Source organism: Nilaparvata lugens, chromosome 6 (assembly GCF_014356525.2).
Source record: "Nilaparvata lugens isolate BPH chromosome 6, ASM1435652v1, whole genome shotgun sequence".
NCBI classification, from domain to species: domain Eukaryota; kingdom Metazoa; phylum Arthropoda; class Insecta; order Hemiptera; family Delphacidae; genus Nilaparvata; species Nilaparvata lugens.
The window spans coordinates 67051074-67123162 of NC_052509.1; the positions used below are offsets into that span (position 1 = coordinate 67051074).

At 31.8% G+C, this 72089-nt stretch overlaps 1 protein-coding gene and 1 long non-coding RNA gene across 2 annotated transcripts; both read left to right on the top strand.

Moving 5' to 3' along the window:
• The first annotated feature begins 17727 nt into the window (after window positions 1-17727).
• Window positions 17728-35501, top strand: LOC111054905 (flightin). The gene is made up of 5 exons (XM_039431772.1): window positions 17728-18282; window positions 24771-24942; window positions 26245-26392; window positions 30153-30386; window positions 35040-35501. Exons 2-5 carry the CDS (start codon window positions 24790-24792, stop codon window positions 35132-35134), a joined length of 630 nt encoding a protein of 209 aa, XP_039287706.1. The 5' UTR covers window positions 17728-18282; window positions 24771-24789; the 3' UTR covers window positions 35135-35501.
• Window positions 35502-44853: 9352 nt separating this feature from the next.
• LOC120352096 lies at window positions 44854-46450 on the top strand. Its single transcript, XR_005571702.1, has 2 exons — window positions 44854-45153; window positions 46342-46450. It is a non-coding gene; the product is annotated as an uncharacterized LOC120352096 (long non-coding RNA).
• Window positions 46451-72089: the final 25639 nt, after the last annotated feature.

A 72089-nucleotide genomic window follows, 5' to 3' on the forward strand; every position in this document is an offset into this window, starting at 1 on the left:
ATCGCGACGTTAATTAATAATGAAAAATAAATAAAAAACTGATCTAATGAAGTGGGTTCAGATCCCTTCTTCTTCAATAATACAATTCTCTTTAAACTGCCCGAACTGTGACAGGAAAACTGTATTATAAAACAAGAATAAAATCTATCCCCTTCACCAGAACAGCCGGACTTTTACTCTCAGTCCTAACGAACGAGCTCACACACCACTAGTAAAATTTTTGGGTATTAATATATAACTCAGTCAATGCCAACATGAAGCCATTTCAAATACATATTTTTATCAGTCGCACAAGCCGAGCACGTTTGTTTTCAAAAACAAAAGAGAAACTACAATAATTTTGATAACAAGTGAAATAAACAATCTTTCTGTCGATGACAAAACTGTTCAAAGGCAGAAACACCGTTCATTAAACTTTTCGTAAAATAAAACTCTAAAATCCTGATCAATATGAGATAAATATATGAATCATATATATGTCCCATATGACCAGGTGACACATCACCCATCCCGCTGAAAGACTCGTCCCTGAGTCTGTAGTCAAGAGGGGAACAAAAAAAAAAAAATAATAATAATGATTAAACAAAATAATATACTCCGGAAACAAACGTGTGCCTGATTGACTTGATAATGCTACTATACATTGAAATCAAACTTTTACATAGAAAGGTAGGTTACTCAAACTAAATTACAAACATTCAAATCAAATTCAAAATGAAACTATGCTGCACAATAACATTGATTATATATGAAACTAACTTCCAATATTATACACATTAATATACATGAATATTCAACTTATTATGAAAAGAAAATCTCAATTGACAATAATTTATTTGTGAATCAACATTGAACTACTTCAAAAGCTGCAATAAAAATCGAGAAAAAAAAAAAAAACTTTATAAGTACATTATGACTCATAACTATAATTATAGTCAAGAAAAAAAAACAATAAAACAGTTAATCCATCAAAAAGTAACTATATAACTCCTAACTATCGATTATATGTATCTTGGGTTGTGCTACCGTTACAGCAGATAATTTACACACATACAACTTGATGCCTAAATATGCACAGAATAAAGTTAAAAACCCTAACCAGCCAAATAATATATAAAAAACAAAACTAGAGGAATTTACAACATCTCCCCAAGAATTTGGAAGATCTACTTTGTGAAATATATCTGACGATATTACGTCTTGAACTGTAAATTCCGGAACCTTTATATCTATATCAGTTTTTAAAATTTCGCTAAAATTAACAAAATTAGGATTGAAATGCGGTTGCAAAACATCAATTTTCAACGAATTAAACTTAACCCAATGCAAAGGTAAGTAATGGAGAACCTGAGGTTGTTTATCAACATTTGCGTCACATGGAAAAGTCTTTCTCACCATTATTCTCCCGCCGACCGAAATCTCGCAATGACAGGGTAAAACCACATACATTGCTCCCGGAATAGGTTGAAGATGATGAAACGAACCTCCCTCGCAAGTGACTGTAGTGTTGGCCTGTATATTCGCGACGATATACTCCGAAGGCGAAAATTCGACGATCTCCAACTCCTGCTTAGCTGGACGACAGCTTAAACTGCAATATTGTTGGATGTCCTTCAGCTCTGTCACCGCAAACAAGTGATGCATACATCTTGATGACATATGTCCTCCATGCACCAGCCGCGGAAGATAGCATAAGAAATCGTCCTGTGCCCGACAAGAAGAGAGATGATCTCCCGAGATGACCTGAATCTCACCGTCCTCCTGTCTCCGCGCCAAAACGAAATCCTGCTGCTGAAGCTGACAAATCTGGCCGTCGAAATACATAGGTGTCCTCACATACTTGTGCAATTGAAACTGTCCGCCGATGCTGACCAATGGTACTTTTAAACTAAGCACCATGGAGTTCTCCTTCACCACGCAAGTCGTAAGTGGAAGATCAAAATATCGCTGCAAATCCGATAGAGGTATAGCTAACTGGTGTCCTTTCGACTTATATCCTTTCTCCAATCTGAAGAGATCTGAACGTAATAAATTGGGGTGTACCAGCGAAAAGGGTAAAAGCTTTTTATCACAGCGTTCCTTCGCAGTATTTATGAATTCCTGCCGTGATAAAATATTTACATGTGAGTAGAGGTGAAAAATGTAAGTTAATAACTGGTTTGTGAACAGTGTTTTCTCCTCCGATACATTCTGTTGTACGAATAATCTCATACTGTCTGTTAATTTGCTATACGCATCGTGAAATTGCTGAGAAAAATTTCCAGCAAACTGCCTCAAGTTGCGAGAAATCCGAATTAAATCTTTGTGGTCGTCTGCAACCAACCCTTGGAATGCGTTGAGGTGATCAGCTACATGTTTTTCGTTGAATTCCAGCTTATGAAGTTCCCCATCCGTCGCGACTGCGCAACAAAAATGAAGAAAATCGCCGACAACATCGATCGCTCTGGTCTTTCGTGAAGCTTGAGTTCCCAAACGAATTGAAGAGTTGAAAGCAGCATGACTGTTGCGAAGAATTCCGTTTGTAGAATTATACAAAACTTCTACCGCATCCGCTAAACTGCAATCCTCTTGTTGACAGTTAGGCCAGAACACCCTTTCCGCCTGCAAGATGTCGAGCTGAGCTGCCGGGAAATCTACCTCGTATGTTAGTGGAACCGATGATTCATACGCTACAGCGTGACGTAGCTCCTTGTAGAAAACTCCCGCGAAGACCCTGACTGCCTCCAGTTGCGCCGTGAAAGTCGTGAGAATGAGAAATGACGCAAAATGTACCATAATTGACATGTTTATGCGTAACAGAACCTCTTACAAACAAAAAAAACTCTACTTGAAGCAACCGCAAATGAATCGTAATAAAAAAAAATCAAGAGAAACGTTTACAATAATATTAATAAACTCGACGTGAATATTACAATTAACAACTGGACTGGCTGGTTAGCATATATTATTAATCAGAAACCTAGAAATGATACAATTTATTAGAAGTGCATAGGCCTATATATATATATACTGGAACAATTCTGAAATCAGAACAATATATGAGTCATATGAAAACAAAATCACAATCATACAATAAATCATCAGAATATAAGAAACTTATACTCTAGTTATATTTTTATTGAGAAAGAAATTCAAGTCAAAATAAAAGTGAATAAAATATTCATCCATCAAAAATATAATTGTCTTATAACAGCTTCATTATGAATTTCTATTAGTGAACGTTTAAAAGTATCAATAACAACGTTTGTCACTCAAATGAACGACCTTGCCCTGGATATGAATAACAAGATTGACAACTAAACAAAAATACGTGACAATTGCACTTTCTGAACGTAGGTCACATCAGTACAAACGCAAAAATAAAATAACAAAACAATGAATTACATTACTGTACTTTTTCGTGGCACCAAATATTAAACGTACCATGATTTATCGAGAAAAAAAAAAAGAAAGTTATATCAGTGATAATGTTATATTACAAAAATGTAACATGTAATCAGAATATGTAATTATGTGAATGAAACATGACCATTTGGTTATCATAAAATGGTAAACTATCCATCAACCATATTTCCTGTTCATTTTCCTGGAATAACCATAATTTGAAATAACTAAGATATAATTATAATGACTATGAAATATAACATGGTTAGTCATAACTGTAAAATCAATACAAAATCAATAATGCAACTGTGAAATTAAATGTAAAACCCAGCCAAATACCAATTTTCATAGGTAACTGTACCCTAAAATTATAAATATGTAACCATGGAATAATAAACCCTCTTCTATAATAACTGATTCTATATCGTAAAACATGGTTCTACAATGATTACCAAAAATCACTTCTGAAAATAAAAACTCAACCATAATAATAAGCCCTAAACTCAACCTATTGTGCCAAAAGAAAAACTTTTCTACTCAAAACCATTAATATTAGAACCATGACACAATGAAACTCAAATATTATCATGAAATATAATCAAGAATATAGTAATCATTAGTTTATACTGAGAAAAAATTATAAAACGAAATTCAATTCAAAGATATAAACGTATAAAACTGAAACTGTGCTATCCATAGCTAAAAAATTCCCCTATAACCGTTTATTATAACCCATGGACAATAAGTTTGGTCTATATTACCATTGAAAAATATGGACTTCACCTCCAGCAACAATAATCAGTAATAATATTTTAATAAAATTTTACGAGGACTTATAATTATAGGCTTGAATCATAAGACCCCATCGAAAACAGATCAAAAAAATAAAATATAATCCTATTATTCAACCACTGGAAGATAAATCCATAAATATTATAATCAATTCTGATAAACAATGATGAAATGATAAATAATTACGAATAATATTTACAAAAATTCTCGTAGGGACTTTAATATAGCGCATAACTTCAAAAAAATATGACTTAAAAAAATGACTATCACCATTAAACCTTAAATATCAACACCTTATGACAACAAATTCAAATATTCAATTCATGAATTCTATCAACAAAATATCTACCTTTAATAACCCTTGAAAATATTTCAATAAAACTTATTCATAACCTTAATATAATGAAATATAAAATCCAAAGGGCCAAAACTATAAAATGAAAAACCTCAAAACCCTTTGCTCTAAACAAAATTTTCCACAGAACAAAGTTGAATGTACTCATCCTAAAAAATAAGATTCCCGAAAAAAAAAATCGAAAATTCACAAAATTGTTTTCCATGAACTGGAGATTTCTGAATTTTTCGATAATTTTGCCTCTTGGCAGCCAATAGAGCAAAAATTTAGTAGAAGTCAATCAATATCGAACGCTATCAAAATCGTCGTTTGAAAAACTTCCTTCACAACAGATTCGTTCGGTGAATTACATTGAATTTCCAGAATATGTTTCAAAATACTAAAACAAAACTTTATATGAAGAAAAAAATCACAAAACCCCAAAAAGAAAATTTTTGAAAATTATTGAAAATACCTAACTCGAAAACTACTGCCCTAATCGAAAAATTTTATTGGACATAAACGATTGAAATTATCACTACCTACAAGCTCAGTGAAAAAAAATCATAAAATCCCAAAATTTAATTCACCTGTCACATGACTATCATCCCAACGAAAAAAAAACTCAATATCTAGATTACAGACGACATTATTATGGTATAATGATTGAAATAAAACTTTTTCCACTTTTCCACACCTTGCTATGACTTTCGTTCATGAAAAAGTTTCATTCTCCTTACATGAATAATTTCTGGAACAATCTTTCCCCGCTTTTCTAATAACACTTCATAGTTTAAATCAGATAACTTCCTTGATACCACAAAAGGCCCATGAAAAGGATTATTGAATTTTTTACAAGTATCAGCCTGATACCTAGGATACGAAACTAGAACTTTATCTCCTTTATTGAAAGCTACTAATCTATGTCTTTTATCAAAACTATCTTTTTGTTTTTCCTGCACTTCTCTTAATATCTCCGGTAATCTCTCACGGACCTTTGCTAACGATTTTAACTCCTCTAACCTATCCCTACAAATAGAAGAAGGAAGGAAAGCAATATCCACAGGACTTCTAGGAACGAATCCAAACACCAAGTAATACGGCGAAAACCCAATTGAATCTTGAACTGCTATATTATAAGAAAAACATACATGCCTAATACAGCTCGCCCAATTAGACTGATCACCAGATACGTAACATCGCAACATAGTTACTAAAGTGTCATTATACCGCTCTGTTACACCCTGAGTGGAAGGCATATAAGCAGAACCGAACTTCTGCTCTACTCCCAATGATACACAAAAATCCTTGAAAATTTCAGCTCGAAAATTTGACCCATTATCCGTGTGAATAACTTTAGGTAATCCATATAAAGACGCAAAATCTAAAATGAACTTAGCAGTATTCTTAGCATCAACAGCGTGCACTGGTTTACAGAATGCGAATCTCGTCGTCCTATCTACCGCTACCAAAATATACTGGCAATTATTACTTTTCGATAATGGACCAACTGCATCTATACAGATTGTATGAAAAGGCTCACCTGAAATTGTTATAGGTTTCAAAAATCCAGCCGGTTTCAACCTCGACACCTTTGCCTTTTGACAAACTTCACATGATTTCACATACTCAACTACATCTTTCCTGACAGTAGGCCAATAATACCTATCCTTGATTTTAGACAACGTTTTATCTATCCCTAAATGTCCCCCGAACTGCAAAGAATCATGATATTGTTTCAATACAGTTGTCACCAAACTCTCAGGAACGACCAACAAAAATAAGGCTGCGCTTTTGACCTGTGCTTCCTTGTAGTACAATATGTCATCTCTTAAAACATAATTTCTAGCTTTTCGTGCAATAGTTCTCTCCGCTGACTCTAAATCCAACAAAGCGTCATATATCTTTTTCAAAAACGGATCCTGTTTTTGCAATAATCCTATATTTATACTAGTAATCATGTTAGCGGATTCTTGCGCATCATCTCTAATAAGTTGATTCTGTAGAGAAGTTATTTCTTCGCTCGTAATGACAAAAGAGAATTCAAAAAAATCGTTCTCAATAACCTTTTCCCCTGGCGCCCTAGACAAAGCGTCAACCAATTGTAATGTCTTGCCTGGTTGATAATGAATATTGAAATCAAACTGAACCAATTTAGTAACCATTTTTGCTAAACGTGAACTTGGTTCCTTGATATTTCTGTAATACTGTAAACTACAGTGATCCGTTACAACAGTAAACTGTTTGTTTAGAAGCCAAGATCTGAAATGCATAACTGAATACGTGACTGCCAATAATTCAAGCTCAGTGGCCGACCAATTTGATTCACTCTTAGTTAATCTTCTTGAAACAAATGAAACTGGATGGATAGTACCGTCCTCTAATTTTTGACTCAAACACCCAGCAATCCCTACAGAACATGCATCTGTGTATAAGAAAGTTTCCCGATTATCACAATAATGAACTAAAACTGGACTCGATATAATACAATTTTTCAACTCCTCAAACACTTGTTGGTGACTTTCTAACCACTCAAATCCTTTATCTTTCTTAGTTAACTGCGTCAACACATATGCTCTTTTAGATAGACATGGGATAAATTTACGATAGTAAGACACTGCTCCCAAAAATCTCCTTAGCTCAGTGACTTTAGTGGGTACCGGAAAATTTTTTATAGATTCTACATTCTCCGCCAATGGCGCTAATCCTTCATTTGAAACAAGATGTCCTAGAATTTTTAAAGACTGAAAACATATTTTCGACTTGTCTGGATTTAGTTTCAAATTACACTCCCGGATTCTTTCAAAAACCTCCTTCAACTCTTTAATGTGCTCTTCCACCGTTGCTGAAAATATATATAGATCATCTATATATAACAACATACTCTTATATAACTTATCACTGAAGATACGCGTGACCTCTCGTTGAAACGTATTGGGACTTATAGCCAACCCCTGAGGTAGTTTCTTGAACTTATATAAACCCAATGGCGTCGTGAAAGCCGTCAAATGTTGAGATTTTTCCTCTATAGGCATAGAATAAAAAGCTGATGTCAAATCTAACGTTGTGAGAAACTGAGCTCCAGCCAAGGATTCTAAAATTGTACCGGGATTCGGCAATGGATATCGATCTTTGATAATTTTTGAATTCAATTTCTTGTAATTGACCACCATCCTAGGAGGCTTGTTCTTATATCTAACGAGAAAAGCTGGAGAAGCATAACCTGATCTACATTCCTCAATCACATTAGCCTTTTTTAATCCATTTAAAATATCTTGTAATTCCTCTCTTTCACTAGCAGCGAATTTGTATGGTGAACAGAAAATTGGAGACTCGTCTATCAATTGAATTTTTACTGGTGGCAGTTTTGACACCGGAATATCATATTTATCTTTCGCAAAAATATCCTTAAAATCTTCAACCAATGCATAAAACTCATTTTGAACTGACTTTTCTAACTTATCATTAATAGAAACTTTTTCTGTGATACTCACATGCTCGATTATATTAACTGGAGCTGATAACATCTTTCTTGAATTATCATACATCAATTTCCCAATACATTCATTATTTTCGAGAATAATCTCATTTGAATCGACATTGCTAGCAATAAAATTGAGACCTTCTCTGCTCTGCGATACGAAACCAATTATTGACTCCTTATCAATAAAATAATTTTTGCGATTTTTAAAACCGCTGACCACATAATTCGACTCCAACGTAGAAAAATGTTTTTCTTCACCTGAACTCAATTTGATATAGTCTTTTAAAAATACATCTTTACTAATCATTGGCCTACTTTCATCCGCTCGCAAAAGCCCAGCGTCATCAGTTGATTGCGAAATCGTAGCATCGCCTATCACTTGCCGATCCAACAACTGAACTACTGACTCAGCCGAATTGTGAATTTTTAATGTGTATCTCTCATTTTCACTGTATTTACCTACAGAAATAATATCCAACTCTGATTTATTTAACTTGAATGATAATTTACTGTCCTCATTAATTTGCTTATCAACATGAACATCAATATTTAATATCTCTTTCGGTTTTATAATAACCTGCTCATCCATTTTAACTTGAATTAAATTCGTCTTCGCAATTTCATCATGTACTGAAAATGGAACAACAATACTGTTATTGTTTAAAAGAATCTTCATCTCTTGTTTTTGAAAATTTAAACGGACTCCGTGTCGAGACAAAAAATCAACACCCAACAATAACTGTATGGACAATGATCTCACTACAAAACATTCCCAAGTGACATTGACTCCATCAACTTGAAAATCAAAACAAACCTTGCCCAACGACTTAACTGGTAACCCATTCGCGGCTGTGAGAATGACGTCTGTTTCAAACAATGACTGACCTTGACAATGATCAATCAATTCAAGATTAACGAGTGAGACACTTGAACCCGTATCTAATAATATCTTTATATTTTCTTCGCAAGATATTCCTTGAATTGATATCGGCGTTTTATGATTCTTACTCAACAATGAATTTGAATAACTAATAAATTTCTGACTATCACCATCCTCAACATGATCCATACTCATATTTGTTTCTACTATGCTATTACCTATAGGTTTTGAATCCTCAACACACAATATCCCATTTTTAAATGACGTTTCTGTCACACCTGATTTAGTATTATTATTATTATCATCATCGATGTCTTTTACATCCGATTCTTGCAATTCATCACGTTTGTTACGTGAAAAGGGGCCCCTATACTCTGTCGCCGAGAACTGAGCCCCCGCTACAAGTTTTTTGAGTCATTCTTTCTCCCATTGTACCTACACGACATAGTGGAATGATTTTTGGCATTGCATATATGACAAAAAAATTCATCTTCCGTTTTTTTGTTTCTCAAATTAAACCTGCATTCAGCTGTCGTATGCGTAGTGGTCTCACATATCGCACACCATCTTCTTTGAAACTTGATATTTTCTTTGTGATGAATATCTCCCTCTCTATCATTCCTATTTCTTCGATCAAACCTATTCCCTTCAAATCTATTTCCTTCGAACCTATTTCCTTCAAACCTATTTCCTTCATACCTATTTCCTTCAACCCTATTCCCTTCAAACCTATTTCCTTCATACCTATTTCTATTAAACCTTTGACCCTTCTCAATACCATTGTTGAATTTGTTCCCATAAGACCTATTATTTTCGTTGCCACTCGTATTGCTGTCATTGAATCTTCTCCCCGCTAATTCTTTTTCCGCAATAAGTTTATCCACATTTCTACTTATCTGCATAATGTGATGATCATATGAATCCCGTTGAACTATTGAAGCTTTGCCTAGACCTACTCTATCTTCCACTATGTATTGAGAAAATTCAAAACGCTGTAAATTTCTTTCTAACTCATCGATGGATTCGTTAGGCAGCATTATTACCCTATCCTGAATATGAGGTAACAATCCTTTCAATACATATTTTATTTTCCTACCTTCCGACATATGCGGGTCAACCTTTGAGCACAATCCTAAAACTTGGGCCATATATTCCCTAGCTGCTTCACACGGTTTCATTCTTATGTTTGTCAACTCCATTTCATACCTATCCATGTGAATAGGCTGATAATACTTTTCGAGCTCAGATCGAACATTTTTGTAATCCCATCTATTCGCTTCCGTCAACGAGAGTTGGATCATATCTAAATATTTCAAAGGACTGCCTTCTAAGTAAAATGGTAGATATAGTAATTTATCCTTTTCATCCCACGAATTTGCATTTGAAACTCTTTCAAAATGAATAAAAAAATCTATAACATCCTCCGATTTCTTTCCTCCATATATCCGTGGAGCTAAGAAAGGTCGCTTTTTATCAGCCATATTCAATGTTTCAAATGAACCAACTGTATCCGATTTTATAATAGCGTCTGTCTGAACCGCACTATCTTTATTTTCAATAAAGGTTTTATTAAGAATATTTGAATCCTCGTCTCCAGATATATGTTGTTCACTTTTACTAACTTCTGAGGAATCCAGAGTAAATTTTCTTCTCAACGTCTGCTCTAAAAAGGCAAGATTGGGATGCTGTAACGCTAATTCGTTCGATAACCTGACCCCTTCTATTATATGATTCAGAGCTTTCTCTTGACTAAGTAAATGCTGTTCAGGCTGTAACAACGACAATTTCAAGATCCTAATATGAGATCTCAAAAAATCTAAATCCGCATTTGGGGGAACAAACAATCTATATTGCTGAGCTATAAACAACGCTTCTTTAAGATTCAATTCTTTTGTACGAATATTCCTAAGATCTACCACTGCACTCATTCCATAATACAAATATAAATGAGAAGATAAATCACAACAACAACACAGCAACAAATGAAAACACAAAATTTAATCTTCACTGAGGTAACCGAAAAAGTCCAAATTTTAAAAGCTGGATTAAAAACCCTTCGAGCCTCCACCAATTATGTAAACAAGATCTGGACGGCAGGATAAACCTCCATCAAATATGTAAGCAATATGTGCCTACACCGAGTATGTAAAGGTGGGGAAATGAAAACAAGAAATGATCGTACTGGTTTTGATAATTAAAACAAAACAATAAATTATTTGTACAAAAATTAGAATTATAATTATAAATTATGAAATAACAATAAAAATATGAATATTTCAAGGGCTACTCGCTTGGCTGCTAGTGAAGATTAAATTTGTTGTGAATATGGAAATTTTAAAACAATGACTCAGTAGTCACCTACCTTTATGATAATGGCCCCCAATTTGGCATCCACTGGTTAATCGCGACGTTAATTAATAATGAAAAATAAATAAAAAACTGATCTAATGAAGTGGGTTCAGATCCCTTCTTCTTCAATAATACAATTCTCTTTAAACTGCCCGAACTGTGACAGGAAAACTGTATTATAAAACAAGAATAAAATCTATCCCCTTCACCAGAACAGCCGGACTTTTACTCTCAGTCCTAACGAACGAGCTCACACACCACTAGTAAAATTTTTGGGTATTAATATATAACTCAGTCAATGCCAACATGAAGCCATTTCAAATACATATTTTTATCAGTCGCACAAGCCGAGCACGTTTGTTTTCAAAAACAAAAGAGAAACTACAATAATTTTGATAACAAGTGAAATAAACAATCTTTCTGTCGATGACAAAACTGTTCAAAGGCAGAAACACCGTTCATTAAACTTTTCGTAAAATAAAACTCTAAAATCCTGATCAATATGAGATAAATATATGAATCATATATATGTCCCATATGACCAGGTGACAACACACACACACACACACACACACACACACACACACACACACACACACACACACACACACACACACAGACCAATACCCAAAAATCATGTTTTTGGACTCAGGGGACCTTGAAACGTATAGAAAACTTGAAATTGGGGTACCTTAATTTTTTTTGGAAAGCAATACTTTCCTTACCTATGGTAGTAGGGCAAGGAAAGTAAAAATACAGAAACTGCTCGCTTAATATAATAGGATATAACAGAATCAATTAAAAAGCATTGAGAAGTAGGAAACTTAGATCATAGTAACTTTATAATTGTATCAGTATCGTGTGGGTTGTTTTTAAATAATAGTAGGATAAATTGATTGTTTAATCATTCAAATTCAGTGAGGTCTGAGAGTTTTATTAGCTCTTTAGGTCATTCCACATGATTAGTGGATGCTGAATCGATTTGACCTTATTGTTACAGAATCAAATAAAAAGCATGGATAAGTTGGATTTCATGGGTGATCAAATGCTACTATAACATGATGTGAGCTTCCGGATTGGTCCTTTATTTGTTTATTTTTCTTCATAATAAGTATGCTGAGTCGATTTGACCTTTTATTACAGAACTAAATGAAAGGCATGGGGAAATAGGTAGGTAGGATTTTTAGGGTGATCAAATTTTTAAACATGGATAATTGTAATGGTAATTTTAGATGAATAAAAACAATATAAAAACTTGTAGTACCCTTAATACCTTGTATTACTCTAATATTTTAAAGTTTTTGATAATGAAGGGTACTACAAATTGTTATATTCATTTTTACTTTCCTTGCCCTATTACCATAGGTAAGGAAAGTATTGCTTTCCGAAAAAAATAAAGGTACCCCAATTTCTAAATTTCTATACGTTTGAAGGTCCCCTGAGTCCAAAAAACTGGTTTTTGGGTATTGGTCTGTATGTGTGTGTGTGTGTGTGTGTGTGTGTGTGTGTGTGTGTGTGTGTGTGTGTGTGTGTGTGTGTGTGTGTGTGTGTGTGTGTGTGTGTGTGTGTGTGTGTGTGTGTGTATGAGTGTATGTGCGTCTGTGTACACGATAAATCTTCTTCCAATTAACGGAATGACTTGAAATTTGGAACTTAAGGTCCTTTCACTATGAGGATCTGACACGAACAATTTCGATCAAATGCAATTCAAGATGGCGGCTAAAATGGCAAAAATGTTGTCAAAAACAGGGTTTTTCGTGATTTTCTCGGAAACGGCTCCAACGATTTTGATCAAATTCATACCTAAAATAGTCATTGATAAGCTCTATCAACTGCCACAAGTCCCATATCTGTAAAAATTTCAGGAGGTTCGCCCCATCAATGCAGATACATTCCCAATTATCAGGCTTCAGATACAATTGAAAAGAAAAAAATCAAGTGGAGTAGATTGACCATGAAAATCTCTACAATTAATGCTCAGTAACATTTTCACCTGAAATTGAGAATAAGCTTTAAATTCGAGAAAATGTGATTACTCAATTGCAAATTATTGTTGATTCCATTAAATCATTCACTATGAAGAGATAGCAGACCTCATGTGTGTCTCCAGCGTTATTGCCCTGTCACCAGCTGGCTCAAATCTTTGAATAGTAGACTTGAGATGCGCGGGAACACTAGCGTCAGGTGATCAATTTTCATAACGGCAAGGAAAGTTGTGTGAGTGCGCCACACCAGATTTTTACACTTTACAGATTGAAAGTGTCTTCAATTCTGCATGCTTGATATTGTAGTTTCTGTATTATACTTAATGTCAAGTAGGTCTCACAGTAATAAATTGTAGAAACATTAATTTGAAGGTAGAACTATTTACTACTAAAATTTCTCAAGTACCTACTGGAAATTACTCACTTGTGATCAGGGAAATCCTTCGACAATCCTTCAATGAGTAGTTTTTCAACAGCTTTATCAGTTTCCGTCACTAGATCAATGGCACTCAATTTGAATTCAAAACTCTTTGTAGATTCTTCGTTGGCTTTTTTTATCAACTGCAAACAATAAAGAAGACTAGTAGAGTACTTGAATATGGGTCTATAGTAATGATTCTGTGATTTATGGTGCATAAATATTATAAATATTGTATACCCACATAAAAATATCCTACTTGATCCTGAGATAGAAAATACAATAGAGTAGAATTTTTATCCAATCAAAGTTTAGTTTTAGAATCTCAGTTCACTCAATTATAATTTTTCTATCAAATGCACTTAGTTTTTATTCTGAAACCTTTTTCCTGAGTAATAGATCAATTCTTAGGAATAAGTATCCAAGCTTTTCACATTAATTATTTAGCTATGAAGGAACTGAAGTGATTTCAAGTTCTATTCATTCAATAGATTTTAAAATTTAATAATATTTTAAAATAGATAGCCTACAGTAGATTTCATATATGTGTGTGTGTGTGTGTGTGTGTGTGTGTGTGTGTGTGTGTGTGTGGTGTGTGTGTGTGTGTGTGTGTGTGTGTGTGTGTGTGTGTGTGTGTGTGTGTGTGTGTGTGTGTGTGTGTGTGTGTGTGTGTGTATGTGCGTCTGTGTACACGATATCTCATCTCCCATCATCTCCCAATTAACGGAATGACTTGAAATTTGGAACTTAAGGTCCTTTCACTATAAGGATCCGACACGAACAATTTCGATCAAATGCAATTCAAGATGGTGGCTAAATTGGCGAAAATGTTGTCAAAAACAGGGTTTTTCGTGATTTTCTCGGAAACGGCTCCAACGATTTTGATCAAATTCATACCTAAAATAGTCATTAATAAGCACTATCAACTGCCACAAGTCCCTTATCTGTGAAAATTTCAGGAGCTCCGCCCCATCAATGCAGATAGATTCCCAATTATCAGGCTTCAGATACAATTTAAACAAAAAAAATCAAGTGGAGTAGATTGAGCATGAAAATCTCTACAATTGATGTTCAGTAACATTTTCACCAAAAATTGAAAATAAGCTTTAAATTCGAGAAAATGTGATTATTCAATTGCAAATTATTGTTGATTCTATTAAATCATTCACTATGAAGAGATAGCAGACCTCATGTGTGTCTCCAGCGTTATTACCCTGTCACCAGCTGGCTCAAATAATCACTGAATAGTAGACTTGAGATGCGCGGGAACACTAGCGTCAGGTGATCAATTTTCATAACGGCGAGGAAAGTTGTGTGAGTGCGCCACATGAAATTTCAATAGAAAGAGTTACTATATGGAATTTCTCAATTTTAATGTGGAAAGCGAAATGTTGTCAATTCAACTGAATTCATTCAAACTATAAACTAGAGTTTGGCTTGAATAAATTATGGTGTAACTGGCAACATTTCTTTTATTTCAGCTTAAGATAGAACTAGTAGTTCTGTGAAAAGTAGATCTCGCACTCAATAAGTTACATTTTGACCTGTTGATATGTTTTCTCAAAAATTAATAAATAATCTATCAATTTAAAATCTCTGGAAAAAATTCTAAATAAACATAGAGCTTTCTGTCCTATCGTACCGTGACGTGTCGTAACGGAATGTGAGTGTGAGCGCTGTTATCAGGTCTGGCTGCAACTGTCTACAACGTTGATGGAAAGATACATTTTCAAGATGTTTTTGAACGGGTAGTATTATAGTCCACTAAACAGTTGATTTATGATGAATAATTCTATAGACTGATTATTACTCTAATATTGGCGTATGAAGGAGGTTCCTTTTTCCTTTCATATTATCCTTGGTAAAGCCCATTGACGGCTTAAATTATATATTCAGGCGGTGAGACCTTCCCGCAAGGGACTCCCCACCAACAAAAGCCATACGAATTTACTTTTTTATTATAGTACCTAGCTCAATATTACGAGTGAGAGAGTATAATCAATTATTGGCTTATTTTCCAGCTATGCATCTGCAGTTTATTTTTGAGATGATTTTGGTTCAGATCCAGTTGAAAATCTATTGCTAAACATATTTGATTGTGCCAGCTCCATTTCAGGCTGCTTAGCACATGGATATACATGTAAACAAAGCATGGATATCTTCCATTTTAAAATTGGATTATGTAAACAGGATGTTGATGTAAAAAAACACTTTGGCAAAAAAATAAATTACATAAGCCAAGTAAAGTACCGGTAAGTGATGTTTGAAGGCAACTTGGGAAAATTGATGTTGTTTATCCAATTCACTTACCGTATTTAATGAATATCATAGATAGAAAGACAGTATTATTTTTAAGGGAATAAATTGTAACCAAGGTATCGATGTTTTAAAACAATCAAATTTCAATTTTTGTTACTCTTGCCTATAAGTTTATTTATTCTATGTAGGAGCTAAGACAGACTTCTTTCTTATAGTAAACTGCTTATGAGTCACAAATATATTCAATTATGGTTATATTCTATTATAATGCTATATTGGTCAATAATACCATATCAATAACCATAATTGGGTCTTGATTATGGGCTATACAGAGTGACACAGAATAACAGGAACTTTCAGAAACGCCAGAAAAAAATTTGTGGGAAGGGCCGAAATGCTTTTATTTAAACAAATGTAAAGTTCAAGACTTCTTCTCGTTTTTTTTAAATAGAAAAATGTGATAATTCAGTATTTTTTATTCATTTTCTAGAATCTTTCCATTATTTATAATTTTTGCTATTCATTTTTTCCCTAAATACAGTATATTATATTGAGGAAAAAACCTTTAAGTTTTATACAGTTTTTCATGATTCACAGAATATTCATTGTGATAATATTTCATTGTGATTTGTATTTTTTAATAATTTTATTTGTATAAAAACTACCTAATGTAAAGTTCAAGACTTGCCATTTAAGAATTTTTAATAACTTTTTGACAATTCAAAAAAAATTCAAAATTCAAATTTATTGATTCTCAAAAAAAAATATACAACACTTTCAAGACTAAAAATATATATATATATATATAAGAATCTACACCTGCAAGGAAACCCTGTGCGCAGGTGTGAGTTGCAATATAAATGTTTTTCAAAAATATTTAACAAAAATGATCCAAAACAAATTTCTTGAAAAAAATACAGAATTAAAACTAGTACTTAATAATAAAGAGGATACTAAAAATAAAGGAACGGAAGGAGAAAAGACGGAAAAGGCCAGAAAGAAAGAAGAAGACGAAGAAGAAGGAGAATGAAGAAGAAGGGAACAATTACTTCTTAATAATTCTTAAAAGGCAAGTCTTGAACTTTACATTAGGTAGTTTTTATACAAATATAAATTATTACAAAATACAAATCACAATGAAATATTATCACAATGAATATTCTGTGAATCATGAAAAACTGTATTAAACCTTGAGGGTTTTTCCTCAATATTAATATACTGTATTCAGGGGAAAAATGAATAGCTAAAATTATAAATAATAGAAATATTCTAGAAAATGAATGAAAATACTAAATTATCACGTTTTTTTATTAAAAAGAATGACTATCAGTCAAATTGCATCCTATAATCTGACTGCTAGTCGTTCTTTTTAATAGCAAAAACTGATTTAATAATATAAGCAGCTCGTGATGGAAAACAACATAGAAGAAGACTAATAACTTATCATTGTGAAAAAAATTGAAAATGTAAGAAAACTCTCATTTTGTAATCTTTTCAGATCCCGATTTCTACATGCCCTTGGTGACTCAACTATAGCATTTTCGACGTCCGCCAAAAATGAGTAAAGTGGGAATTTTCGGTGCCAGCTTAATGCCGTCTAATGATTTTCGAAAACCTCGTACTTGATCAAATGCATCCTATTTGATAGATGTGACCGACAAAATGGAGGCCGATTGGGCCTTTGCAATTTATTTTTTTTTCGCACCAGTTGGCAGACCAACAGCTATGTCGTTGAATTGACACGCAGTATCCATTTTGGGAGTGGACTGCTTCAAGCTACAAGGACCTATACAATTGACATCTAAATCTAAATCTAATCCTAGTTTAAAATCTGATCAAACAATAGTCTTGAATTGATCGATAATCGTCGAGGTTGATCGATTCTCTCTCCCACCACCTCTGAAAAATAACCTCATATTTCCCCTCTTTGTCGCCACCTCTCTTCCTCCAAAAAAACCTCATACTTCCCCTCTTTATCTTCACCTCACACCCCCCTCTTCATCGTCCCCTCACATCTGAAAAACCTCACATTCACCCTCCATCTTCATCTCTCATTTCCCCTCTTCATCCCCCACCTCCTATTTCAATTACCTCAAACTTGCCCCTCCTCATCTTCATCACACATTTCCCCTCTCCATCCCAACCTCACATTCTAATAACCTCAGTTTTCCCCCTCCCCAAAATCATAATATTTCTGGCGAAGTTTCCCAGCAGGGGACACCAATCCGATAATTCAGTTGGCATTTTCCGAGCAACGGACTAAGTGATTGTTTGGAGTGGTTGGTTGACAGTTGTCTCCGATTTTCGACGAACTGTGATCAGTGGTCAGTCGCGAACAGCGAGCAATCGGCAGGGACCCCCAGCTAGCCTCCCCTTGTGACTGGTCGACGCAACGCTGTATGTAAATCTGTGATTATATCTTTTGAATTGATATATTAATAATTTTCACTTGAATAAGAAATATTTTCTTGTGATTCTCTTCTGTAATCGGTTTGTGCTCCCTCTGTAACATTTGATTATTTTTGAATATATCTCGACTTATATTTTATTTCAACTAAAATAAGAAGGGTAGCCTATTTATATATGATCTCCTCCTGCACTCAGTTTTGTGTGCTTCATATATGAAAAATGGTTGGATGAGGATGTATTTGTGGGGCAGTCGACCAATAATCTTTTTTTAAATTTGTATACGGTATACGGTATTCATAATTTATAGGTACTTGGATAAGAAGTACCGATATAATAATTTGTCTGTGATTTTCTTCAGCCATTAGTTTGTATAACATACTTTTGTTGTTTGAATGTGAAGTTACTAGTGGAGCAGAAGACTGTTATTGGTTGAATGTGGAGTTATAAGTGGAACAGTAGAGTGATATTTTCCTTCAATTTGATCCAGTATTTTGCTATTGTTCCTACACCAGCAAACAAACAAGAATAAAAGGATCAAAACTGACAGAATGTAGCATTGGAAGAAAGACCTTCCTTACATAGTAATAATCAATGAAAATTCCAAGATATCTAAATTAATTATTGTTGTGGAAATCATCAGGGTTTCTCAAAGAATACCGATCTATCAGATGATTCTACTTAGGACTATACCGGTAGCTGATCATTCATTTTTTATAATAATGGAATCTTTTTCTTCTCCCTTGCCTTTTTCCCATTATTTGGGGTCAATTTTCTATAATAATAGAATAATGAAAGAAAATCAATGGATACATTTTCTCCATCCATTGAAGTCTCAATCAATATTCTTGAATGCTACAATAAATGAATTACATTCAAATATTAATTAAAATTTCAACATGAACTATAAATTTGATTGAACAGTAGAAAATGATGCAGAATTTAAAAGAAAAAACAGTAGGCCTATCTTCAAACTAACTCATTAATTAAAATTCTTATTATCTCAAATAAAGAATATTTTGTTCTGTTATGGTAAATACAGTGTAGTAGCAGTAGTGAAAACTACTCTTATAAGTAGAATCATAGAAGAAATATTTCATAGTTCTCTATTTACTATCATTTTTCCATGGTGTGAAACATGTATAATTCTTTGAAAATATTCAATTATTTTACAAAGAAATAATGCACTACTCTTTGAAAATAATAAGTTTGTATTTCCACTGTAATTGATTGGTCGATAATATATGAGCATTTCCAATGGTACTGTTTTGACAATGAGGATAAATTATTATTCAGATTCTGTAATATTTAGGATTTTATAAAGCAAAAGAGATGATAGACCTTCTGCATATATAATATAGGCTAATTTTCAAGTGTTTTGCTAGTCATGTCTTAAATAAAATAATGCTGTTATAAGGTTACATTACCAGTAATTCTTTGTAAATGAATATAATTTTCATACTAGCACATCATTTTTTATTATGACATATTTTTTATCCCCTGCACATTTTTCTGTTTTTACCCATATTCGAATATTGTAAATGATTCAATGCTTTTATTACAGCCAGAAAATACATACAGTACACTATAGACCTTGTCATTACAGTAAAATTTCTAACAGAATTACATTAACAATACATAAATAAAGATAATACACAATACTGTCAATATTATTGTCAGTTATTCTTTCTAAATAAATATAATTTTCATATCAGCACATTTATACATTTTATATTACCACATAAGTGGAGGATTTGAGAAAATAGAGCTATTTGTTAGTCTCAAATGAGAATGCATCTCCACACATAGACTCTATAGTGGGATGCTAAACGATAGTTTAAGGAAATTAATCAAAGTATTTAAAATACTTTTTTGCATATTGTAAATGTCTTTTTCATGTTTGATAAATACTTCTGACATGGGTTACATGACAGAGAAAAAATGAATAAAATGATCTAGTGATGACAAAAAATGAAACTATCATATGCCATATATTTTATAGGCCATTGTGTTGAATGACAAATCACAGCCACTTCTGCTTTTTAAGTAGGCCTACTTTCAGATATCCAAGTTCATATGGATAGATGACTTTTTATTATAGAGGGTGTTAAATCAGTTCATGCGACTCCCCTACCTTTTCAATCTGGGATGGAATAATAATATCATCTATTCAAATTGAAATCTCTCCATTTCTGATAATATATCACTTGATTTACGATACCTGCTATGAAATCAATGATTGATAGATGAATAGCCTCAATGCCAGACCCAACTAGCTGTGATAAATTTAGGTCAAGGATACCCAACTTCTAAAACAAGCTGTGAGGTGCATCCAAGTCGCAAATGCATTTCGAGAATGTCTGCTATTGAAAACACATTCTTAAATGTCAACATTGCTGCATCTGCCATTGTCAAACTGGCTGCCAAAACCTCTCTCACATCAAATGAAGATCAATTAGAAAGTAGCTTAGAAAAGTGTTAGATCGATCATTTAATCAACCTTTTATTGATTGATAATTATTAGAGAGAAATAGTACAGGCTCAGCCTAGTTCTTCCTCCAATGTTTTAGGGTTGTGTGGTAGAGAGGACCAGGAGTCCTAACTCCGCCCTAATAAAGACAACAAATCAATCAATCAATGTCATAACTATATTATTATTGTCTTTTTTCTTTAGGGCTACTTCTAATATAAATAAGATATAAATCTGAGTACCTTTTAAATTCGGCTACTAATGCCATTAAAATGAAAATGTCGTGACAAAATAATTCAAAAGGTTACTCAAATTTATATATTTTCATCTATATTATGATGAAAGTGTTTTGTACAATGAACGGATAAAAAAAAACAATCACTGACAATGTACACAGCAGGAATTTACCTGGTTGATTTATTCCATCATCATCCAAAATCGTACTTATATCCAACTATCTATCCAATAGATTGTTACATTATATCACATTATTTTTTGAGTACGTTACTGTATTTGGTAGCCTATTACTCATTTTACTGGTATGCTGACTTGTCAAAGCTTAGGCCTATAAGATCCTAAAAAAATTAACTGTCCCAGTGTCATAGAACCTGCCGATCTCAAGCTATCTATAATATTAATGATATAGGTAGAGTATGAAATCTATTGTAAATTATTAGGTTCAAAATTAAATAATTTGAATAATTGAACGTTATTTTGAAACTGATAATGCCATACCGGTAGCTTACATCTTAGCATATTGATCTGATATCATTGCGGACTCCCACTACACATTATTTTTATGAGAATAATGAGGAATTAAATTCAAAATTTAAATTTATTTCTCCAGAGATCTCAATTACAAGAGAAAAAAATCACACAATTCTGTTTACCGTATACAATTTTCTGGAATTTCCCTGCAAGAGTAAATCTTTGCTCAGTATTCATTATCTTTTTGCTTTTTCTTTTGATTTTTATTCAATCATTCAAATACCAATAATTATAAATACTTATCTATTATACAATTTTTTGGAATCATCCTACAAGAGTAACGCTTTGCTTAATATTCACATATCCATTATTGTGATCCAATCATTGATATACCAAAATATTTAGCCTACATTATAGCAAATATGGTATTGTACCATGAGGTAGGTGGAAAGATATTGTAAATAGCCTACACCAAAGATAACATTAATTTAATAAGAAGATAAAGATAGACAAATAGAATAGTTTCTAATGGAGTATAATTGAATGTACAAGAAAAACTCATATTTAAAAATATTCAGATATTGTGGAACATTGCCCAAAACCTTTCAGAGATAAAAACGATGATGATCAAATTATTTGTGATTCAAAATATTATAAATTTCTTCAGTTGCTCAGAATATGCTAGCCAAAATTACCCATAATAATTCGTATTCTGTTTTAATTTGTCTTGTCTCATGGGTTTGGAACCATACCATGATGAATGACACTTTGACATTATCTCATCATTCCAATGATAGAAAAAGCAACTTCCTTCCAATTTATTTCCACTTGACAAATGACATCAAAAAATGACATTAGTGCAAGCCGAAACATGTCATGACGGAATGATTCAAAAAGGATACTGAGATATATTTTTTTTCATATTAAAAGTAGCCCTAAAGAAAAAAAAAACAACTTCCTTTCATTATGAAAAGAGTTTTATTTCATCACCTCTGTCATTTCATGAAGCTTTTAATCCACTTTTGTTTTGGCATCTTCTGTTTCCTCTGTAAAGAGCTACACATCACTCAGCTACTCAGTTTGCCAAACATGCCTGCTGTCAACTGACTATGATAATATTGAGTATATTATACTCAACTGCATGCCAAATCCAAATTGATCGGGTGAAGATATTCTGCTCTATCAATCCCTCTTGAAGTTTATTAAGTGGGAAAAAATGTTGGACCAATTGAATAGTCTTTTGAAGAAAAAAAAATCTGGTGTGGCGCACTCACACAACTTTCCTTGCCATTATGAAAATTGATCAGCTGACGCTAGTGTTCCCGCGCATCTCAATTCAAAGATTTGAGCCAGCTGGTGACAGGGAAATAACCCTGGAGACACACATGAGGTCTCCTGTCTCTTCATAGTGAATGATTTAATAGAATCAACAATAATTTGCAACTGAATAATCACATTTTCTCGATTTTAAAGCTTATTTTCAATTTTAGGTGGAAATGTTACTGAACATTAATTGTAGAGATTTTCATGCTCAATCTACTCCACTTGATTTTTTTCGTTTCAATTGTATCTGAAGCCTGATAATTGGGAATCTACCTGCATTGATGGGGCGGAGCTCCTGAAATTTTTACAGATATGGGACTTGTAGCAGTTGATAGAGCTTATCGATGACTATTTTAGGTATGAATTTGATCAAAATCGTTGGAGCTGTTTCCTAGGAAATCACGAAAAACCCTGTTTTTGACAACATTTTCGCCATGGGTGAAGATATTCTGCTCTATCAATCCCTCTTGAAGTTTATTAAGTGGGAAAAATGTTGGACCAATTAAATAGTCTTTTGAAGAAAAAAAAAGAGAATTATAGAATATATTATGGAACATGATATCATTCGCTGTTGGTTATCCATCTAGTTTTCACTAATATTATTACTATTGTATTTCCATATACCTAAATTTGAAGTGAAAAATCACTAAAATTCTTTGGTGTGGGGCACCAATTTTGCCACACCAATGTGAGTGTTTTTTCACTTCAAAGTTAGGTCTATGAAAATACAATAGTGATAATATCATTGGAGATTATCAGGTGAAGACTTATTTTGGAAGGTCAAGATCAACGAAAATAGGCTAAAATCACTTATAGCGTACTTCTGTCATTAGTTTGTTGTAAACATTGTTAATGATGTTATGACCGGCTTGTTTTGAAATTATTGAATTTATTCCAATTAAGTTGATAAATTAATTGGAAAATAATATTGTAATCTCTGCAATCGTTACATTATAGTGTAGATTAAATTTTGATGAACCACGTTTTTTTCTCTCATTATTAGGCTATACTGCTAAAGGAAGTTTGTGTTCATTCAGTTGCAGAGTAAAAATAATTGAGAACTGAAAATAATTTTGTGAAGTGAACAACTACAAGACTTAATCTATTTCAGACTATGTGTAACCTTATCTAAATTTGGGAGAGGAATAGCACAAGGTTACCTTATTTTTTCTCTCCCTATCATTACGTTGATGTACTTATTGTATCAATCAATAAAGAAGAAATAGGCTAGTACCATACGAATTCCAGCTCTGTTCTGCGGCATCTCTTGTACAAAAATAAGTCTTCTATTTTGTTATACGTTTTTGTCTCTTAATTATAACTGCTGATGAAATTTAATATAATGTTCGTTTATCTATTCACATTTCACTTATTCACTCAGTTGCGTGACAAATTGGAGTTTCATCTCTTTCCTGCAACTTTTGTAAATAAGCTGAATTTTTTTTCAAGAAGTACTAGCAGCTAAAGATTCCATAATAATTTATTATCATAGTCATAGTGAGGTCCACTTTATAATAGCAGTGGAGTAAGATAGGAGAAAAATGTTGCCGATCCTCTGTCTTATCAATGTGTTCCATAGACGGTAGCTGATACAGGTTTATTGATGTAATATTAACTGCTCATTCTCGTTTAAAATAATCGATTATATTTCATCAAGCAAGAAATTATATTTTTCAATAGTTTCATAATGAATTTTCATAATTATGATAAAATATTTAGTTAATTAATTATTAGTTCTACATTTTTAAAAGACGATCTGGCAACAGATCAAAGCTAGAAAGAGATAGCGCTATCTGCTTTGTTGAATAATAGACAAGGATAGCAATACCATTGCTAATCAAACACTGTCATTATAACGTGGACCTCACTATACAGATTTAATAATAATTTATTTCTAGTAGCTCTTGAAGGATATGTTTTATTATACTCCAATAAAATTTTTACAAAATTATGACTACTACTATTTTGATGTTTCTAGACTTGGCAGTTCTTGAAGAATGGCTGACCCAGACGCACCATGGATGCTAGACGACACCCCAGAAGATGTGCCCGCTGAGGGCTCAGAAGAGGCACCAGCTGAAGAGGCACCCGCTCCCCCTCCAGAGCCTCCCAAACCAGAGGGACCACCCCCAAGGAAATATAACACTGAGGTACACAACTCTATAATCTATCCATATTAGCTGAATTACGATGAGTTTGTATTACCTTATCAGACTCTCAAAAATAAACAAATACGGTATGGCCTAAATTTCTTCATAATATGACTTTTACCTATATTATTATAACTACCCTAACAATTTAAGGTACATTGTCATAAAAAAAGAATAAAGCCTACTACAGACTAGGAACTATACTAATTTCTTAAAATTTCCACCCCTTACGGAATGCTGTAACTTTCACTGTATAATTCAAAACTTAAAACTATGTATTATATTGTTGACTGACGTTTCCGATAGCATTGTATGTGTGCATTGAAGGAATAAAAAGCATTCTTATTCTTATTCTTATGCTTATGTCTCCTTTCATTTTTATATCTTCAAATTAATACAATTAGGTAATAAATTTTATGTCATTTAGAAGAGAGTAAGCTTTCACGCTCGAATTTCTTAACTCATTATTTATTTTTTATTCATTCACTATTGATTCATACAATGAGTACATCATCAAAATGATAGGGAGAGAAATATTATACATTAGAAATTCACTATCTAAATTTCAAAAGCTTTCATTGAAACTAAATAATAATAAAATATAGAGAAAACTGCTCATGTTTTCTTTCAATTTTATTTTTTTAAATTAATACAATCAATAAATTCGATGTCATTTGAAAGAGAGTTTAAGCTTTTGCCCTTGAATTTCTCAATCCATTATCAACTGCAATATGTTTCATCAAGTTTCAACACCGGAATAATGGCAACTTGCAGGAGTTGCAGGCTATAATAATTATTGGAAAAATGTGAAATATTAACTTCCATGCTTTCAAATCGCATGGGATTTATTGTCAACAATCAATGTGACTGTTTGGAAACATGATCCAGCCAGTGAGTGAATATTAAATATTTTTTACAATTATTATAGTCTGCAAGTGGGTTTCCAATGTCAAAAATGTTATGCTTTTACCTCATTCTATAGTGGTTATTTCTTCTCCAAGTGTGTTGCCTAATTTTTGTTGATCAATCAATATTGGAATGTGATAAATGTGGAGTAACGCTAATTATTCTGCTTAATAGTTATTTCTAATTCAACCGGTACTTGTTACAATTATTTTTTGCATGAGAAAATACAAGCTAATATTTAAGTAATTTTCTATTCTAATAGCTGATTCTAATATAATATAGTTTGTATTTTCTCATACAATAGTCTTCATGTAGCTACTACATACAGTAGTAATATGATTATCAGGTGAAAAATCTGTCAATAATTGAATTTGTTTTTTTTTATCTCTTTCACAGGGTCCCTGGTTCGACGAGCAACGTGCCAAGAAGAAGTATATCTGCCGACACTGGGTTAGGCCCAAGTACCTTCAATATAACTATATGTACAACTACAGAAAGAACTACTACGACGATTATATCGAGTTCATGGATAAACGCAACAAAGGTGCAGAAAATATTCATTCTAATTCATTATTCCGTGCTAAAAAGTATTCAATTAGGGCGACCTATTCCATTCAAGCCTAAACGATACCCCGGGAGAAGTGGAAGGCTTCGGAAATTCTTCATGTTCTATGTCATAAATCATTCTAAATCGGAAATTTCAACTTTTTATCCATTAGATCCTCTCCAATGCACCATTAAGTATATCAATATTTATCATCCTTATGTATTTTTTCTCAAGGCCCCTCTGGTAGGATAGGCTTGAGACAAATAGAAATTGAAATGTATTCTTCCAAAATAGTTATTTGTGCAACTAGTGCGCAAAGTGACAGTTTGCTGCACCGAAAAGAAACGTTCACGCCCGGCACGGCACATATTAATATACAGTAAGCTTTTGTTTTCACTATTATTATTATTAGGTACTGAAAACTCTGACACCAGACCTGAGCCAGCTAGGTCACTCGATATTATTATTATTATTATTATTATTATTATTATTATTATTATTATTATTATTATTATTTATTAGGTACTATTAAATTACGGCACGTAGGCGAGGGCGGAATGATTTGTTGAGTGCAGCAGAGGAACTTTGCGCACGTATTTCACATTAAATTTTTCCTACAGTTACCATTGAATATGAAAAGTGGGTAATTATGGGTAAAATTCCCTGAAATGCATCAAATGTTTTTCTGTGTAATTTTATTATTAATAAATAAAATTGAATAATAATGTAGTAAATGGATGAAGGCGGCACTCATGTGGTGGCTGTCGCTGTCATCCACTGTTGTCCACGATGTCCTTGATATTATTATAACGTGGGCCTCACTATGAGTGTTACCAACTTAATTTTGATTCTGCTGCACTGGTGCTCCAAATAACCCACCAACTATTTTTCGTTGCCATGTTGCAAATCTGGAGTGCAGAAAAATTTTTTCCCGCACTAGAGCGGAAATGTGATTCTTTGCGTTCTGTAATCAGTGCAGGAATGACCACTTTTCAACGTAACTGTAGGAAAAATACATATCACATTACAATATATTACAATATGTTACTGAAATATTGAATGAAAAAGACTAAGAAATTGTCAAAAAACACAGATTTATTGATACTTAGAAAGACCGGTTTCGGTCATTGACAATGGTGTAATAACCGAAACCGGTCTTTCTAAGTATCAATAAATCTGTGGTTTTTTGACAATTTCCAAGTCTTTTTCATTCAATATGAATAATTACCACAATATCAACTTCTCAACTAGGTACACAAAAAATGTAACTGAAATGGTGGAAAAATATTGTTTCAAACAACCCCTAAATAATGAAGTGAAAAAGGGATTGAGATACTAATTGAGAAAAAATACATAATATTTATCACTACAATACTTATAAATATTTTGTATAATTCATATTAAATATAAATTCTATATTCATTCATTCACAATCCAATCCTACATATTATTTCATACAAAATCAAGCCACTGAATGCACTGCCTATTTGCTTACATAATAATGCATATTGGAAAGAGTTTTTGGTAAAGAAAATTATATTACATCATCTGACGAATTAAATCGAGCATTTTCCTTTCAAAACTCTGTTGAGGAATCGCTATTTATGTCACAATCATTCTATCATATCACCTAAAACAGTTGAAGCATTTGAGAGATATGAATTTTCAAACCAAGTGCTATTTATTATTTATTGGTTCATACAAAAAGTACACCATCAAAATGATAGGAAGGGAAAACATAAGGTAACCTTGTGCTATTCCTCTCCTGAATTCAGATAAGCATCAGGTTACACATTCTTTTTATAGTAAAGAATAGAAACTTACAAGTTATCTTACAATAATATGGCTAGTAGCTTTAAACCTCAGTTATCAACACCTTCGTTAAATTATTGTTGTAATGGTAATAATCTGTGCTTGAATCTCTCTTGAGGGTTGAGTGTAAGAGAGGGCCGGCTGCGCCCTAACTCCGCCCTCCTAGGTAAAAATAAAGGCAGCCATTCTTTTCTATTCTTGATGAGGCAAAGCTAAATCCAATTTTCCCGTAGAAAATAATCACTATTATTGTATTATTTTTAGTTTTAATTTATTTTTTAATTTTATTTCCTTTCAAGGACTGAAGTCCAAACCACGTTTTTTCTTCTGAACTGATGTTGTTTTTTTAGGGAATGAATTTAATTTCAATAATTATAATTATTATAGAAAATAACTAGTGCCCTTGTATTTTCAAATTATTGAAGATACAATTTGATTTGATTTATAAAATTAACACTTTGCACACAGATGTTGTGGAATTCCTCTATATTGAGGTGGAATAAAAAGATGTTGTCAATTGCACAAAATTCATTTGTGGAATAATTCAACATCTTTTTATTCCACAAACTTCATTTGTGGAATAATTCAACATATTTTTATTCCACAAAATTCATTTGTGGAATAATTCAACATCTTTTTATTCCACCTTAATATGGAGAAATCCCACAACAACACATTACTGTGCCTCATCAAGAGAAATTTGAGCACTGATTACCATTCACAACAATAATTTAACGAAGGTAATGATAAGTGAGGTTTAGAGCTACTAGCCATATTATTGTAAAATAACTTGTAAGTTTCTATTCTCTACTATAAAACAAAATGTGTAACCTGCTTATCTGGATTTAGGAGAGGAATAATAACACAAGGTTAACTTATTTTTTATTTTCCTATCATTTTGATGGTGTACTTATTGTATGAATCAATAATAAGAATAAAATAGCACTTGATTTTTAAATTCATCTTTTTCAAATGCTTCAACTATTTTAGGTAATATGATAAAATGATTGTCATAAATGGAGATTCCTCACCGGACTTGAAAGGAAAATGTTCAATTTAATTCGTCAGATGATGTAATATAATTTTCTTCAATGAAAAAGACTAAGAAAATGTCAAAAAACCACTGATTTATTGATAATTAGAAAGACCGGTTTCGGTTATTACACCATTGTCAATCTCTGATAAACTCAGAGGGATAAACTCAGAGTTTATCAGAGATTGACAATGGTGTAATAACCGAAACCGGTCTTTCTAATTATCAATAAATCAGTGGTTTTTTGACAATTTCTGAGTCTTTTTCATTCAATATGAATAATTACCACAATATCAACTTCTCAACTACACATAAAATAATTTTCTTCACCAAGAACTCTTTTCAATATGCATTATTATGTAAGGCAGTGTATTCAGTGGCTTTGATTCTGTATAAAATAATAGGATTGGATTGTGAATAAATGAATATAAATATAAATAATAGAAAATATTAATAAAGATATTGTTTTCTCAATAATTAGTATCTCAAGCCCCTTTGATTTAAATTAAATTCAAATTCAAATCCTAATTTAATTTTAAGGACTGCAGTCTGAGCCGCTTTCTTCCTCTATATTGTTGTTGTATTTTGAAGAATTAATTCAATTTCAATCATAGAAAATAACTATAGTAACCTCAATTTCAATCATAGAAGAAAATATTATCTCTGTTGTAGCTCTGACTCTGTGTTACTTGTAAATATTCAGCCCGATTGAGGCTGATGAAGCTCCTCTTCAGGAGTGAAATGCATTCCTCAATACTCCAACAAAAGTAAGTGTTTTTCAAATATTTACAAGTAACACAGTGTATGAACTACAACAGAGTTATTATATAGTAGTGTTTCGTCATGGAAAGCAACTTCAAAATATTATCCCCCTATTTTTTTAATGATTATTAATTTGATTTGAATTCAAAGGACTGGAGTCCGAGCCGCCGAAAGCACAAACCTGGGCCGAGAGAGCCCTAAGGACCTATAGGAAGTCACTGGACCGCTACTGGCAGGAAACCATGCCGATTGACTACATCTTCACCAAGGCTGAGCCCAACATCCATTACGTCAACATGTACCGAGCTGATCACACCAGGGAGCACTTCTACAGGAGGCATTATGACGCCATACATCACTCTGAGATGTGGGGAGCTAGATCAGGTAAAATATTCTCAAATTATAATTCTAAGTAGATAATAATAATCATTAACATTGGATTGTATGGGAGGAAATATTAATTTTTATTAAACATCTTTATTGCCCATAAAAACAAATACAAAATAAAAAACTTACAAAAGAAATATTCTAAATTATAATATTATGCTATTTTACAAATAAATTGAAATTACATGGCACCACCCAGCAAGGGCAAAACCCTGACCGCTGAGTGAGAGTATCAGCTGTTTAGACAATATAAAATTTTATTTACTAATAATCAAAGCTACAAAAATCGAAGTTAACAATAAATTACTAATAATTATAATATTTGACTGATGTCAAAGGAAACTTTTTGTATCACCCACTTATTTATCTGTTCCACCCTCTGTCTACCCCTATTAGAAAGATATTCTGACAATGCATTTGGCATGATATTTATTATTTTTGAGCTAAAATACCCCAATTGTCTTCGCACTATTGTCAAATCTGAATAGTTGATATTATAAATGTTATGAGATGTAACTCTCAGGTTATACATTGAAACGTTATTATTCACTGTAAATTCATCCTTCCTCATCCATGCATAATAGAGAAGTTTCTTTATATAAATTTGACGTAGGCCTACTGTCATCACTTTAAATTCGTCAAATGTTTCACTACTAGAAAAAGCCCTTAAGAATTGCTTTTATTATCATTTTTTGAAATGTAAAAATTTTATTCATGAAAACATCATACGCTCCTCCCCATACCACTAACCCATATTGCAGCACCGATTGAACATAGGCAAAGTAAAGGACCCTAAGTAATTTAATGTCTAATATTTTACGGACTTTATAAAAGATAAAGGAAATAAAGGAAATAATGTGGTATTTCTCTTCATAATGAGAATAAGAAGACACTGATATTGTCAATAGACCACTATGATAAAAACACTTCACTTATATGTTCAAATTAATAAAAACTTGTGGTACCCTTTATTAAAACTTTAAAATATTTTAACGACAAGTTTCGACGATAGGTCATTTTCATGTTAAAATGTAATAATCTGGTGTGGCGCACTCACACAACTTTCCTTGCCGTTATGAAAATTAATCAGCTGACGCTAGTGTTCACGCGCTTATCAACAACTCTACTATCTGAGCCAGCTGGTGACAGGACAATAACGCTGAAGACACACGAGGTCTGCTATCTCTTCATAGTGAATGATTCAATAGAATCAACAGTTGCCAACAGTTTGCAATTGAAATAATCCCACGAGGTCTGCTATCTCTTCATAGTGAATGATTCAATACAATCAACAGCTCCCAACAGTTTGCAATTGAAATAATCCCATTTTCTCGAATTTCGAGCTTATTTTCAATTTTAGGTGGAACTGTTACTGAACATTAATTGTAGAGATTTTCATGCTCAATATTTTCCACTTGAATGTTTTTTTTTAATTGCATCTGGAGCCTGATAATTTGGAATCTAAAATCAAACTTTGTATAGATGAGGCGGAGCTCCTGAAATTTTTACTGATATGGGAGGTGTAGCAGTTGATAGCGCTTATCAATGACTATTCAAGGTATAAATTTGATCAAAATCGTTGGAGCCGTTTTCGAGAAAATCGCGAAAAACCCTGTTTTTGCAACATTTTCGCCATTTTAGCTGCCATCTTGGTTTGCATTTGATTGAAATTGTTCGTGTCGGATACTAATAGTATAAGGACCTTAAGTTCCAAATTTAAAGTCATTCTGTTGATTGGGAGACGAGATATCGTGTACAAAGACACACATACACACACACACACACACACACACACACACACACACACACACACACACAACACACACACACACACACATACAGACCAATACCCAAAAACCACTTTTTTGGACTCAGGGGACCTTGAAACGTATAAAAAATTAGAAATTGGGGTACCTTGATTTTTTTTGGAAAGCAATACTTTCCTTACCTATGGTAATAGGGCAAGGAAAGTAAAAGTCACTATAATATTGTTACGGATTTTCCTCTGCAAAACCTAGTTTTTGTGGGATCTTAAACCATAGAATGAGCTGACAACACTTGCAGTTATAATATGCACTTTATTTCACTCTAAACTAAATAGATTAAACTATTGACTCACAAAATAACAGATAATTTACTCTTCTACAGGCATTCATGAATACTTGTTAGTTGATTAAATAATTGTCTGTATAGAAGAGTAAATTATCTGTTATTTTGTGAGTCAATAGTTTAATCTATTTAGTTTAGAGTGAAATAAAGTGCATACTATAACTGCAAGGCCAATATAAACAGATGGCCAATATAAAGATTAATCACTTATAAACACAGTCTCTAATATTTACAGTTTATTAACACAGTATGCAACACTATCACTGTCTGTATCTTATACCAGGACTCTGTATCACAGTTTGCGTATTACGACGTATCTCCACCACCGTTCCGTATCACGTGCTCGCGTATCCGTATCACCGTCCTGTATCTCGTATCTTGATACAACTGTCACGACAATGATAATAATTATTGTTATCACTAAACTACACTAGATAACAATTACAATAGGTACTTTTACTATACAATTGTCACTATAATATAATAAATTACACTAGGAACTGTCAGGCTTTGAGTATGGCTGATATTGGCAGTCTTGCTCAATATATTCGTTTAAAAACCACTAAATTTCTTGTATATAAACAAACAATAAATGAAGTACCTATTCCTCATATATTAGAAACTTATTCAACTCTCTCTGAGCTACAAGAAGCTTCATATTCAAAACTAGCAGGTAACCCGTGCTTCGCAAGGGTCTTTCTTAAAACTGTAGACGTTTATTAAGCACTTTGCCTCGAAATATCTGAAAAATTAATAATCCATGCCACGTGTAGGCCTAAACATTGCATCAGGAAAACGAAGTTTCAAAACAAATATGTTTTTCAGGTAGAAAGCAATATAGAAACAGATGTTTCTTTTTTAATTTCGACCATATGATTTGGTTATTTTTTAATGAAATCGAATGTACCATTAATGAATTTCAAACATTAATTCTGAAAAATGTAGAAGGAAAATTAAAATTTGGGCTTCCAGGTGCACGAGATTGATATTTTTAGAATCTATGTGCAAAATTTGGAGATCTAAATCACTCCCGTTTTTCCGGTATACAATCCACAAGTTGACATGTTTTGATGCGAACAAACGAACACACGAACATACACAACCCTACTCTCTCTTATTATAATAGATTATATCACTACTAGTATTATAGTTGGTCGCTTGAAAAATACTACATAGTATAACACTTCCATCTGTGAGACATTAACAAATTTATTCTAAAGTGTTTATTCTGTACTCTAATGTATTTTTTTTCCAATGGGGAAAGAATAAGAAAGTTTTTTAGAATGGACTACATATTTCCATTGTCCATTGAACAAATCAAATATACATGATCTTGTCAACTAGATGAGACACAAAAAAATTCAACAGAAATTCACAAAAATAAAATCTTTTATTGTCCATCAAAAACATCAAATATACATGATTTAGTCAACTAGATGAGGCACGAAAAAATTTAACAGACATTCACAAAAATGAAATAAATAATATAATAATATTGGCAAAATCTAGACCATAGATTGATAGCTCTCACATTCAAAATTTACTAGATCTATTATTTGACTGTTTATTTGGAGTCCAAGATATAAAAGGTATAAAATTGTCAACAGATATAGCCTACTATATGAACCCTTTTTCAAAGATCACCAGAGTGATGTGGTCTATTTCTGTTGACTTTTTGCTTAGTTGAGAAGTTGATATTGTGGTAATTATTCATATCAAATAAAAATACTAAGAAATTGTCAAAAACCACAGATTTATTGTACAACCGAAACCGGTCTTTCTAAGTATCAATAAATTTATGGTTTTTGACAATTTCTTAGTATTTTTATTTAATATTTCTGTTGATGTTGTGACTGTCAATAATTGTACTATATTGAATTGAATTAAATGACTGCTTTTATTTTTCCTAGAGAGCGAAGTTAGGGCGCAGTCAGCCCTCTCTTACACTTAACTCTATATTACGCAAGAAAACAATACAGAAAATATACAAATAATATGATAAAGAAACAAACATTTCAAACAATATCTACTTATTTAAAATAATAACAGAGTTTAAATAATTGAAAAGAGAAGAAAATAAATTAACTTTAAAAAATAAAAATTATATAGCAATATATATAGTGTATAATATAATTATATTGTACTAATCCAAATCGATTGATTGTTGAAAATTTTGAGCACCTATTTATAATAAACGCTCTTTTGGGAGAAGCACTCTCACCAAACTCTTTCCTATGAATGAGAGACATATAATCAATAAGTGGTTGACAAGATTTCAAGAGATATGCTTCTCTCCAGAGCAAATTATGTACTTATAGTTTACTCAATTTGTAACTAAGGTACTCGATCAAAAATCGAGAATAATTTATTTGGTACAATATTACAAAATAAATCGACATCTTCAGGTCGATAATATTTTTTTGACTAACTACACTCATTCATTGCAAATTGGCTTATTCAAACTTTGAAACTGTGAAAAGCTAATAGATATGATTCAAGATTAATTGGAAACTTCTCTTATGACTGATCTCTTCTTTTCAGATGTCCCATGGAACCTGATCATCAACTATGTACCGAAACCATACAAGTACATCGATCAGCAAGAATCCTATGGAACCTATGACACCACATGGTAACCCTACTTTATGACTGTAAAAATTATGTGCACCTTATCTCACTCATTTCACATAATTCTACAATCATGAACCACGAGTCTGTCATTAAAGAAACTTGGAAGAAATGTCCCATGATAAATTTCATGGTAAGCTACACATATACTTCGCAAGTGTTCAATCGAAAAAAAAAAACTGAAATATTGTCTGGGATGTCAATAAAAATGCTGTTAATCATATCTTACCTAAATTTTTTTATGGACATCAAAATCTTATTTCAGGCTCGACGTATAATTAATTTACTACAATAATACTGTATTAATATTAATGTATATTGTCAAAATATTATTGAGTTATGTATTTCAAAATAAATGAATTAATGTCGATGAAATTTCTAATCGATTTATTTTGATCCTCTGTGCTCCTATATAAGCATAATAGCAGCAGTGGTGGATGAAGGATTAAGTCAGGGACTAAGCCAGTTTAATTGTTTGGGGGTTTACCTCCTAAAATTATAATACCTATGTGTAAACGTTTTTCAAGAAGTATCATTCCATTACAAGGCTGAAGGATACCATATTTATTCATTCATCCATAGATTCAAGGATACACAATACATTAAAAAAATTGGAGGAGAACAGAACAGAACAATTCATTCATTTGCCATAAAATAATACAGATTGATAGAATAAATATTCTAACTTACAAAATGGCACTACCGGCAAAGAAAACTTGTGCGCCGGCAGTGAGTTTGAACAACTAGGTACAGCAAACATGTCAATAGAAATAAAAGAGCTTATTCAAACCACTAGAATAACTAAAATTACGGAAACCAGGTCACATCTCAATACTTACAAACGATAAGAAAAAGTAACAAAATCATAAGCAAATGACAAGCTCAAAAAGACGAATTCAAGGAAGCCATGACAAATATTTTTTAAATTTATAACACAAGAATGAAATACTACATAATGGATATAGATAACTTAAAATAAGCATTTATCCCAATCCAATCCAGTATAAGATTCATTATGGATTTTTTAATTCTATTAATAATGAATTCAGTTGGGACTTTATTTATAAACAAGTAACACTGATATTCAAACTGACGTCTACATACACTTAAGCTGGTAAAGTCAATATCAAACTGTAATGAATTGGAGGAACGCAAATTATATGGATCATTCCTTAAGTGCAGGATAACATTATATAAATTGAATTTAGTTTGATAGACAACTTTCAGATAGTAAAGCGGGAAATAATTTGAATAAAACATGATAATAGAGAATTGATGAATGCCTAGAGTTAAAATAGTTTGACTACAACATTTTCGGTCTTGATCCGCAGTTCTCAATTTTTGTTTTAAGTGCTTTAGAGAGTTCTATTTTTATAAAATGTTTTGGAATATTATTTATTAGTTTATTTAGAGGAGGACTAACAAGTCAACATTATTTTATTATGTACTCAGAGTTTTATATAATCATTATTCTGTATTTAATAATTCGATGATAGATGATAGTGCGCATTGAACAAATTGAATCCAATTGACTGTATGGTATTTATTGTTCTCATCCAGTCACATTCACGACTCATTGCAGTCTTCAAAATATTTAATACCATATCAGAGAAAATATATCATAAGCTGTCTTTATGAAATAGAATTATAGTACCATTTAAATATTTCATAAATACAAGAACGTAGCCCTGAATTCATACATTTAAAAATAACATAAGCTATCTTATTATAGAACACAATAGAAATTGTCATGAAGGCTACCCTTATTTCATTACTGTAAATCAGACAAACCTTTTATTTCATGAGTTGTGATAAAATAAAAGGTGCCTACTTGAAAACATTTATTTTGTTTCACTTATTTCAGTAGTCTTAGAAAAATGTTAATATTCAAAGTGGAAAAATATCTTCCGTTATATTTTCTCTATAATAATATCAAACTTTGGTAATATTTGAAAAATATATCAATAATATCTAACTTGTTACCCAGAGAATGAGATACACACAACATGAGGTGGTGTCATCCACTTATCAATATATTATAAAAATGTATGCATTTAAAAATATATTTGGAACACTGAATCAATTCTATAAAATGATCATTTGAGTTTGAATATTGATTTTTATAAGTTTTCATTGGATTTAAATGAGTAATGATTACCTACTACATCAAACTTGTTACTGAATACTCTTTTGATACCAACTTCCATCTAATTCTAATGAGTTTTTTAACTATTTTTTACGTCACTACAGTTTAATTTTTTGAATAATAGTTATTAAAAACTAGTACTCACGTGTATGAGTGATAGCAGTTCGTCATGAATAGTGAAATAGGTGAGTATTAATTCTATTCGAATATATTATTTGTTTCAAATTATGGGATGGTGGCTTTCAAACTCTTAATGAATGTAAGGAAAAATATTGACAACCATCATTGTAGAGAGGACATTCACAGCTACAATACAAGGAATAGGATCAGAATAGACGTGCCCTATACAAGATTAAGTAAAATATTGACAAGTCCTGGACACTTATCGCTGAAACTTTTCAATATCCTCCCTATCACTGTTAGGGAACTACCACTTGCTTCATTCAAGAAAAGATTGGAGAATCTCCTTTTAAAGAATCCCATTTATTCCTTTTCTGAGTTCATTCATCTGCCCGTGCTAGATTATTTTTAGACTTAAGAATTGATATGTCATTTCTCTTGTATTAGGTCTGCTTTTATTAATTCTCATAGTGCTTTATATCCCCTAATTCATATTTTCATAATGTTTGTTATTTTTTCTTGTGATAGTTTTATTGATGTTTATTGACTTCTTGTTATATTTATTGACGTTTCCTATTGCATTGTATATTGCCTTAATGGAATAAAAGTATTCTTATTCTTTGAAATTTTTCAAGAGTCATACGTTCTCAGTAATCCATAGGCCTATGGTATGCAATCTATCAATATTGAAGGTATAGATTTCTGTCATTACATTATGAACACAATTTTCAACTAAACATCATAATTGACCTAGCGAAGTGATGTCTAAGATTCAAGTCGACGGTTTGGCATTTCTCTTAGTGCCGTTTGCACAATCACAGTTTAAACTAAATTTAATTTTTAACTGGATTAAATCCGTATTAAGTATCGTTTGTTATAATGTGTTTCATTATAACAGGCTTTGACTGTGTAAACGGCCCTTGATGTTTAAATGCTTATATGTTGCGCATTTACGGCGAAACGCAGTAATAGATTTTCATGAAATTTGACAGGTATGTTCCTTTTTGAATTTCGCGTCGATGTATCTATAGATAGAAGGTTTTTTAGAAATTTTGCATTTCAAGGATAATATAAAAGGAAAAAGGAGCCTCCTTCATACGCCAGTATTAGAGTAAAAATCAGACTACAGAATTATTAATCATAAATCAGCTGTCGAGTGGATTATAAAATGCATGCCATGATGCATGCAATTCAATATCTCAATGTAACTAGGTAAAAATCAGCAGCTGTGTAGACTATTAATTGCATGCCTCATTGGATGCAATTTTTATGCACTATTAAATGAACTATTGATTGCGTGCAATAACGCATGCAATTAATAACTAAAATAACAAAGTATTGTCTCTCGAACTTTCTCTGCTTTGAACTCGGGCTGTCCTGTTGCCAGTATGTCTTGAAGGAAATTAGCTTTTGATGTTAGAATTTTTGATACACTAACCCCAACAGCCATTAGCCGTTTTCACACCGATATCTCGCCTACACGACATACAGACAGGATTTACTCTGATGGACAGTATAAGAGGAGGCTGCGGTTTATAACTGCACGAGGTCTACTGTTCACAGAACTACTAGTTATTATGAAAATTGCAACTAGTTATCATAAAAATAAAGGTGAGGAAAATGGCCAGTTTAAACTTGTCGATCAACCTGGATTAGCCCTTTCTCACTCAACATGCAACATATTAAATTGAAGAAAAATTATGTGGTTGAGTATGTGTTTACACAGCTCACACTCTATAGAATATATTATTTGTTGAGAGTGCACGCATAGTGAAATTGGTACTTTGCATCGATGTATGTTTTAAACTTGGTTTGTTTATAAAATCTGAAATTGGCTCCGACAAGCTCAACACGTTCCAACTCTTCAGCGGTTTATCTATCTGGTGTGGTGCACTCACACAACTTTCCTTGCCGTTATGAAAATTGATCACCTGACGCTAGTGCTCCCGCGCATCTCAAGTCTACTTATAAACAAAGATCTGAGGCAGCTGGTGACAGGACAATAACGTTGGAGACATACGAGGTCTGCTATCTCTTCATAGTGAATCATTTAATAGAATCAACAGTTGCCAACAGTTTGCAATTGAAATAATAACATTTTCTCGAATTTCGTGTTTATTTTCAATTTTAGGTGAAAATGTTACTGAACATTAATTGTAGAGATTTTTATGCTTAATCTTTTCCACTCAAAATTTTTTGTTCAAATTTCATCTGAAGCCTGTTAATTGGGAATCTAAAATCGAACTTTGCATAGATGGAGCGGAGATCCTGAAATTTTTACAGATATGAGACTTGTAGCAGTTGATAGAGCTTATCAATGACTATTTCAGGTATAAATTTGATCAAAATCGTTGGAGCCGTTTTTGAGAAAATCTCGAAAAACCCTGTTTTTGACAACATTTTCGCCATTTTAGCCGCCATCTTGAATTGCATTGGATCGAAATTGTTCGTGTCGGATACTTATAGTGTAAGGACCTTAAGTTCCAAATTTCAAGACATTCGGTTAATTGAGAGATGAGATATCGTGTACACAGACGCACATACACTCATACACACACACACACACACACACACACACCACACACACACACACACACACACACACACACACACACACACACACACACACACACACACACACACACACACACACACACACACATACAGACCAATACCCAAAAACCACTTTTTTGCACTCAGGGGACCTTGAAACGTATAGAAATTTACAAATTGGGGTACCTTAATTTTTTTGGAAAGCAATACTTTCCTTACCTATGGTAATAGGGCAAGGAAAGTAAAAAGAAGGACATATATAAATTCTGCCCACAAATAATTATGTGACTGGAGAGTATGCTTGTTCATTACAAATTGTTATTTATCAATACCGGTCGTATTTGAGTATCAAGATATTGTATAATATATATGCACACGGTCTTCGAATTTATAAGGAATATCATAATTTTAATATAAAGGCGTCAAGGTAGGCCAATTTTGTAATGTGTGTGTATTCTATCAGAGAAAACTCCTATAATCGCTATTATTAATTCTGTGATTCTATATAGTTCGAGGCTCACGCTATACCGGCAGTATTTGTGCCAGTCTGATCTATAGTGAGGTCCACGTTACAATGGAAGTATTTGTTTGACATTAGTGTTCCTATCCTTGTCTATCATCTTCCTATAATGAGGTCCACGTTATAATGGCAGTATTCAATATTTGTGTTGCTATCCTTGTCTATCATTCGACAAAGCAGGTAGCGACATAGTTTTCTAACTCCGCAACGTTGCCAGATTGTTTTTTGATAATGTAGAGATATGATCAATTAACAAAATATGTAATCACAATAGTAGAAATTCATCATTTGAGCAATGACAAGTATCCGTTGTTGGTTATCCATCTTGTTTTCACTATTATTATTACTATTAAATTTTGTAAAACTTTCAATAAAAAAAAACACATTCTTTGATGTGGCGACGTCCGTTTCGTGCTGGTATTGCACATTCTCAAGCCAAACAGAAACTGAAGTGTTTAATAAGGTTATGAGGGTGAAATTTGGTGAGAGTGGGGGTGGAGGGGAGTTTTGGCGGTTAATGGAGGAGGATTTAAATGAGTTTCTCTAACAGGGTGTGAGAGGAAAAGTTGATTTGGTCATTTAGAATATTGTTTGGCTGTTGTTTGGTGTGTTTGTATATTTCAAACTGTTCTAGTACATTTAATTTTCTGTTTTTGTGGAAATAGTGGAGTATCTCGAGGTTGTTGTCTATGTCAGGGTGTGTGTGGTCAGTGGTGATAATGTGTTCTGCAAACGTGGAATGGGAGGACGGATGGGTGATGGCTCTTGTGTGTTCTTTGAATCTTATATTTGAATTTCTAGCTGTTTTACCTATGTAAAATTTGCTGCAATCTTCACAATTTAGCTTATAAATTCCTGGACTATTGTATTGATTTTGAGAGATGTTGTGTGGGGACAAGAGTTTTTTCAGTGAGTTTTTTGTTCTCTATATGCAACCTTGTATTTTATTTTCCCATTAATTTGGGTGTGAAATTCAGGTGTGAAAGCGTCAATTTTTAAAAAAAAGACTGAACAGTCAATATTACCTCCAATATACTGGTAACAGCTATCTTCCATAGAAGGCAGTGGCAAGGCAGAGAATCGGCAAAGCTGTTCATCTACTATCTTTTACTCCACTGCCATTATAACGTGCACTATAAAACAAAACTTTTATCTACGATATAAGTTACCTATACCTTTGACTATAGAAAGAAGTAGACTATAGTCAAAGAAGTTCTTTCTATAGTCAAAGCCTATACTTATAAAGTATGTACATAAGTTCAATTCTGTGTTATGTTTCTTTCCCATGGCATGGTATGCACATAGCATGTTCTAATAAATAGCTAGGCAAAACAATTTCTGGACTGCTGCAGTTTGCACCTGGCGGGTGAAGCGAGTTCGCAATGAACTTGCCTCACTTTGGATCTGGTTCCGCGCTGCTATCAGGTGTGTATCACTCCATCACCTGTTTACTATTACCGCTATATCTCAACAGCTTCTATATTATGAAGAATTTATATAGATTAACTGTAGCTATCGCCGGCTTCAACTTTTAATTGATCGAGTTCGAGTAGGTATTTGAATTATTCAAAAGATCTGGAGATAAGTCAACGCAAGATCAAGTGTGAAGAATCTGTAATAATTCTTAAGAAAAAACCCAGGAGGAATCTTGAATACACAGCAATATTGAGAAAACAATAATTATTATTCGAATTTGCAATGATCATTCAAGAATTCTAATAGAGCCACCTCTACTTATAATAGAAATGAAAATTTGAAGTACCTACCTATCATGTTGAAAAACAATATTGATGCTATAAACTACTACTAGCACTAAAATTCCAATCTAATCAGTTTATTGGTTCAGTCATGCATGGAGATTCCTCATTGATTCTTGCCTCATTATTAAAATCCACTTCATCAATTTCCCTGTTGATAGTTAATTATTATTTATACGTTAATTATATGCAAGCGTGTGGCTGAATAGTTGCACATAATTATGCTATTGGATCTTCTTTTCTCCATAATATATGCAGATAGCAAAAATAGCTCTACTCTTTATCGTCTTCTGCAACCTCTGCTTATCTGTACGGAAATATTTTCCTCTTGAAGCCTGTTCAAATATTCTCTTTAATTCGTCTTTATAATCATCTGAAGATCTTAATGTGAATCCGGTATCACATAGATAATAGACCTATTCGTTAAAATTTATATGAATTCAGGGCTATTTTCTTGTATTTATATAAAATAGAATTATGGTACAGTACCCTTCGAAAACAATAAAATAATAAAACAAGAATACAAATTGTAATGTAACTACAATTAATAGTTGTAATTGTATTGTTACGTTATAATTTGTATTCTTGTTTATTATTTTGTTGATTTTAAAGGGTACTATAAATCTTTTTTATGAATATACCTATTCGTATAATTATGTTGATCGCTCTTGGAAAAAAAACGATATATGCAAACAATGTAAAACCTTTCAAATTTATTTAGTTTTCTACAGTTATGTTCTATTACATGAGGCCTTCACGTTTAAAACAGGTCTATTGATGTAGTGTGGTTCCATTATAAAAAGATCAATTCAATTCAATCCAATTCAATTTATTTTTTCCTTCTGAATACAATTCAAAGCAGTTACATAGAATCTTGAGCAATAAAGTTTATACAATTCAAGAAACGATATAATATACTAACTAAAAACAAACAACAAAATATAGAACTATACTAAACAATAAAACTCTTGAGCTATCACAATTTTATTCTTGTAAAAAATTCTTGTATCAGATAGGAAAGAGCTTACATAGGCAACAAAGGCCTGTGCGTAAGCTCGAGTTATCATAACAATATGCATTATATCTATAATTATAAAGAGAGATCTCAATTTTTGTCAGAGATCTAAACTACATTAAAATAATTTTCAATGATGAATCTATAATCCCCATGCATTAAGAAGGTATAAAAAAAGAGGAAAACCAAATTATAAATAACTTATAATTTATAAATAAAATAGATGCCAAGAGCAATATGTAGAGAAATCTATTATAAACTCTTATTGTGAATGGATGTTATAGCCTAATATATCTACGGTACCGTGTGAATTGAAACTATTAAATTACTGGATAATTATTGAATTACTGAATTGAATTATTGAATTATATATAATTATTGAATTACTGAGATACAAATAATATTCCAGTTTCATGGAATACAAAACTTATTTGCCTGATTAATATTAAGTTTTTTTTCTTTAAAATGTGAATATTTATTATTTTAGTGATAATAATGTGAAATATATTCCTATGTTTGGTTTTAAAACATCTAAATTTAAAAATTTACATTGTGAAAGTTTTGTGAAGTGAACAACTACAAGACTTAACCTATTTTGGACTATTTGTAACCTTATGTAAATTTGGGATAGGAATAGCACAAGGCTACCTTATTTTTTCTCTCCCTATAATTTTTATGATGTACTTTTTGTATGAATTAATAAAGAATTTAAATAATAATAAATAAAGTGATTGGGAAGCAATGATATGGAATGTTAAAGTGGGAGGAATAAGCTTAACACAAATAATTCAAAAATAGGCCTGTATAGGATTGTTTTTCGAAAATAAATTGATTATATATTATAATAAAAATATTGTTCCACGAGCAGCTCAAAAAAAATCAATGATTATGAGCAATTATTTCTCAATTTAGAAGAGATTGGGAATGAATAATATTCTAGGCCTACTTCTGAACGGAATTCTATTTATATAGGCTAGTAGCCTAATCCTATTATATTAAGCGAGCAGTTTCTGTATATCTGGTTATTTTTATATCTGGTTATATTATTATTATGTTCAACGGATCTCGAAAACGGCTCTAACGATTTTCACGAAATTTGGAACATAGTAGGTTCATGATATGAAAATTCGATTGCACTAGGTCTCATCCTTGAGAAAACTCGATGAACGACATTTAAAAGGATAATTCATCCTTGGCTGAAACAGCTGTGGTTAGTAAAAAAGTGAGTGGGTGATTCTGTGGAAAATCAAAATATCGCATCCCTGAAATTCATAAGCTGACGTAGGCTATAGCCAGCTGTAAAGTATAAACACGATAATTTTAGAGAATTGTGTTCTGTTTATCAATAAAAATAACGAGCGAAGCTCGGTGCCTCGATATTTGGATTTATCAGAATATTTTCAGCTAAAAAACGATCATTTACGCTTTACACTCATACGTCTAAATAAAATTTGCTGCAGTTTGAGTATGTTCAAAAGTTATTTTTATCATCTCTGGTTCTCTAATTTTAAACTGTAGTATAGAATATTATTTAAATAATACTAGGCTAAATCATTATTTGTGCACACAACAATAATCTGATTCAGTATCAGTACCGGTATCACCCCAGGTAGCACACCTACGTGTTTCCAACGTTGAAATTTGGTTGTTGAGGTCGAATAACCGTTAGCGGTTGAATTTTTCAACGTTTTAAATACAACATTGTTTTCAACGGTTGATCTCTCGTTAAAAACTCGTTGAAAACGAGCTTCCAATTCCACCACTCACAGCGCTACAGTATGTAGTCCTTACAAAAACGGATCTAGCAACTTTCGTCAACGACCGATCGACGCCATTTCATGTTAGAAATTATTTTCATCACGTTGATGAAAGCTGTGAACTCTTTTAGAAGTGTCTACCCATTCCACTTTGACTTGGTAAGTTTCTTTAATTTATTATTTTTATTTAAAAAATGAGATTGTTTGGTGATTTATTGTCTAAACTTGAAAACAAATATTGTGTGTTATTTAGCCTACACTTGTTTACATTCGAGGTTAGGGTTAGGTATATTTGTTAACTGGGCTCTAATTAATATATTAAAAATTAATATAATACAATAAGCTTGGTTTTAAGTATTGTACATGTAGCCTACTACTTAACTTCCAAATAAATTACAATTACTTTGATTTCTACACAAATATTTTCATTATGCTATCTATGTATTGTTTTTGTCACAGGACTGCTTGTGTTGAGAAATTGAATGAAACTTAATAATATAATGAAAAATATAAATTTTTAAAACATAACCCAATTTAACCTGCAAACAATGGAAGTCTGTTGCTATGGCACTAATAAATTGTCTATGTAGGCTAACATCAAAGTGATTGCTTTTAACAAGTTCAGTACCAATAATTAACTCGGTGATCCAAAAAATTAAAAACGGGTGCCCGGAGTTCACCTCATAAATATTAACATTTTCCAAATATCGTCATTCCATGGTGACGAAATTTAGCTTAAACTTGTTCATTTTAAAATTTAATTTCCAATTAATTTATGAATGTCTACAACTCATATGTCAAGGATATTTTTGATTAATTTCATTGTGATTTTAACTTTTGGTCTAGGTTTACAAAATTTAGTAGGCCAATAAAAAATGGTTAAAATATCGGCATACAACTGTTTTTTTTCATAAAACTAAGTATGTACCTACAGTAACTATTACATTTTACTCATAAATCTAAAAAGTAACTTTTTTACCGTTTTTATATAGAGCCTTATTTAGTTCTATAGGCCTAATGAAAGAGGAGTATTTCAAGTTAAAATTCGTCTATGCTACAAAATTTGGAAACCCAATATTCATACTTTATTCTTAGTCAATTTGAATGTTTGAACGAATATCTAAAAAACAGTCATCACCTCGCCTTGTGATTCAAAATATCAATGTGTATAACAAAATATTAGATGTGCACTTGAAAAAAATTTTTGTACTTGTCCCTTTATCCCTTTTGTCTCTTTTAACCATGCAACACCTGTATCAAATAATAACTCCTATGTGGTGGCAAAATTTCATCTGCCTTCATATTTATAGAATTTCTCATTAAAATTTATATTACCTTATGTTTCAGATTCTATCAAACAATCTTGTGGGTCGACTGTGGGCATTAAGACCCAAATTGAAGACGCTATTAAGGATTGGCTAAAATATGGGACAGTATATGAGTATTTTCAGTGGAGAAAAAAAAACAATCTAATTTTGTCGGTAATTAAAAATATCAAGGTATAAAATAAAATATTTAAACACATTAATATTTATGTTTATATTTATATTTATTTTACACAAATATTAATAAAATATTAAAGTATTATGAAATGGAAGTGGAAAGTTATTTTGAAAGTTCCTTTCTATTGAAACACTGTAATAAAATATTGTTTGGCTATTACATAAATCACAAACAATCATCATACCTGAAAACTAAAATGTAGGGGGGTTTATACGATGCCAATTGACAAGACAATAATATTGTCTTCTGAAATGTACAGCTGGTGTAAATTATCAATTGAATCTTTTAATTCTAAAACCATCATCTAGGCATGGCTAAATAAAAACTAATTGACAACATCAGCTGACGGTTTAAGAAGACAATTATTATTGTTTTGCCAATTGGCATAGTTTAAACCTGGCATAAATGTCAAGTGAAAATTTAGATGATCTATATTATTTGCTAGAAAGAATTGAGCTATTTTTACTCACCACAGATGAAATTATCATACTAAAAATTCAAGATTTTTAAACAACTGCTGAATTCTTGAAATAATAGTTTTAAGTTAGGTATGTTTCTTACAGACATAAAATGTTTTTGAGCTTGGCAGAGTATATCAAATTACCATGGTAATTTGGTTGTAACCATCTCAGTTTTTTAAACAAACTGTTATCATACTAATTTTTGTGGATCAAAATTGAAGTAATATGGAAATAGAAAGAAAAATAAAAATCTCAGTACCCTTTTTGAATCATTTAAATAGTGATTAAATAATTCAAAAAGGGTGCTGAGATTTTTATTTTTCTTTCTAGTTCTATAAAAAGTAGCCCTATACAGAAAAGAGATGAAGTAATATGGTTTTTATTGTGTGTTTTTAATGTCACCTTACCAATGTACCGCATTGCACGGTAATATTTCTGTTACATGAAATCATATGTAAATAAATGGAAATATGATTTCGTATTTTCATCTCTTTTCAAATGATTTTAGAAATATTACCATGTAATTGATAAGGTACCGGTTCAAAAGTATGGCTAATTCAACGTCTATTTATAGTTGAAAATAATGGTTGCCACGACGTGCTTTCAACGTCTATTTATAGTTGAAAATAATGGTTGTCACGACGTGCTTTCAACGTCTATTTATAGTTGAAAATAATGGTTGTTACAATGTTTTTTCAACTATTATTCAACGTTGAAAATAACGTGGAAACGGCGGACATTTTTTCGTGTTTTCAACGTTGAATTTAAACGTCTTTTCAACGTTAAGGTATTACGTGTTTCTAACGTTATTTCAACGTTTCTGTGCTACCTGGGACCTTACCTACATCTGTAGGTATACAGGGTGATTCATAATTATGGTAAAATATTTTAATACGTGATAGTAGAGGTAAAAATAAGAAAAAAAGTTCATATAAACATATATCCATAAACTCTTCATTAGCGAGCTATACAGAGTGAAAGATTTCGCCCAGAATTCAGTTCCTCTGGTGAATTACACCGATGCTGAATTGTTTGGGGACTAGCTTTTGAAAAACATATGCTGGATTCATATGGAAAAATATCTGAAAAATTGAATAAAACTAGTCTGGAAGCTGTAGTGTGGGTAGTTTTTGAGAAAAAATTTGGAATATGCAAAAAATCTAAGTAGAAAAACACAGACTTCTACGTTCGTTGCCCAATAACTTTCTTCAATGACCAGTGAACCAATAATTTTTCGCAATAAAAATTGTAGAGAATTTAATTCTGAAAAGAATTATTTAAGCTGTGTGAACTAAATTCAAATAATAGTTGAATAAAATTTATTCTTATGTAGTACATTACACCACAAAAATTTGCTGTTTTATGAGGAGAGAACTAATAACTCATAAAGTTGTAGCTGATTGAAAATAAAATATTCGGTTTTTTATGAAAAGTTATTTTTATATGAAAGTAGAATATCTAAATGACATTAAACTTATACCAAAAGACTAGTTGATTATGCCATTAAGCCTGGGAGGAAGCTCGAACAGAAGTAGATGATCTCCTATGATTCCTGCCCAAATGTTTACTGAAAACTGATGTTGTGGAAGATTAGGATTGATGGCATGAGGATTCTCAGCTGCCCGAATATGTTGGTTGTGGACGTTAACGATAGCTGTTCTTGTAGAGTGTGCCTCGTCGGTAAATAAAACGGTTGTTAAAAAGGTTGGGTAAACAAGTTTTACTAAAAACCATCGGCAATTACTAGCACAGGGAATACAGTCTCGTGGCAATAGAGTATGAACTTCCTGGGGGTGGTATGGACGTAATTGTTGCTATTTTAGTATCCTCCAAATAATAGATTGATTGACATTAAACTGCACTGACAATTCTCTCGTGCTCTTCTCTGGATGTTCATAAATTTCATTAAGAACTTGTTCTTCTAACTCAACAGTCATAGTAGATCGGGGTCTGCCTGCATAATTTTTTTTTCAACAGTGAGCTAAAATATTTCTGAAAATAATTTTCAGCTGATAATTTATTTTAAATATTTTCTTATTTAAAACATAATAAATCAGCTGTTTTTAACAGCTGTTATTAGAATCCATGTTTTATTTGCAATCAGCTACAACCTATGAGTTATTAGTTCTCTCCTCGTAAAACAGCAAATTTTTGTGGTGTAATGTACTACATAAGAATACATTTTTTCAACTTATATTTGAATTTAGTTTACACAACTTACATAATTCTTTTCAGAATTAAATTCTCTACGGTTTTTATTGCGAAAAATTATTTGTTTACTGGTCATTAAAGAAAGTTATTGGGCATCAAACGTATAAGTCTATGTTTTTCTACTTAGATTTTTTGCATATTTAAACTTTTTTCTCAAAAACTACTCACACTACAGCTTCCAGACTAGTTTTATTCAATTTTTCAGATATTTTTCCATATGAATCCAGCATATGTTTTTCAAAAGCTAGTCCCCAAACAATTCAGCATCGGTGTATTTCACCAGAGGAACTGAATTCTGGGCGAAATCTTTCATCCTGTATAACTCGCTAATGAAGCGTTTATAGATATATGTTTATATGAACTTTTTTCTTATTTTTACCTGTACTATCAAGTATTAAAATATTTCACCATAATTTTGAATCACTCTGTATACAAAGTAGTTTTCTTCATGAGACTTGATTATAATCCTTGTGTTTTACGTGGGCACTAGTTATGCGGTTTTCTTGAAAACTTGTGGGAGAAAACCCACAGCAGACAAGGGCAGAGTTAATAATGTACCGCAAAGTGGACTATGATCGAGGTACCGTATTGTGAAAGCAATCTTTAGTGAAAGACTTGGCGCCTGATGGTGGAAGAACTGTGTGCCTTTCGGCTAAAAAAAACAAACCTGGCGATCTAGAAAAATGGCACCAGTCCACTGATACGATTTTTCCCAATGTGACCAGAGGCCAAGTAGAAAAACTTTGTAGAAATCTGGAGACCGAACTTTAAAAACTAACAAGCGGTTCCTCCAGCAATCCAGTCCACAGTTTTTTATGGCAGAATAGGTGTTCCCAAATACTGACCCAATTGACAAATGATGATAAATTATTGTGAGAAAATCCCACATTGAAAAAACGTTTAGTGGAAATGTTAGCCGGCTGTCTTATCTGGAAAAGACCGCTAAGATGTAGACTATCTAGACCGACGACTGGTTTAATTGGTTGTCAATGTTTCTCTTCGACAGAGAGCATCTCGAGATCTTCATTATTTAACCTATTGGTTTTTTCATCCTTCTGGAAGATTAATGCCATTCCCAAATATATCAAAAACTACAAATTAATATTATAGAGATAATATGTCTTTGAGATTGAATTTATATTTATCAGTTCCAATAGCAATAATGTACCTACATTATAGATGATGATTTCTTACCGTATTGATTCTTATTCTTATTCTTATTTATTTACCAATTCACTAGAAATTTACAAAATAACACTTATCAACTAATATACATTGGTGTGGCTGGAAAAAGAAGCCTTGAGCTCCAGCCACGAGTTCGAAAATATTCTTTAAATTATTGGTACATTTGCCGTGATAATATTCTAAAATACAAACTAAAAGATAGTAAACCAAAAACCAAAAATATGTATAAATAAACACACAAAATCAATTCTTGAATCAAAAATCAACAAGCCCAATAATAGAAATAGGTAATATAGAGATAATAATAATAATAATAATAATAATAAAAAAAATTTTCTTTTAGGTAATCAAAAAAAACCAATAGTTTAAACTGAGCGTGTTAAAAACAGGTCATAATTATAATATTTTAGTTTTCGATTTTAAAAAAGTAATTCTCTTTTACCCAGGATATTATTTTATTTAATTTATTACTTGTAATTTTATCCCTAATGAAATCGTCTTGTATCCTATTTATTAGCTTATCGCTCTGGAACTTGAACTGATGATTGCTGGTTGTCAATGCAGTGAAATTTATACTGTAAGCACTTACACTTGCTGGTCTTAAATTGTAAGTGACATTGCGTTGAGTAAATAGATGTGTATTTTTATTTATGAATATAATTAATTAATTAAGTTTGTTTGATTCCATCAAATGAATAACAACTTTGCTTTTACTTCAACCTTCCGGTAGTCGCGCCCTTCTCAATCACACGAGCAGTCGCGTGTTGTATTTTGTACAACATCCAATTTTCAAAGTGTTATGTACTCTGTTTACTGTCAAAATATATTAATTAATTGTATAACTACTTTTTCCATCTTCTTGAATTATTTTACGCCTATGAACATTTGGATGATCACCATTCCATAGCTCAATAAGGTACATCAAGCAAAGCCATCAATTCTGTGTTATTGGTTCGTTTACAGTACCCGTATACAGTTTTTCCCTATCTTATTATGCACAGTGTGACTTATATGTACTGTCGTGACTAAATGGCACCTAAAGACTAAACTTTTGCTCGGTTGATACTGCAACTCAGTGGAGAGATGGGGGAAAAGTTTTGGAATGCATAGGTGACTCATTCACTGACACCACCCCATTCAATAGTTTTGTGCAGCAAAAAAACTGACACTGTTGTACTTTTTACAACAGCGCGACTGCCGGAAGGTTAATGAAAATGACAAAAATTATTGCATGAATGACAAAATAGTGTATTTATAGACTATTTTTTATAATTACACTTCACTTACAAGGGCTACTTTTGTACACATTAATAAAAACAATATAAAAACCACAGTACATTGTCAACTTAAAAAAATGACCTAAGTTAGGGTCGAAACTAGTCGTTGAAATATTTCAAAGTTTTTAATAATAAAGGGTACTACAAGGTTTTTATATTGTTCATATTAATAGACTAGTAATTATCTTGATAATCAATATATATATAGCTATGGTGAATGTGATATTTTCGAGCTCAAAATTTAAGTGTTTTTATTCTTTATTTTGTGAATTTATAGTTTGTTTCATGTTTTTAAGAAACTTTATTATTAATCCATCCAAATTTAAAACTGTTTGTTTTATTCTAATTTATATTTTAGATTGTGATTTGGTGTAGAAATTTGAATGGACATAATATTGGATATATATATATATGGACATAATGGATATAATATTTGGACAATTTAAAACTAAACTAGGAAATTGAAGAAGTTTTAGGCAATAGCCTGTTTTTTCTTTTCCGATTCTTGTATTTTTTGCTAACCTTATAAATAAATAAATAAATATCTTCAATATTGCATTTATCATTTAACGGAATCCATTACAATCTATTCAACTCCAGATATGAATATCCAATTCTTATCTAATGCAAATCAGTGAATTTATTTGATATACGAATCATGTAGTTATTACTAATCGAATTTTGAGAAGAGTAAATACTTTTTGCCATTTATTATTCTCATCTCAATGGATTTACATGATGATGGAATGTGATTTAATATGGTTATCTGTAAAGTATTAAGTTTTTAGCTCGAAAATTTCTTGTCTCATTCAAAATTTAAACTTTTTAAATGATAATCAAGTTACTGTTCTAGATTTTTTGTTTCTAGGCTCTGACATCATCTATTTGATTCAAAATTTGCTCGTTTATCTGAGTATTGAAGAGCGTGAATTGTATTTTGTAAAGTGAAAGTGACATAACCAACATTTTGATTTGGACAGTATATAGTGTAAATTGGAAATGGAACAGTTTTGGGCATGAGCCTGTTGTGCCTTTCCTCATGTTAAGTATTTGTACACAGTAAAAAAAGTAAATTCGTATGGCTTTTGTTGGTGGGGAGTCCCTTGCGGGAAGGTCCCACCGCCTGAATATATAATTTAAGCCGTCAATGGGCCTTACGACTGTCATACTTCAGCCGGGACCGACAGTTTAACGTGCCCATCCGATAACACGGGAGTGATCTGGTTAAAAATCTTTTGGTATTGAGAGGGTTTGAACCCGGGATCTCTATGCTGCTACGCAGGCACTCTATCCACTAGACCACGGATCACTCCATTTGTACACAATGTGATGAATAAATATTGAAGTTTTCTTGCAAGTGCTTGATTCTACAGGAAGTTTACATAAAGAGTCAACGAGAAGATTTAAATTCCATGAAATAAATTCTGCCTTTCATTAATTTTGTTATTCAAAAAATAAATTCTCCCAATATAATAGGTACATGAGAAAGATGAATAATGAACACTGAGAAGCTTCAATGCACACTCCTGATAGGTTCTTCTGAATTTGTTATCCAAGAGTTGATTGTTTTGCGGTGATTTCTAAAAAAGAATATAGTTTGGCCCAGTCCATTTTATTCCTATTGATTAAATAGCTCTTGATACTAATACAATCATTGTATTTTTGATTATTTATTACTATTGCGTTAGAATGTCAAAATGTAATATTTCTAACGCATCAAGGAAAATATGCATAGTTTATGAATCATTCATTAACCGTTAAATACCTATTAGGTACTGAAATGTTCTTTTTCCTCCACCTACTGTCAAAAGTACTTACTTTACTCCCTGAAACATGATACTAAAGTGTCACTTTTTCGCTCTCGGTACTAAAAAAACGAAAAACTCCCTAGGGAGTAAAAGTGTATCCATTTAAATAACATGGGAGGCATTTGTATTTTAAAAACGTACAATTGGAATAGACCAGAAGGTCTAAGCTCAGATGAGGAAGCATATAGAGTAGTCATTAAACCAACTAAATTCAATACCTCAACCAGACATTTGATCGATATATAAAATTTATGTTTGTATGCTGAAATTATTATTACAAACTTCATATCACTATACTAAAAAAAATGTATATATTTTTTTTTATTCCATGTTATTCAAAATATCATCCAACGAATATTACTTATTAACTAATCAAATTTGAAACGGGAACTTCATCATAGCTGTAGTTTTGGCTGTCATTGTTGTTACAACTTTAGCCGACAGATAGTGCTGTCGGAGGAGAACTGTGATTACAAGCCAGCTGTTTCTGTTTACTTTTTAGATTATTTTGTAACACATTGTTTGGTCACATACGTTTTTAAAAATTATTTTATTAGCAGTTTTTATAAAAATGTAGGTGGAGGAAAAATGTTGTGTATATCACGAGTGAAAAATGTTTTTTCTCCCTCAGGAAAATTGTTGCTCTCGGCTTCGCCTCGGGCTTCAAACTTTTCCCTCAGGGAGAAAAAACAGCACTTTTCACTCTAGATATACAAATAACTATTTTTTAGACTTGCAGCTTAGAATATCCATCCCATCATCATCACCCAGGCTTAAAATACTTCCAGAAAGTCGCCTTTGTAAAATAATAAATGAATAAATTAACGTGTGGATTCACACATATCAGTATCAGTACCCGAGTCCGATTCAGTACAAATATTTATCCCATTAGTTATAATGGGATTATATTGGGACTTATATTGGATTATAATGGGAATATTCATTTGGTTACTCGCTCGGTCGGGCTGATGGGGATAGTTCCATTAGAAATCATTGTGATAATAAGTTCAATGAATCAGAAACAGAGCTCTTGAATATTAATAGAAAAGCAAATAGGCCAATACATTATTTTTTCACCATCTCGGGATTAATTATATAATTATCAACTTTACCTTCTTATTCTTCTTGATGCGAGAAATTCGAATCTGCAAACGGATAAGCAAATTTCTTTCCCGTTCAGGAGATATGACCCCTTAAATATCATGGAAATCGAAAATTGATCAGAACATTATTTTTCTCATTCTTTCGGGAGAAATAATATCATAATCAACTATACTCTCTTATGCTTGTTGATGCGAGAAATACGAATCTGCAAACAGATAAGCAAATTTCTTTCTCGTTCAGGAGATATGACCCCTCAAATATCATGGAAATCGAAAATTGATCAGTACATTATTTTTCGGGAGAAATAATATCATAATCAACTATACTCTCTTATGCTTCTTGATGCAAGGAATACGAATCTGCAAACGGATTAGCAAAACGCTTTCCCGTTCAGGAGACATGACCCCTTAAATATAGTGGAAAACGCAAATTGTTCAGTAGCCTACATTATTTTTCTCATTTTTTCAAGAGTAATTATATCATTATCAACTCAGCTTTCTTATGCTTGTTGATGCGAGTAATCCGAGTCTGCAAACGGATTAGCGAAATGCTTTCCCGTTCAGGAGACATGGCCCCTTAAATATAGTGGAAAACGCAAATTGTTCAGTCGTAGCCTACATTATTTTTCTCATTTTTTCAAGAGTAATTATATCATTATCAACTCAGCTTTCTTATGCTTGTTGATGCGAGTAATCCGAGTCTGCAAACGGATTAGCGAAATGCTTTCCCGTTCAGGAGACATGGCCCCTTAAATATAGTGGAAAACGCAAATTGTTCAGTCGTAGCCTACATTATTTTTCTCATTTTTTCAAGAGTAATTATATCATTATCAACTCAGCTTTCTTATGATTGTTGATGCGAGTAATCCGAGTCTGCAAACGGATTAGCGAAATGCTTTCCCGTTCAGGAGAATGCTTTCCCCTCAAATATAAATGGTAAACGGGAATTGGTCAGTACATTATTTTTTCTTTTTCTCGGGTGACATAATATTCATTCTTCGATAATAATTTATTTTTCATAGATAAATAAATAAAATTGACTTTCCAATATCATTGAACATATATTTTTCACGGACAATCTATAATGTTCAAGTTGACTGACTTAAAATAAATTGACTAGGGTACATACGTTTCAATGACATCCAGCAAAAAATCCTGTACCTAAGTTAGCCTATAGCAATCCCTATCATAGACTCATGTAGCCTGAATAAATTCTTCTCTCCAAGTGCAAGCTAACAATATGGATTATGATATCCACAACATAATACTGGTATAGACGCATTTAGAACAATTTGGTAAACCTTTCAACAAAAATTTACTACCGTACATACTTTTCATTGATATCCAACAAAAGATTCATGTAAGTTACAGAAAAATCCTCCTCACAGACTTCTGAAAATAAAATTATACTCTGCAAGTAAAAGCTAACAATATGGATTATGATATCCACAACATAATACTGGTAACTTACAGACGCATTTAGAAAACAATTTGGTAAACTTTTAAACAAAAATTAACTTCATACTTTTCAATGACATCCAACTAAATATTCCTATTTGTTTCAGCAAATCATCTCCATAGACTCATGTGAATGAATTCTTCTCTCCAAGTGAAAGCTAACAATATGGATCATGATATCCACAACATAATACTGGTAACTTATAGACGCATTTAGAAAACAATTGATAACTTTTAAAAAATGTCTACATACTTTTCATTGATATCTAACAAAAGATTTCCGTAAGTTACAGAAAAATCCTTCTCACAGGCTTCTGAAAATAAAATAATTATACTCTGCAAGTAAAAGCTAACAATATGGATTATGATATCCACAGCATAATACTGGTAACTTACAGACGCATTTAGAAAACAATTTGGTAAACTTTTCAACAAAAATTGACTACGTACTTTTCATTGATATCCAACAAAAGATTCATGTAAGTTACAGAAAAATCCTCCTCACAGACTTCTGAAAATAGAATTATACTCTGCAAGTAAAAGCTAACAATATGGATTATGATATCCACAACATAATACTGGTAACTTATAGACGCATTTAGAAAACAATTGATAACTTTTAAAAAATTTCTACATACTTTTCATTGATATCCAACAAAAGATTCCTGTATGTTACAGCAAATCTTCCTCATAGACTCATGTGAATGAATTCTTCTCTCCAATAGGTGAAAGCAGGTAACAATATGGATCATGATATCCACAATAGTTTTCTATAAAGTGAGAAGTTTTTAGCTAAAAAATTTCTAGTTTCATTCAAAATTTAGACTTTTTCAATACTTATTTATTTACTGTTCTAGATTTTTTAATTTCAGATTCTAATAGTATCTATTAGATTCAAAATTTGCTCGTTTATCTGAGTATTGAAGAGTGTGAATTGTATTTTGAAAAGTGAAAGTGACATAACCAACATTTTGATTTGGACATTATAGTATAAATTGGAAATTGGACAGTTTTGGGCATGAGCCTGTTGTGCCTTTCCTCATGTTAAGTATTTGTACACAATGTAAATAAATAACTAAATAACTAAATAAACATAATTCTGTAACGTGAAGGAGCAGCCAGAATTTGGTCCATTTATCAATAGTGATCCTTCCATTATTCATTGCAAGATTTTAATAACTCATTTATCAATAGTGAGGTACATGACCATAGTCATTAACAACCCTCCATACTCAAACAACACAGCCATGGATTATCATGAACATAATTAACGGTAATGATTGTCCCAGGTCTTGCATGGTAATATTTTTCCAGGTGCAGCTAAGCGTGCCTTTTAGATTTATGTGCTGTATGAGGTAACCGAGCAGCCAGCTTTATTTCAACCCGATAATAATTTATTATTAGCTTTGTTTTTGAAACCTGCTCCCAACTAAAAACTGTTATAGTGTCTAATAATAATGTCAGCCTTACATGGATAACCTACTCCACCGCAATAATGAATTTAACTACTTTACTGCACATATCAAATTGGTGGCAAAACTTGAATATTGCTCTATCAGGTGGAGGGAATGCGTTGATTTATATATGGAAAAAACTCAAACGGGAGCCTTTGAGTGTCAGAGAAGCTTATAATCTTGTCGAATCATTCATGCCTTTTTATGGAACTAGGTGATTTTCAACAAGATACTATTATGACCAAGTCATTCTAGCAAGTATTTAAGAATGTTATAATTCTATCAGCCTTCACTTATTTGGGTTGTACTCTCAACTACTAGAAAGATGAAGATATTTTTAATAAGTTGGAAAAAATCTAATATATTTGTGGAACAATTCATAGAACATTGAAAAATAAAGTAAGGAGAGGTTGGAATTCTACAAGACCATGGCTATCCCAGCGTTGATGTATGGAAGCGAATCATGGGTACTAGGTAGAAAAGAAATCAGCAAAATCCAAGCGGCTGAGATGCGCTTTCTAAGGTGTGTAAAGGGATGCACAAGATTGGATCTACTCCAGAATGAGGACATTCGAGAGGAGCTTAAGATTGAGCCACAGAAGAAATTGAAAAATATCGAAATAGATGGAAAGTGCACATCGACAGAATGCCAACCGGAAGAATCCCTGTGAAAGCACTCAACTCAATAAACAAGCAGGTAAGAGAGACGTTGGAAGACCAAAGGAAAAGGTGGTCTTAAAACTAGACATGATTTTAAAGTTGAATTCTAATTATATTTTTGATAAATTTCAATTTCCAAGGCTATTTTAAAGACCGGAACAGGCAATCATACCCATACCGTGGAAGTCAGAAGAAGAAGATAATTCTATGTGACGTGCTATATACTTCTGTAAGCTCCTGTTATTCTATTAATTTATTTTCTGTATTTTTCAATACCTGTTGACATGGCCAGTTGTAAAGTGTTTTGGCTTAATGAAATTCAATTGAATTATTTATTCATTCATTTTTTGACTTACACCAAAACCTATACCTGAGTTCACATCTATTTTATTCATTGAAAATCTAGTATTTATCTTTTATTCCTATTTATCTTTCTCCAACTTTTATTCCTATTTCTATTCTGATGTTTATAGGGTAACAAATGAGATATCACAAGCAAGTCTCTTTCTCAAGTATTCCATACATTTGGATAATGTTTTATTCATAGGGCACATGTATTTCCCTATTTTTTTCTTAATTTTCGATCAAAATTTGAGAGGGCTAATTTTGGGCTTATCCTGTTCTTTACTCCTAATCATTGTGTATATGATTTGTGCTTGTATTCGAATGAAATTGACAAATAATAGCTCTCATCGAATTTCCATCTAGTTAACGACTTAACCATGTCGTCAATATTTGCAGTAGCAGAAGTCGCGGGGTGATTTACAAAATTTAATTAGGATCTTCGTTTAATAATGGTTATTCCATTAATATTTTGATCCAAACCTACCTGATTTCACATCTTTATTTATTTATTAATTGTGAATCTAGAACTGGAGTTGAAGGGTCTACAAAAATTCACTTTATGAACTGCAAACAATAATTTCTTCAATATTGGCATAATATTATACTTTTGCACATCAATATTATAAACTCTATGATGAGGGAATGCAATGCTTAATACAAACGAAAACTTTATTGTAGAAGAATATATTATATTTTTTATGAACAACATTCTGTTGCGACAACTTTAGTTAAAAAGCTGCTTTTAATATACTTTCCTTTATTATTGAGACATTGAGACTCTCAGATTCCATTTTTTCTTAAATATTTTCTATGTAGCCTATAATATTTTCACCAAAACTCGGCTGGTAATTGTCTAATCAAGCCGTGAATGTGTGTGTTTGGATATAGAACATTCTCTCTATTGTCACTAAAACTTTGAAAATAATTTTATTTATCTTGATTTGTAGTTTATAAGCAGCTATTAAATGAGTGAATTACTTAAAAAATCAATAAAATATGATAGTTATGACTTAAAACTAGTCTATTATCAAATAAATTCATATATTTTTTTAAACAGGAAACACGCGATATTCATTCATTTATTGTATAAAACACTATAATCATAATACAATTATGACATTAGAGGAAAAAGACTAGGCTGAGCCTGTACTACTTCCCTCCAAAAATTTTGATAGAATGTTAATGTTGTCCAAAAGATAAGGTTATATGTAATCACACACTGCTTCTTCACTTGATTTTCGGTCCAGGAATAATTATTTGAACATTTTGAATTTTGAAGGTTGATGTTATTCTCTAAATAAATCACAGAATGTATCACAATAGATGAAAAACTTTAGAAATATTGCACTTATTTGAAAAATTTGTTACAAAATCAAAAACCTACTCACTATTACTTATTTACAGCTCTTTGATAATAATAATAATAATAATAATAATAATATAATAATAATAATAATAATAATAATAATAATAATAATAATAATAATAATAATAATAATAATAATAATAATAATAAAAGTATAATATTATACTTTTGCACATCAATATTATAAACTCTATAATGAGGGAATGCTATAAGTTATAACTTATAATATAAGCTATAATATAATATAACTTATAAGCTATAACTTATGATATAAGTTAGATATAGATTGAAAACACTTAGAAACTTACATTATTGTTTGGAAGTTTTCGACGTGCTGTGTCGTCTTCATATTATTATAAAACTGGTATAAATGGTATATTTCCAAACCACCGTATTCCTGTTATCATTCACTTTTTCACTTTTTTCCATAAAACTTATACAGTACTGATAACGTCTTTTAACTTTCATTTTATCACGATAGATTACAATTGTTATGTTTTTAAAAAAAATTACAAACAAACGTGTGTTTCCTGTTAAAAAAATATATATAATTATATATTTGATAATTTAGACTAGTTTCAAGTCATAAATATCACATTATATTGATTTTTTATGTAAATTACTCATATAATAGCTGTTGTATTTAAAGGCTACTTTTAATATAAATAGATATACAAATCTCAGTACCCTTTGAAATTATTTTATCGCAAAATTTTTCGGACATTCATGCCCTTTTCAAGTCATTCTTATTATAATTGTCATTCATTTATTTATTTCCACAGGACCACTTGATAGCCTTCTTTGTAGAATAAAAAATACCCTATATTTTATTTCTTGGAAAACAATTCACTTTCTCATTTCCTATTGTAGAAAAAGAGATAAAATGTGTAATAAACTTTCACATTACATTCATTAACATATTTTTATCCATTACTTTTTATATGTTTCCATTCTATTGTACACCACCCTAGTGAGCTATAAAAAATTCAAAATCGATCAGAAGTTTTTACCTAGTATGGAAGCCTCCGTGGCGCAATCGGCTAGCGCGTTCGGCTGTTAACCGAAAGGTTGGTGGTTCGAGCCCACCCGGGGGCGGAATATTTTTGTAAGGGATGAATCTCTCCACCACCTAATAAATATGTTTCAAATGAGAAGAAAGCCATTATTAAATTCTACTCAAAGATATTGGCAGGATGCCAACAATCCTATCTGTGTTCATTTTTAAATGAATTATTTTTTTTATTTATTCAGAATTTTTAAAGCCTAATTAAAACTGAGATAATAAAATTGATGACATAACTATTTCATTTGAATATTTGATGATGTTCAGGAAAGGATAATATTCTAATATTGTAAAACATGTCAGGGCTGTTAATAAATTTCAGTTTCAATTTCAAAGTAAGTACATAACATCAAATAAAAGTACCGAACAATATAAAAACATTGATTCATTATTGATAATTGAATAGTGAAGTATAAAAAATATTTATTTATTTTTATAATATTGGAAAATAAAGCATGGTTGAATTTCACTTTTTGTGTACCGGTAGTTGAGAAGTTGATATTGTGGTAATTATCCATATTGAATGAAAAAGACTGAGAAATTTCAAAAAGCCACAGATTTATTGAAACTTAGAAAGACCGGTTTCGGTTATTACACCATTGTCAATCTCTGATAAACTAAAACAGTTTTAAACAGTCTAAGTATCAATAAATCTGTGGTTTTTTGGCCATTTCTTAGTCTTTTTCATTCAATGGTTGAATTTCATCAACTTCATGAATACACAAATTATACATAATGGGTCAGGGGACAATAGAATTGTTTGAAATCCATAACAATATCTTCAAAGTTCCATTGAAAAACCAGTAGAAAGTATTAGCTATAACTTATCTAAACTGTATGGATAAAATGACTCGAAATCATCACATCTAGGGCTCTACATACAATGGATTTATAGAGAATAGTTATAGGTAGTTAAAAAATTGCTACACACTTAAAAATTTTGCTTACCATTTTCTGTTTTTATTACTTTCCTTGCCCTATTACCTACCATAGGTAAGGAAAGTATTGCTTTCCAAAAAAAATTAAGGTACCTACCCCAATTTCAAGTTTTCTATACGTTTCAAGGTCCCCTGAGTCCAAAAACATGATTTTTGGGTGTGTTTGTGTGTGTGTGTGTGTGTGTGTGTGTGTGTGTGTGTGTGTGTGTGTGTGTGTGTGTGTGTGTGTGTGTGTGTGTGTGTGTGTGTGTGTGTGTGTGTATGTGTGTATGTCTGTGAACACGATAACTCCATTCCTAATCAACCGATTGACTTGAAATTTTAAACTGGAGGTCCTTATTCCATGAGGATCCGACAATAGGAAATTCAATAAAATTGAATTCAAAATGGCGGAAAAAATGGCGGATAATTATTAAAAAACCATGTTTTTCACGGTTTTCTCGAAAACGGCTCTAACGATTTTCTTCAAATTCATACCATGGATAGCTAGCTATTCATGAGCCCTATCAACTGAAATGAGTCTCATTTCTGGGAAAATTTCAGGAGCTCCGTAATATTCTTGAGAAAAATGGCGGATAATCACTAAAATACCATGTTATTCACGGTTTTCTCGGAAACGGCTGTAAAAATTTTCTTCAAATTTATACCATGGATAGCTATTTATAAGCCCTATCAACTGAAATAAGTCTCATTTCTGAGAAAATTGCAGGAGCTCCGTAATATTCTTGAGAAAAATGGCGGTTAATTACTAAAAAACCATGTTTTTCACGATTTTCTCAAAAATAACTTGACTAATTTTTCTTCAAATTCATACCCTGTATAGTTATTTATTAGCTCTATCTACTGGCATGAGCCTCTATTCTGGGAAACTAATGGGGGGTCCACCCCATCCTTGATAAATGGACTTAGTAACCTCCTTCTCGTGCATGAGGTAGGTAGGTAGCGCAGTTCATAAAAATAACACAAAGTCAAGTTATTTCATCTGTAGAACAGCTGTTTAGACGACTTTAAAAAAAAATTGACGACTAAAAAAATCATCTAATTTAACAGTTTACACAAAGGAAAAAGTACTCTGAAAACAATTATATATAAACATATTATACAGAAGTCTGATCGTAGTTTCAAATATGAGCAAGGAAAGTTGTGTGAGTGTACCACACCAGATTTTTTTCTATGACAGTGATTGAATCTCATTTTTATTGAGCTTCGCTCGCCATATCCGTCTAGCCAGGGGGCTCCGCCCCCTGGACCCCCGACTGGATCGTCCAAGAATGAGATCAGCAGGCTCGCTTCGCTCGCCTGCATTTTTCATTTTTATCATATTAGGACAATCCAGTCGGGGGTCCAGTCTGGCTAAACAGATATGGCGAGCGAAGCGAGCCTGACGGCTAGTAATATAATATTCCCAGGATTGAAGTAGCAGTGCCCAATCAATTTTTCCGCGATAAATGCATTTAAATCTTCAACTTGGTGCCAACCTAACAAAATCAACTCAACTTAATGCCAACCTGACAAAATTATTAATTTAGTTGCCAGTTAACAACTGTTTCGAAGAGGTACTCTATCTAGATTATAGTTCTATAGTAACATATGATATGGAAATTTCAATTCTAATTAAGAGATTGGGAGAAGAAGAATATACATGCTAAAAGACGAACTTTAAACCCTTAAAAACAACCCTTAGAGTTGAAATATTGCCAAAAGATTTCTTAGTGCGCCTCTAAAGGGCCAACTGAACATACCTACCAAATTTGAACATTTTTGGTCCGGTAGATTTTTAGTTATGCGAGTGAGTGAGTGAGTGAGTGAGTGAGTGAGTGAGTGAGTGAGTGAGTGAGTCAGTCAGTCAGTCAGTCAGTGAGTGAGTGCCATTTCGCTTTTATATTATATAGATTATACAGAAGTCTGATCGTAGTTTCAAATATGAGCAAGGAAAGTTGTGTGAGTGTACCACACCAGATTTTTTTCTATGACAGTGATTGAATCTCATTTTTATTGAGCTTCCCATGATAATACAGTGAGTAAGTCTAGATGGTAGACTAGACTATATTACTTTCGGTGAAATGAATAAAGTAGAGCAGACTATTGTCTCTTCTATATTTAGGGATACTTGTAATATAAATAGAAATGAAAATCTCAGTACCGTTTTTCGAATTATTTTATCACAACATGTTTCAATTTTCATGAAATTTGTATTTCTGTTTGAGGAGCAGGCTATCTTTTTTTCTTTAGGGCTACTCTTGGATATGGATAAAAATAGAATTGATTTGAAGGAAATAGTATTTATTTAATGTAATTTTATTTATTCTCCAATCACTTATTTATCCAATCATTTATTCTCTTTTCTGGTAGAGAGTTAGTGGGGAGGATATTTTTAATATTCTTTCCGAAGAATGGACATTGATATGTCCAAAGCTCCGCCAATTTATGTAGATGCATAACTATGTGATTATGATCTATAGTTATTATATTACAAATTGCTTTTTCATATCATATACAGTTCAATAATTATTTTCTTAGTCTATATTATGTAAATTCATCTATAATTTTGCTGTATTGTAAGCTATTGTATATAAGTGTAAAAGTCAGTATATATTGTAATCTTCATAAATAAAGTACTCAATCAATCAATCAATCAATCACTTGTTAATAATGGCATCATATATAGCTGAAGCATGTTGTGACTGAACAATTTTAAAAAGGGTACCATACTTAGATTTCAATTTTTATTTATATTTAGAGCAGACTAATATGTTACCAAAAACCTTTCCCAAACACAGCATGAATTATCAGAAAAAAGTGTAGGCGCCAATCATTGTGTGGGTAGTAGACACTAGACAGGGTTTTTCTGTTAATTACTACACCCTAGTAATTAGCAAGTACGGTTTACTCGGCAAATTCTAAGGTTTGAAAGCGGGGCTCCATCAAATGATAGGGACATCTCGGATGGAACTCTAACCATTAATTAGGTAATTCACTCTCTCTTTCCTACTCCCTCTTTTCATAACTCCTCTCTCGCTCATTCTTTCTCTCGCTGTTTTCCTATGCACCACCGACTTTGATCCTCACTTCTCTATCTCTTTCTCTCCCTCTGTCACTTACACACACTCGCTCTTTCTTTTTCTAGGCACCACAGACTTTGATCCCTACTTCTCTATCTCCTCTCGCTCTCTTCTCTCTCTGTGTCTCTCACTCACTCACTCACACACTCTCACTATCTCTCACTCTCTCTCGCACACTCTTTCACTCTCTCTCTCTCTCTCTCTCTCTCTCTCTCTCTCTCTCTCTCTCTCTCTCTCTCTCTCTCTCTCTCTCTCTCTTGTCAGGAAACGCAGACATTGAAGACGCCGATTCATCGGTTTGAAGTTACTAAACTGTTGAGATCTACCTTATTCCTCACTCTCACATTCTCGTTCTCTCTCACTCAATCTCTTTCTCTCATCTGCCAGTCCTAAATCACAGCTCCGTTTCATCAATGGGTCTCCTTTAGACGTCTCTCTCACTCACTCTCTCTCTCACTCATACACACACACACTCTCTCTCCCCCAGGGGCAAAGGATACAAGACTCCCACTAAAACGTTTCATTTTTCACCCCTCACTTTGCGTTTTTTCTGTCTCTCTCCAACTCCTTTGTATCCTGGTTCCTCTCCAGCAAAATAGTAATAATGATACATTATTAAAATAATTACACAAATGCCCTTTGTTGATAATTGCTGTTGTAACGGCAGTAATTATTATTGTGGGTTTCTTGGTTTTTGATCTAATAACTGACACGATTGGGTTGATTTTGAACTAGTTCTCTAAAAAGTGTATCATTTCTGTCTTTTATAATAGTGGAAAAAGTATTGTAGAGCTGTAGTTGTAAGATGAAGAGAGGATATCCATCGATTTTCTTTTTTTTTCACATCAAATTGAACTGGATGTCCTGAAAAAGAAAATTATTTTGTATTAATCTCTAAAAAGTAGTATCAGTCGTGTCTTGTATATGAGAAAGAGTATTAATAAGGATAAAATGAATAATAATACATGATTGGAATATACAATTATTAGAAACGATATAAAAACATGAAGTGCCCTTTTATTTAAAACATTTTAAACTTTTAATTTAAAACAAGAAAAACTCTAAAATGGCCAAAGTAGTCCAAAACTAGTTGTTTGAAATTCTTTAAAATTCAAAATGTACCGTACCTACTAAATAGAAGGGTACTTTATGTTTTTAATAAAGTTTATATTACCACTGATTAATTTGAATTTGATTAATTAGTACGACTGGAAAATAGTTCTTACTAGAAAATATTATTCTTACTTCTTTGTATTATTGAATTTTTAAAATGAATAATTGTAATTATTGTGTTATGGAAACAATTTTCGGAAGAAATCCTGTTTGATTTCATGTATTCATGAACAAATAAATAAAATAATACATTGAATTGTGACAAAAACAAAAAGATAAATTACTATTCATTCATGTTGAAAGTTTTGAAAGTGATATGGATGGGGAAGATTTGTAATATTTTGAATTATATGGTAATACTATTTCATTGGATTTTGGCATTGTCTGACTTAAAATTTAAGAAAAAAATAATCTAAAATATATATGTGAAGAATGAAGTATTTTCGCAAGTAAAAATATAAAATATTCAATATTGAAAGTTCTCCAAGTGATTATGAAGTTGAAAATTGTTAGAAAAGTGTTATTATAATAAAGTTATTATTGTAAGAATAAAGTAACATTATAATAAGTTGTTAATAGTTATATATAATAGATTATATTGACGAGAAGTGGAGAATAAATAAAGTTGAAGGATTGTTGTTGCATAGTATTACCCTACTACCCTACTTTTGTTGGGTCTTGAAAAATTGTGCGCTTTTTCAGATGTAGTGTAAGATGAGTATAATGATTCTTTCATGACAATCATATATTTAGAAATATTACATCCTTCCAGACCCCGTAGCAGTGAGAAGTAATCAATCTAATAGATTATTCCTATTTGTATCCTCTATTCTTCATTGATTAATACAATAAGTACATCATTAAATAATAATAGGGAGAGAAAAATAAGGTAACCTTGTGCTATTCCTCTCCCAAATTTAGATAAGGTTACACATTGTCCGAAATAGGTCAAGTCTTGTAGTTGTTCACTTCACAAAATTTTCAGTCCTCAATTATTTTCACATAGTAGATTTTTAAATTTAGATTCTTCAATACCAAATAAGAAGGGAAGAAGGGATATTCCACATTATCATCACTTAAATGAGAATTAATATTCTTATATTGAAGAAATAATTAATAAGCCTTTTCATTAATTTAATTGCAAAGTTTGAGGGAGTTTGGTCAATTCTATGCAGTCTTCTTCTGGTTATACATTGAGCTTCAATTCAATTCAATTTATTTTTCCTTCTGAATACAATTCAAAGCAGTTACATAGAATCTTGAGCAATAAAGTTTATACAATTCAAGAAACGATATAATATACTTACTAAAAACAAACAACAAAATATAGAACTATACTAAACAATAAAACTCTTGAGCTATTACAATTTTAAAATTCTTGTATCAGATAGGAAAGAGCTTACATAGGCAACAAAGGCCCGAGTTATCATAACAATATGCGTTATATCTATAATTATAAAGAGAGATCTCAATTTTTATTAGAGATCTAAACTACATTAAAATAATTTTCAATGATGAATCTATAATCCCCATGCATTGAGAAGGGATAAAAAAAGAGGAAAACTAAATTATAAATAACTTAAAATTTATAAATAAAAGATAATGAAAACCAAGGAATAGCGAGGAAGGCTACAATTTAAATAACAATTTCAAGTCAGGAAAATCAGAAAAATTCTGATTGGATCTTGTATTATAAGAATGAATCACATTTCTCAACTCCATTTTCCCCGGATTTTCATTCAGTAATAGTAAGCACTGCATTATATAATATATAATTAATAAGTGACCTTTGAAATTTCTCTATAATGTTGCCGTTCCTGTGCTTTGGCGATGTCTCTGACAGCCTTTTTTTGCATAATGAAAATGTGTATTTTTAATTTTTCTGTTCTATTTTCATTGGTAGTTTGACGATTAATGATTTGTGATTTGGTCCAGAAATTAAAATAAACACAACCTATACATAATATTTGAGACAAAATTAAGAAATAGATGAGAAAGTTTTGGGCAATAGCCTGTTTTTTTTCTTTTCTGACTATTGTATTGTTTGCTCTATCCAGAAAATGAATGAATGAATGAATAAATAAGAATGTATTGTGCTTGTGAAGAACAGTCCCAGACTATCAGGTCATATGATCAATAATGCTTCAATATTGATGAAAGTATGGAAATTACATTGAAGGTTGATATTCTATAACGTTTAAACTGTATTACAAACACTGTTAACTGAATGAGACAACAAACCTTCTTCCAATACACAGTTCACTTATCTTCACATTATTGCAAGCACATAAGAAGCTATAAGTTGTTGATAATCCCTCGTACCACCAGTAAAACAAGAGGCAACTCTCTGACAGGCAAACTCGATTCATCCACATCACAAAATTAAATCTTAATTGACAGCGATCAAGTGGACATAAACAAACATCAATTTGTTTCTAGTTGGCGAGGAAGACAGTCTTAATGAAGCGTAACATCTTCGGCTCAAGTATTGGTTTTTGAACATTTACAAAATTGAAAAGAGATAAAATCGTCAACGCTCATCAAGGCCGCACCTTTTATTCACCGTTAACAACTTGCAGAGATAGTGGGCCAAGTTGAGGAGTTAGTTATATGTTATAGAATAGTTCTGGATCAAAGATGCTGATTTATATTTTCACTTCCTTTTATGGTCTGTAGCGATTGTGGGAGGGCATTCGGAACTCTGTTGATGGAGTCCAAAGCGCTTAGAATGCAAGAGAAATCTTAAAATAGTTTTTTTTCTGGTCCTTCAAAATTATTCCTCTAATATGAGAATATTTCCCATTATAGTGATAATAATGTGAAGTATTTCCTATTCTAATTATGATAATAATATGAAATATTTCTTCTATGGTTGGTATTGGAGCATCTAAAATGAAAAATCTAGCCTACTATGTGAAAATTTTGTGAAGTGAACAACAAAATATTTATTTATTCATTTATTCAACTTTCAATGGTACAACACCGATTTTACATAGAAATATCATAGAAAAACAGATAACAGCAAAACATATATAAATAATATACAATATTAGAAAAATGCAGAAAAATACCATAGAAAGAGAGCTTCTTCTTGAGGTGAGGCAACTCAATCACGTGATTGAGTACTGTACAGTATGTTCCAACAGATTTCAGAGTAACCCATTATTCTCAGTTGAAGAGTTCATACACAGGAGAAGAAAGGTATTTAGGATATTCCAATACCATACCTAGAATTTATGATTCAGTCCTACTTTTCCATGGATAGGATAGATATACGAATATTGTATTGTAAAAGATCTATGTTTATTTGGAAATTGAAAAACAAAGTTCCCTCATTTTAAAAACTTTTATTCACAACATGTGAATATGTTGTTATTTGTTATTTGATTTGTTAAGACTTTTTGGGAATAAATTGATTTTTGATTTGATTTGATTTGATGTTTCAACATATTAATGCCATTCCTAAATCAGTACCTATTTTAAAATGAAAGTTTATGAAAAGGTTCTCAGATTTTTAATTGCCTGATAAGTGAGAGAATGTTAAAAAGTTATTGAAAAGTTAATGCTCTATAGATAATAATGTGAAATATTTTCTCTATGTTTAGTTCTGAAGCATTTAACTTCAATAATCTACTTTGTGAGAATAATTATTAAGGACTCAAAATTTTGTGAAGTGAACAATTCTACAAGACTTGAGTTTATCAGAGATTGACAATGGTGTAATAACCGAAACCGGTCTTTCTAATTATCAATAAATCAGTGGTTTTTTGACAATTTCTTAGTCTTTTTCATTCAATATGAATAATTACCACAATATCAACTTCTCAACTACACAAAAAATACAAGACTTAACCTATTTTGGACTATGTGTAACCTTATCTAAATTTGGGAGAGGAATAGCACAAAAGGTTACGGTACCCAACAAGGTCAACAACACAAAACTTGTAATATGAAACATATATTATTATCATTATTGTACCTTATTTTTTTCTCACGCTATCATTTTGATGATGTACTTATTAAATGAATTAATAGAGAATGAAATAGATGGGAATGAATTAGTAATTGCATTTGTTCAAATACTAATAAAAGAATAATTATTATTATCATATTTACAGCATTTGATCAGGATTTTTGTTTATTCATAATTACTAATGCTCTATATATTGTGTATGTGTGTTTGTAATGCATTATATTCACTTAGTGTTGTTTTCAATTTATTGTTTTATTGTATTACATTGACTGGCCTATATAACAAATTGTTACATCCTGTTTTTTGGGCAAATAACATTTTATCCTTATTCTTATTGCATCACAGAATACCTTCTTACAGAAAATAATCTACCTGTCTAGCCAATGCTGTAATATTCCCTCTGCACTGATTATAGAGGCTGTGAGATCTACTGTCATTGGCCGAGACCAGACACGCCCAAAATTCCAAATATGGTCATGAGAACTGTGAAACAATGTAGAAAATTAGGAGAAACTTATTAACGAAACCAAATTTTTATATCATATATGGATGTTGCTTTCCATGACGAAACACTATATAATAACTTTGTTGTAGTTCTGACACTGTGAAACTTGCAAATATTTGAAAAAACACTTACTTTTGTTGGAGTATTGAGGAATGCATTTCACTCCTGAAGAGGAGCTTCATCAGCCTCTCAAATATTTACAAGTCTCAAATATTTACAAGTCTCAAATATTTACAAGTCTCAAATATTTACAAGTAGCACAGTTTCTTAACTACAACAAAGTTTTCATATTATAATATGAGTATCAATGGAAGAATATTCAATTTCTTGAAACATTTTACTCCTTACACTTTTTGACATGAAGAAAACCTGAAGATTATGTGAAACAACGTTACTAGGTTGTTCTAATTTGTGTTTTTAATCGGTTATTCTATATTAAAAACTTTTCAAAAAAGGGTACTATGATATTATTTTATAAATAGAAAATAAGTAGCCCTAAATACATAAATTTTAACAAGATTTTGATATAAATATAAATTTATATAATTCTTAACCTACTATATCCTTGAACTTGAGTATTATTAAAATAACGTTTCATCAGATAAATGATTGAAGTATTCTAAAAACTCATTCAATAAACTCCATACACTCAAATCTGTGCTTTCTCAACTCCCCTGTAGTGAGGTCCACGTTATAATGGCAGTGAAGAAGGATATAGCAGAACAACGTGGCTGATCCTCTGTCTTGTCAATGCCTTCTGTAGACAGTAGCTGATACAGGTTTATTGATGTAATATTAACTGTTTATTCTTGTTTTAAATAATCAATTATATATTAAGCAAGAAATAATATTTTTCAATTATTTCATTATGAATTTACATAATTAAGTTAAAATATTCCATTAACTAATTGTCAATTCTACATTGTTAAAAGACTATCTGGCAACAGAGCAAAGCGAGAAAGAGATAGCGTTATCTGGTTTGTTGAATGATAGACAAGGATAGCAATTCCACTGCTATTATAACGTGGACCTCGCTATACAAGAAATGATCATCAGAAAGGAAAGAGAGAAATTTCAGTAACTGGGTTATCTAGTCAATCATAAATCACAAAAAATATTTCCTGTCTTTCAGCTAAAAATGTTGTTTCTGCATTTCAAAGAGGAAATGAAAGGCTGAAACAAATAATATTCTCAGCAGAATAACACAGTTAAATATTGATGATAGCTTTGAGATGATAAGTGATCGTCATGACAACAAAATTCTCACAAATGTAGAATATTTTGAAACATGGAAATAAGATTCCAAATCGTCAGGTCAGAAACAACTTGTTCAGGAGTTCTTAAAGTTGTGAGAAGATTTGTATCTTGAGAGAAATGAAGATGTATAAATAGTGACCATAAAATAAACTGTATGCCATTCGTGTGAATCCTTGTTTATGGAATAGGAGAGGTATGAAAATAAAAATATGACAAAAATGTTGATAAATAATGAAGAAAAGCTCATTCTTATCACTGAAACCGGGTTTTTCTGAGCTTGTTTCAAAGTGTAGGAGAAAAGTTGCATGTCTACACCAATTATATTATAATATTTTGACAATTTAAAACTAAAT

Bases quoted from the DNA above. Each gene is read 5' to 3' on its own strand.
- LOC111054905 (XM_039431772.1), top strand. From the start codon at position 24,790: ATGGCTGACCCAGACGCACCATGGATGCTAGACGACACCCCAGAAGAT. The intron at 24,943-26,244 runs GTACACAACTCT...TCTCTTTCACAG, and splicing joins CAAGGAAATATAACACTGAG to GGTCCCTGGTTCGACGAGCA. The intron at 26,393-30,152 runs GTGCAGAAAATA...TTGAATTCAAAG, and splicing joins CATGGATAAACGCAACAAAG to GACTGGAGTCCGAGCCGCCG.